The sequence below is a fragment of the Cetorhinus maximus genome, chromosome 21 (assembly GCF_964194155.1).
Source record: "Cetorhinus maximus chromosome 21, sCetMax3.hap1.1, whole genome shotgun sequence".
Taxonomy (NCBI): domain Eukaryota; kingdom Metazoa; phylum Chordata; class Chondrichthyes; order Lamniformes; family Cetorhinidae; genus Cetorhinus; species Cetorhinus maximus.
In genome coordinates, this window is record NC_135899.1 from 29,109,161 (window position 1) to 29,181,249 (window position 72,089).

Here is a 72,089-nt window from a genome sequence, read left to right on the forward strand (position 1 = left end):
TTTCGTCTGGATCTGGAAAATTTGATCAATTTTGCTTCCAATTTCCACCCACCTTCACATGGTCCATCTCTGACACATCACTTCTCTTCCTTGACCTCTCTATCTCAATTTATGTTCTCCAACAACATCCATTACAAGCCCACTGACTCCCACAACTACCTCGGCTACAGCTCCTCACATCCTGCTTCCTGTAAGGACATTCATCCCATTCCCTCAGTTCCTTTGCCTCTGTTGCATCTGTTCTGATGATACCAATTTCCAAAACGGCACTTCTGGCATGTCTTCCTTAACCGAGGTTTCCCACCCATTGTGGTTGACAGGGCTCTCAGCCGTGTCTAACTCATCTCCCACGCCTCTGCCCTCTCATCTTCCTCTCCCTCCCAGAACCATGATAGTGTCCCCCTTGTCCTCACCTTTTCACCCCACCAGCCTCCACATTCAAAGGATCATCATCCACCATTTCCACCAACTCCAGCATGATGCCACCACCAAACAAGTCTTCCCCTCACCCCTCTGTCAGCATTCCGTAGGGTCTGTTCCCTCTGGGACTTCCTGGTCCACTCCTCCGGCACCACCAACACCTCATGCCTTTCCCACGGCACCTTCCCATGTAATCACAGAAGGTGAAACACCTGTCCATTTAGCTTCTCCCTCCTCACTGCACAAGGGCCCAAAAACTCCTTTCAGGTGAAGCAGCGCTTCACTTGCACCTTCATATTTGGTCGACTGCATCCGTTGCTCCCAATGCGGTCTCCTTTACATTAGGGAGACCAAATGTAGACTGGGTTACTGCTTTGTGGAACACCTTCACTCAGCCGCAAGCATGATCCAGACCTTTCTGTTGCTTGCCTTTTCAACACACCATCCTGTTCTCATGCACCCATGCCCGCCCTTGGCCTGCTGCAATGTTCCAGTGAAGCCCAACACAAGTTGGAGGAACAGCACCTCATCTTCAGATTAGGCACTTTACAGCCTTATGGAATTAACATTGAGTTCAACAACTTCAGACCTGAACTCTCTCGTCAATCTTCGCCCCCTTTTAATCGTTTCTTCAAAATTTATTTTTTATCTACCCATATTTATATATTTTTATTCATTTATTCATTGTTTTAGCCCCTTTTTAAATTCCCCTTTCTATCCTTTTTCCCCAACACCTCCCCCTCCCCCCACCCCGCCCCCAAAAGGGCCATCTGTTACTTGGTCTATGTTGTTCTTTCAGAGTGCTTACCCTTGCTCTGATATTATCAGATTCTGTTCTCTTACCATTATGCCAGTATCAACACCTTTTTTTTTAGCGCTTATCACGATCATTAACACTCCTTTTGTCCTTTTGTTCATGACATCGTTGTCAATCTCTCCTTTGCTCCCACCTATCGCTGGCCTTCTATCCAGCTTCACCTGCTCCATCAACCACCCCCCCCCCCCCCCACCTTAAGCAGTATAAATTTCATCATATTCCTACTTCTAGCTCTGAAGAAGGGTCATACGGATTCGAAACGTTGACTCTGTTCCTGTCTCTACAGTGCTGTCAAACCTGTTGAGTTTTACCAAGATTTACTGGTTTTGTTTCAGATTTCCAGCATCCGCAGCATTTTGCTCTTATCTGATGAAAGGTCATTGGCATGAAGCAAGAGGTCTCGAGTACAAATTCTTGACGAGCTCTTTTGTGTTGTTACTTGTTGCCCAAGTCACGGATGAGTTCTCAATTTATTTTCTATTGAAGGCGGGGTTGATATCTGGAGAGTGAGAATCAGTGGACATGATGAAGGGAGTTTGTTAACGCAGCTCACGTGGAAAAATTGAAGTTAAATGTTAAAGATGATTTGCTCATGTGAGCAGACTATGAGTTTCTCCCATTTAGGCGATCTCAGGCTTGCTGATTCAGTAGCTGGATGATTGTGTTCAGTTTTAAACTTGCAGTCTGACAGAGTTTGAAACCCCACCGTTTGATTTGAATGTATTCTAATTGTATTCTAGGAGCTGTGCTGAGCTGGAAGTTTCATGCAGTTTGCTAAGCTAGTTTAGAGGGAATTAAGGATCTGGAATAGTGGAAAAGGCTCAAATCAATTGCTGGTCACCAAGTAGCTCAAATGGCATTTCAGAAGCAGTCCCAGGAACTTGGACCACCATCTAAGGTTATGGAGAGATGGTGATGTCACTACATTGGAAATCCAAAGGCCCAGGTAATGTTTTTGTGACAGAGGTTCAAATCCCACCATGGCCAGTTGGTGGAATTTAAATTCAGTGTTTTAATTTTTAAAAATCTGGAATTGAAAATCAGTTTCAGTTAATGATGAGCATGAAGCCATCATCGATTGTTGAAAAAAAAACACTTGGTTCACTAATGTCTTTTAGGGAAGGAATCTTCCACCTTTACTGGTCTGATCTACATATGACTCCAAACCCACAACAATGTAGTTGACTCTTAGCTGCCTTTTAGAAATAGCCTAGCAAACCACTCAGTTCAAAGACAATCAGGGATGGTCGATAATGTCTGGCCGTGCCAGTGACGTCCATGTCTCACTGAAAGGATAAAAGAAAATAGTGCCACAGTGTGAGTGGTCATTGGATTTGATGGTCTCGATGCAATTGGTCCCTGGATTTGGTGTCCCAGTGGAAGGGGACCCTGGATTTGGTGTCCCAGTGGAAGGGGACCCTGGATTTGGTGTCCCAGTGGAAGAGGTCCGTGGATTTCGTGTCCCAGTGGAAGAGGTCCGTGGATTTGGTGTCCAAGTGGAAGAGGTCCGTGGATTTGGTGTCCCAGTGGAAGGGGACCCTGGATTTGGTGTCCCAGTGGAAGGGGACCCTGGATTTGGTGTCCCAGTGGAAGAGGTCCGTGGATTTGGTGTCCCAGTGGAAGAGGTCCGTGGATTTGGTGTCCAAGTGGAAGAGGTCCGTGGATTTGGTGTCCCAGTGGAAGGGGACCCTGGATTTGGTGTCCCAGTGGAAGGGGACCCTGGATTTGGTGTCCCAGTGGAAGAGGTCCGTGGATTTGGTGTCCCAGTGGAAGAGGTCCGTGGATTTGGTGTCCCAGTGGAAGAGGTCCGTGGATTTGGTGTCCCAGTGGAAGAGTTCCGTGGATTTGGTGTCTAGGTATAAATCCTTGGATTTAGTGACTCGGTTAAAGGGATGTCAGAATTTGATGTCACTGTGTACATTGCTACTGGATTGTTTGTACTTTGTATGTGGTCACAGTAGGCTCAATACAAGTTTAGCTTAAATTCTCTACTATTAATTTCTAGCATTCAAGAAATAACCCCAGTACTTGGTTTGTCTTTTTTTTTTTTCCTTTTTGTGTCTTATTAACTTGGATTCCCATGCTGAATTTATGTTTTTTTTTATATGCCTGTAGAAAGTTTTGCAGTTTTCTATTATGCTTCTTGATAATTGTGTTTCTTATTTCCTCTTTGACTTCCTGATTTTTATTTTACTTCTTTTAATCTCATCATATTTTCACTTGTTATGCTCTCCGCCTGCCGTCGATGTACCTACTGTTTGCCTCTTTCCTAACCCTCAATTATTCACCTATATATTATTGATCCATGGTGACTCATTAGTGTATAGTGGAGAGTAGCCACCAGAATTGGAGAACAAAAATGATACAGTGTATTCTGAACTCTGTTCTTCGTAAGTCTAATCTAACAAGTTGCATCTACACTGAAAATATTTATCTTTAATTTGTTCGGTGCATTCATGATCTGAACCTGCTCAAACTATAACCACAAGGATATCTATTCATTGCTCTGGCTGTCAGCAAAAGGCTGTGTCACTGTCACACAGATATTGCTTCCTTACTACACATTTCCATACAATTTCTTACAGAGCATGACAGGGTAGATGCAGGAAGGTTGTTTCCCTTAGCTGGGTAGGAAGTGGTGGTTCGGGGTTCTAGAACCAGGGGACAGATCTCAATACAGGGAAGGTCATCTAGGACTGAGATGAGGAGGGTTGTTTTCGCTCAGAGGGTGGTGAATCTTTGGAATTCCCTGCCCAGAGGGTTGTGGAGGCTCAGTCATTGAGTACGTTCAAGACTGAGATCGATAGATTTCTAGACATTAAAAACATCGAGGGAAGTGGAGATAGTGCAGGAAAATGGTACTGAAGCAGAAAATCAGCCATGATCTTATTGAACGGCGAAGCGGCCTCAAAGGGCTGAATGGCCGACTCCTGTTCCTATTTCTTACGTTAAGACATTTCTCTTTACACAACCACTTTCCACACAATGGCAGCAGACATGAGCAAAGAAGTTAGGCTCATTAATACACACCCGTATTTCATATCAGCAAAACGTACACTCTGATAAAGGTTCTGTTATTTTCCATTACAGGTAAAATACAGGCCAGTACTGCAAAACATTTGCACCTTAGCAGAGTCTCATCAGCCTGCAAGCTTCTGCTAAAATACATTTCCTGAATGGATTTAAATTCAAACTAAGTTTGCAGGTGTGATTAACAGAATGGGTATCCAGCTCATTGATCCTGAGCGTGTCACCAACACCTTCTCTGGATGCCAAGGTTAAAAGAGGTACCCTGGAAGGTATGGGAGCTGGGACTTATCAATGATAATAACTGAAAGTATGAGAAATGAAATAACCTAAAGTTTGAAAGGAGAAAAGTTCAAAACTGGAACAGTCACGAACAGCATGTCAATTAGTCTCCAACTGCAAAGCAGAATACTGTGGATGCTGCAAATCTAAAACAAAAACAGAAAATTCTGGAAATACGCAGCAGTGTTGACAGCATATGTGGAGAAACAGAGTTAATGTTTCTGCTCAAGGACCTTTCATCATAACTGCTCATCTGCAACCTGCAGTGTAATGCCACCACCAAACACATATTTCCCTCCCCTCCCAGCATTCCGAAGGGACCATTCCCTCTATGTTACTCTGGTCCATTCCTCATTCACCCAACACCCCCTTCCCTTTCCATGGCACCTTTCCCTGCAAATGCAGTGAATGGCTAATGGAATGCTATCCTTTATTACGAGAGGAAGTGAACATAAAAGTAAGGATGTTTCACTTATACAGGGCATTGGTGGGACCGCACCTCGAATACTGTATGCAGTTTTGGTCTCCTTATTTAAGGAAGGATATAAATGCATTGGAGGCCATTCAAAGGAGGTTTACTGGATTGATACCTGGAATGAGTGGGTTGTCTTATGAGGAAAGGTTGGACAGACTGGGTTTGTTTCCTCTGGAGATTAGAAGAGTGAGGGGTGATTTGATTGAAGTATACAAGATCCTAAATGGCCTTGACAAGGTGGATGTCGAAAGGATGTTTCCTCTTCTGGGTGAGTCCAGAACTAGGGACCCTGTTTTAAAATTAGGGGTCGCCCTTTCAGGACAGAGATGAGAATTTTTTTTCTCTCTGGTGGTTGTGCGACTTTGGAACGCTCTGCCTCTGAAGGCAGTGGAGGCGGGGTCATTGAATATTTTTAAGGCAGAGGTAGATAGATTCTTGTTAGGCAAGGGAATCGAAGGTTATTGGGGTTAGATGGGAATGTGGAAATCGAAACACAAGAAGATCAGCCATGACCTTATTGAATGGTGGAGCAGGCTCGAAGGGCTGAATGGTCTACTCCTGTTCCTCTTTCTTATGTTCTTTGTAACACTCTTACTTCATCTCTCCTCACGGCCCAAGACCCCAAACACTCCTTCTAAGTTTAGCACACGTACTTCTTTCAATCTACTCTGCTGTATTTACTGCTGACAACGTGTTGCCTTCTACATTGGAGCGACTAAACGCAGATTGGGTGACCACTTTGCAGAACACCTCTGTTCAGTCCGCAAACAAGACCCTGAGGTTTTGGTGGCATGTCAATTCAATTCTCCATATTGCTCTCATGCTGACATTTCTGCCCTGTCTACTGCACTTTTCTAGTGAAGCTCAATGTAAGCTGGAGGAACAGCACCTCATCTTTCAATGAAACACTTTACAGCCTCCAAAACTCAACACTGAGTTCAAGAATTTCATCCCATAATCTAGGCACATGCATTGTTTCCTTTTCTTCGCTTGTTCCTTTATTTTCTCTTTTATTTTTGCTTTAGTCAGCATCACACTTGTTCTAGACATAAATTTTGTTTCATTGTTTCTTTTCTTGCCCCATCTCCATTCCCTTTGGCCTGAGAGGACTAAGTGTTCTCTCTTTCAATCTCCCCTATCTTTCACCCTATCACAGTCCTTTTTGTCATTGTCCAACCCAACCCTTGCTAAAAGCCTATTACATTTCTAACTTTTCCCAATCCTGATGAAAGCTTACAGGCCTGAAATATTAACTGTTTCTCTCTCCACAAGTGTGGCCTCACCTGCTGAGTATTTCCAGCATTTTCTGTTTTTTTATTATCAATCTCCTCTTATCTTGGAAAAATAAATAACACAACGCACTGTGTTTCCAACAAAACTGATTTATTTGACAGATAGCCAGAACATTAAACTCCAACACAGTTATAGTGGTTATTATCAGCAGCAGAAACAAACACTGGTTGTTAAGAGCAGAATCTAAACACTGCGTCACAGATGAATTCGCTGGTGTCGCAGCAGATGTTGTGACTGAGAAAATCCTTTTCCACATATGGAACAGGTGAATGGCTTCTCCCCAGTGTGAACTCGCTGGTGTATCAGCAGGTTGGATGAACGTGTGAATCCCTTCCCACACGCAGAGCAGGTGAATGGCCTCTCCCCAGTGTGAACTAGCTGGTGTTTCAGCAGAGTTGATGAATGACTGAATCCCTTCCCACATACAGAGCAGGTGAATGGTCTCTCCCCGGTGTGAACTCGCTGGTGTCTCATTAGGGAGCATGACTGAGTGAATCCCTTCCCACACACTGAGCAGATGAATGGTCTCTCCCCAGAGTGAGTACGTTGGTGTGTCAGCACTTCACTTGTGCTTTTAAAGCTCTTCTCACATTCACAACATTTAAATGGCCGTTTATCAGTGTGAACACGCTGGTGTGCCAGTAGGGTGGATAACTGAGTGAATCCTTTCTGACACATGGAGCAGGTGAACGGCCTCTCCCCAGTGTGAACTCGCACATGCACATGGAGCTTCGATAACTCTGTGAATCCTTTCCCACACAGGGAGCAGGTGAATGGCCTCTCCCCAGTGTGGCTGCGTCGATGGGTTTCCAGTTTGGAGGGATAATTGAATCCCTTTCCACAGTCCCCACATTTCCACGGTTTCTCCGTGGTGCATGTGTCCTTGTGTCTCTCCAGGCTGAACAATCAACTGAAGCCTTGTCCACACAAAAACACATACAGTTTCTCCCGACTATAAATGGCACAACTTTTTTCACGCTATGTAACTGATTAAAGCTTGTTCCACATTTGGTGCACTAGAACACTCCAATTCTGGTGTACTTATGTCTCAGTGCTTTTCCAGCCACACTGATGTTTGAAATCCTTTTCCATAAGCAAAACAGGCAAACAATTTTCCTTCCACCTTCAATGGCTGATGTAAGTCAGGCCTGATGAATGGAGTGGGTCTGCCAGATCCTGTTGTAATGTTTCGTTTGAGTTTCCTATCAGCAAATCTCGCCCTTCTAATAACCTGTAAAAGTAGGTTACAAAAGCCACCGCTATAAGTACAGGATAGAAATTCAGAACGGGCAATTCTAGCTTCTATGAAATGTTTCCCTTTCTTGTTCCCCAAACTGTAAAACCCCATCGCACACACTCTCCATCCTCCTTGTGCTGAAATTCAATCGCATTTTATCATCTTCCACAGTTTTCCTTTCAGTCGACTTTCTTTCTGCCCTGAGGGTGCTGACTTGGGCCGGGATTGGTTCTTTACTTACCACATTCTTTCCTATATGTAGCCACTTGATGATTTCAATCTACCTGTGTGAACATCGACAGTGAGTGTTGAAAGGCTATTCCACTGCTCTCAGCTGATGAGTATAATAAGCCAAACACATAACAGGAAAACAAAAGGCTAACAAATAAATCTGTTTTGTTGACAAAATCAATCTCAATTGACTTTAAAAAGATAAATTATTAAATAGGGCTTCATACTGGCTCACCTGACTGATCGACTCAGGTTCCACCCCTGAAGCACAGGGTGCCTCCTTCGCCCTTCAGCCTCTGTGCTCTCTTCCTGAATTTTCACAGGGCAATCGATAACCACTCGTCAACATTCCACTGCCAGGTGAGGTTCAGAGTAAGAAAAAAAAGAGGCCATGAATCTGAGTTGAGAAATGATTCTATTTATAAATTCAACGATTTAAATTCAAAGCAAGTGAATCCCGCAATAAAGATGTTATAATTATAAATACTGTGGATACTGGAAATCTGAAAGAAAAACAAAAAACGCCGGAAAAACTCAGCAGGTCTGACAGCATCTGTGGAGAGAAAGACAGAGTTAACCTGTTCCACCTCCTTTAAACAGTATATATTTCACCGCATTTCTACTTCCTTTAGCTCTAAAGAAAAGTCATACGGACTCGAAACGTTAACTCTGTCTTTCTGTCCACAGATGCTGTCAAAGATATTATGAACTATGATTTATTAATATGTCGCCCTTATTCGCGACACTGGAATGGAGCAGGAGTGAACAATATTCACTGTTTTAGACCATTCGAATTTTCGACCGTAACACACGCATGAACTGTCACCCAATTCCCCTAAATATAAATGGCGGGCCACCGTACCCAGAATGCGCCGCGTCACAGAAGACGGGTCATCGCTATGAGAAGGGCGGCAACGCGCAAGCGCAGGAAGGCCCCGCCCCTGAAGAACCAATGTCTGCGGGGAGCATGCGCGGTGCGGCGCCAGGAAGCTGAGCGGGGGCGAACGCAGCCTGAGCAGCAACGAGTGCGGCTTTCAGGTCCCGGATCAGAACTGCCAGGCCCAGCGGACGGAAGAAGAGCGGCCCAAGGTGGGTGGGAGCACCGTTAAACCGATGGTGCAGCGCCTCCCCCATCCTACCCGCCGCTCCCCGGTTTCTTCTCCCGTTTCCACCGAGTCCGTCGCGAAACAAAGGAGCCGTCCAGAATGCCCCGCGTCTGGCCCTGGGGAGCATGCGCATTGAGCGCCTAGGGAAATAAGCACCTTGAATAGAACGGTTTCTGGAGCGCGGGTAATTGTGGGAATTTCCGCCGCCATTCTTTGCTATTTTTTATTCATGGAATGTGGGCATCGCTGGCTGGGCCAGCATTTATTGCCGGTCCCTAATTGCACTTGAGAAGGTGGTGGTGACCTGCCTTCTCGAACCGCCGCCGTCAATGTGGTGTAGGTATACCCACAGTGCTGTTAGGGGGTGAGCGCCAATATTTTGACCCAGGAACAGTGAAGGAACAGTGATATATTTCCAAGTTAAGGTGTTAAGTGGCTTGAAGGGGAACATGGTGTTCCCAAGCGTCTGCTGTCATTGTCCTTCTAGATGATAGTGGTTGGGAGTTTGGAAAATGATGTCTAAGGAGGCTTGGTGAGCTCCTGTAGTGCATCTTGTAGGTGGTACACACTACTGCCACTGTGTATCAATGCTGGAGGGCGTGAATGTTTGTGGATGGGTGTCAATGAAGCGTGCTGCTTTGTTCTGGATGGTGTCAAGCTTCTTGAGTGTGTTGGAGCTGCACTCATCCAGGCAAGTGGAGAGAATTCCATCACACTCTCGACTTGTGATTTTGGATGATGGACAGGCTTTGGGAAGTCAGGAGGTGAGTTACTCACTGCAGGATTCCTAGCCTCTGACCTGCTCGTAGTCACAGTATTTATATGGCTAATCCAATTCAGTTTCTTGTCAATGGCAATCCCCAGGATGTTGGTAGTGGATGATTCAGTGATGGCAATGCCATTGACTGACAAGGGCTGATGGTTGGACTCTTTCTTTTGGAGATGGTCCTTGCCTGGCACTTGTGTGGCACAATTGTTATCTGCCACCTCCCAGCCCAAGCCTGGATATTTTCCAGGTTTTGCTACATTTGGATATGGGCTCCGTCAGTATCTGAGGAGCTGTGAATGGTGCTGAGCATTGTGAAATCATCAGCAAACATCCCCACTTCTGACCTTATGATGGAAGGAATGACATTGATGAAGCAGCTGAAGATGGTTTGCCTAGGACCTGAGGAAGTCCTGCAGTGATGTCCTGGAACTGAGATGATTGACCTCCAACCAGCACAACCATCTTCCTTTGTGCTAGGCATGATTCCAACCAGTGCAGAGTTTTCCCGCTCGGTCGCATTGACTCCAGTTTTGCTAGGACTCCCTACACTCAGTCAAATGTTGTCTTGATGTCAAGGGCAGTCAATCTCACCTCGCTTCAGGAGTTCAGCTCTTTTGTCCATGTTTGAAACAAGGCTATATTGAGGTCAGGAGTTCAGTGGTCCTGGCGGAACATAAATTGAGTGTCGATGAGCTGGTTATTGCTAAGCAAGTGCCGCTTGATAGTACTGTTGATGACCCCTTCCATCACTTTATGGATGATTGAAAGTAGACTGATGGGGTAGTAATTGACCGGGTTGAATTTGTCCTGCTTCTTGTGTAAAAGACATACCTGGGTAATTTTCTATGTTGCCAGATAGATGCCAGCATTGTAGATGTACCGGAACAGCTGGGCTCAGGATGTGGCAACTTCTGGAGCACAAGTCTTAAGTACTATTGATGGAATGTTGTCAGGGCCCGTAGCCTTTACTGTATCCGGCACTTTCAGCCATTTTTTGCTACCACAAATTGGCTGAAGACTGGCATTTGTGATGCTGGGGGCCTCTGGAGGAGCCTGAGATGGATCATCCACTTGGCACTTTTAGCTGAAATATGTTGCAAATGCTTCAGCCTTTTCTTTTGCAGTGATGTGCTGGGCTCCCCCAATCATTGAGGATGAGGATATTTGTGGAGCCTCCTGTTCCATTGTTGTTAAATTGTCCACCACCATTCACGACAGGATACGGCAGAACTGCAGAGCTTAGATCTGATCCATTGGTTGTGGAATCACCTGGCTCTGTCTATTGCTTGCTGCTTACACTGTTTATTATGCACATAGTCCTGTGTTGTAGCTTCACCAGGTAATCACCTCATTTTTAGGTATTCCTGGTGCTGCTCCTGGCATGCCCTCCTGCACTCTTCATTGAACCAGGGTTGATCCCCTGGCTTGATGGTAATGGTAGAGTGGGTATATGCTGGATCATGAGGTTTCAGATTGTGTCAGGTACAATTCTTCTGCTGCTGATGGCCCACAGCGCCTCATGGATGCCCAGTCTTGAGATGCTAGACCTGTTCAAAATCTATCGCACTTAGCATGGTGGTATTGCCACACAACACCACAGAGGTTATCATCAATATGAAGATGGGACTTTGTCTCCACAAGGACTATTCGGTGGTCATTTCTACCGACACTCTCATGGACTGATGCATCTGCAGCAGGCAGTTTGGTGAGGATGAGGTCAAGTATGTTTTTCTCTCTTGTTGGTTCCCTCACTACTTGCCGCAGACCCAGTCTAGCAGCTATGTTCTTTAGGACACGGCCAGCTCGGTCTTTGCTGGTGCTGCTGAGCACTCTTGATGATGAGCATTGAAGTCCCTCACCCAAAGTACATTCTGCACCCTTGGCACCCTCAGTGCTTCCTCCAAGTGGTGTTTAACATGGAGGAACATTGATTCATCAGTTGAGGTTGGGGTTTGGTGATGGTGCTGGTACATGGTAATCAGCAGGTGGTTTCCTTGCCCATGTTTGACCTGATGCCATGAGACTTCATGAAGTTCAGAGTCAATGTTGAGGACTCCTAGGGCATCTCCCATGCGAATGTATATCACTGTTCCACCACCTCTGCTGGATCTGTCCAGGGATGGTGATGTCTGGGACATTGCCTGTAAGATATGATTCCATGAGTGTGACTATGTTAGGCTGTTGCTTGACGAGGTTGTGATACAGCTCTCCCAATTTTGGCACAAGCACAAGCCCCCAGATGTTAGTAAGGAGGACTTTGGAGAGTTGCCAGGGCTGAGTTTGAGTTGTCATTTCTGGTGCCTAGGTTGATACCAGGTGGTCCGACTGGCTTCATTCCTTTGAGGCTTTGTAACGGTTTGATATAACTGAGTGGGTTGTAGGCCATTTAGGAGTCACCCACGTTGCTGTGGGCCTGGAGTCACATGTAGGACAGACCACATAAGCATGGCAGATTCCCTTCTGTAAAGGGCATGAGTTTCATTTGAATTCCAGATTTTCATTGAATTCGAATTTCACCATCTGCTGTAGGGGGTTCGAACCCCGGTCCCCAGAGCATTACCGTGGGTTCGTGGATTACTAATCCAACAACAATACCACTGCAACACCACCTGTCCCTTGTTAGTAAGTGTTCTAATATAGGCTGACAGAAGGTTGTTATATATGTTTCTCCATCCACAGATGGTATCTGATCTGTTGAGTATTTTCTGCATTTTCTCTCGTACTTCAGATTTCCAGAATCCACTATGTTTTGCATCTGTTTTATTGCAAGCATTGCTCACAGAACTGTGCCTAGACACAGACAGGGCAATTAAGAGCCTGTTAGCATTGCGGTGCAGTTGGTTGTGGAAGATGGCCCCTGGGCTCCAGAGTCAGTTTGCATCAGTTTCAGCTGGAGTGGACATGGAGGAGGAACTGCCCATTTTAACCCCTGAGAGCTTCAACCCAGTAGGGCACAACAATGCCAAATATGAAATTGTCAAAAGAGGTAGACTGCAGGGGAAATTTGGTTGCAAAACAGACAATGCCCAAAAAATGTAAAATCCTGACTTGTTTTAGGAGCAACTCTTTCTGTAGAAGTTTTAATCCATTTTACCATATGCATTTACTTATAATTTTTAATGTGAATGTAGGTATTGCTAGCAAGACTAACAATGTACTGCCAATTCCTAGTGTTATTTGATAGTGGGCCTTCTTCTTGAACCACTGCAGTCAAAATTACAAGATTTTCACCCATTGACAATATAGAAGTGGCAATATATGTCCAAGTCAGGATCATGTATGACTTCGAGGGGAACTTGGATGCAGTGGTTTCTCATGCAGCTGCTATCCTTGTTCTAGCAGGTGGCAGACCCATGTTGGAAGGTTCTGCAATGTTCTGCTCAAGCTGCAGGTGCACAGAGTGCTTCTCCTTCACCTTGCCTCACTATCCCACCTCTTTCTCTGCCTCTCTCCTCCACTGGAGGCCAGAGTCTTCTGTATGGCCAGACCTTTCAGTGGGTCCCATTTCCTTAAAGACATTAGTGAATCAGTTGGGTTTTTACAACAATGCAGCAGCTTTCATGGTCACTTTTATTTTCTGGCACTGGCTCCACAAACTTTCCAGATTCTAGATGAGCTACATTTGACAGCCTGTTTTTATTGGTTCTCTCTCATGACCCCTTTTACCTCTTTTCAATTGATTTCATAAGGTATTAGAAGAGGAGGAGTTTCAGACAGGAACATCACGATCTGACTAATTCATCACACAATTCATCTGGGCCTGCATCTTCTGTCTTTGAACATGGAAGCAAAAAGCGCCATTCACAGCGGAGAGAAACCATACACATGTACCATCTGCGGTCGATGCTTCTGCCGATCATCTGGCTTGTCGAGACACAAGCACAGTCACACCAGTGAAAAACCATGCAAGTGTGGGGACTGTGGGAAGGGATTCAGTTACCCATTTGAGCTGGAAATTCATCAGCGCATGCACACTGGGGAGAGACTGTTCACATGTTCCATGTGTGGTAAGGGATGCACTCATTTCTCTGCCCTGCGCAAGCATTGGCGAGTTCACACTGACAAGAGACCTTTTAAATGTTCAGACTGTGGGAAGTGCTATAAAAGTTCCTGGGAATTGACATGCCACCAACGCGTTCACACTGACGAGAGACCGTTCAGGTGTTCCCACTGCGGGATTGGATTCAGGCGATCGTCGGACCTCACTGTGCATCAGCGTAGTCATACTGGGGAGAAGCCATTCATCTGCCCCGCATGTGGGAAGGGATTCACCCAGTCATCCCAGCTCAGTACACATCAACTTGTTCACACTGATAAGAGACCTTTTAAATGTTCCGATTGTGAGAAGAGCTTTAAAAGCAAAAAACATCTGGTGACCCACCAGCGAGTTCACACTGGGGAAAGGCCATTCACCTGCTCTGTGTGTGGGAAGGGATTTGGCCGTTCTTCCTACCTGCTGAAACACCAACTGGTTCACACTGGGGAGAGGCCATTCACCTGCTCAGAGTGTGGGAAGGGATTTGCTTGTTCGTCCTACCTGCTGAAACACCAACGGGTTCACAGTGGGGAGAAGCCGTTCACCTGCTCTGTGTGTGGGAAGAGATTCACTTGTTCATCCAACCTACTGAAACATCAACGAGTTCACACTGGCGAGAGGCCGTTCACCTGCTCCACTTGCGGGAAAGGATTCACGGTGTCATCCAACCTGTTGAAACACCAGCGAGTTCACAAGTGACTGCAAACTTTGGATTCTGCCATTTTTTGCTGCTATTCGTGACATCAGGATTGAACCATGTTCATTATGACAATTGCGCTTTGTTTTTGTTGATGTTAATAATCCCAGTGAGAGACTTGAGTTTAAGATTCTGGATAAATGTGAAATAAATCAGCTTTGTTTTGAACTCATTTCTCTAGATTTTTGTCTTTCCCACCAGAGTGTTCAGCATTACCTTACTGGAGCTCGGAAAAGATAATCTGGGGGAAGGATTGTAAGGGAAGAACAGAACTTGAGACTGGACACAGTCCTTCAGGACCAGACTGAGAGGGACACATTGCACTTTCGTCTTTCTTATCTCTCTTCTCTGACAGCAGAATCCCCATGTGGGTTAACCTTGAGGCATATAAGAAATATGACCTGGCCCTCTCTCCCATGGTTCACAGCTCTTAAACACAGAACAAAAGGATACCTTGCAATTGTGTTTAGAGTCAGGAAGAAGAGTTATGAATTCTGGAAACATGCTATTGGATCAGCGACTGTGTAAAACTGCGATCTGTTTTGACTGAAAGTGAAATGGCAGGTTTGAGTTTCCAGCTTAACAATGACTGTTAATAATCCTACAAAGGTATAATGTGTTTTTTGTGAGAGTTCTGAGTCTAACATTTTAACACCTGTTGAAAATCATTTGTTAAAGTTTGCATTAAAATAACAGATGTAGGAGTTCACAGGAGCCAGTTAATTGCTGGTAAAATTATACAACAGATGTTTGATTTCCATAAAAGGAAGAGTCTACAGCATGATTCAATGATAGCATTGTTTTATTGATTTGAGCTTCTCGCGTATAGTCCCTTTAAATATCTACTTCAATCCCACATGCAAACAGTGGCACTCTGCCTTTAAATAGCAAAAAATAAACATACAGAGGGATGAAGCTGCCCTGCACCTTTATCAACTTGCCTCCTACTCCGTTACTGTCCCTTTATGAAGGAGTGACATGTTTTGATGAATGTTCTATCAATAGTTTTCTAGGCGGTCTCTTTATTCTGCTCATTAATTGCATTTGTTGTGACTCAAGGAACCTTGCCCGATTGAACTTGCTATATGTGGAGGGGTCAGGGAGGTGATGGCAAAGTAGAGACGGATATCATCAGTGTACACGTGAAACCTGATGTCATGTTTTGGGTGTTGGTGCCAAGGGGCAGCGTATAGCTGAAAGATAGAAAGCAGCCAGCAATAGACCCTTGGAGTCTTCAAAAGTAATGGGGTGAGCCATTGCTCGAGATACTTTGGCTTTGATTGGATAGCTGTAAGCGGAACCAATTGAGGTCAGCCGTACTCGGATGGACAATAGAGGAGAGGCATTGGAAGATGCTGTGGTTGACTGGGAGGTCAAGATGTGTGAGGACGGATGGTGCCCCACAGACACGGAGGTGTCCTTTGTAGCATGGATTTGAGCTCTTCAGTGCTGTGGCAGCAATGGAAACATGGAGTTTCAGGGAAGGTAGGCATAGATTTAGGAGGTATGAAGACAATCAATGACTTTTGGAGAGGAATGAGAGTTTGAAGATTAGGTGGTAGTATGGAAGGACAGCAGCCTTTCCCTTTATCCTCCTCTCATTTCAAACACTCTTTTCAACCAGATATGATGAATTTGGAACACTTTTGAATCTTGCTGTGGCACCCCAACTTACCAATCCATGTGAGATGGTACGATAGTTGATGCACTGGTTTTAGTTTTTCCAAAACTCCCTAGATTTGGGGAAGATTCCATTACATTGGAAAATAGCAAATGTAACTCCTTTATTCAAAAAAGGAGGGGGACAAAAAGCAGGAAACTATAGGTCAGTTAGCCCAACATCTGTCATAGGGAAAATGTTAGAAGTTATTATTAAAGATGTTATGGCAGGGCACTTAGAAAAATTCAAGGCAATCAGGTAGAGTCAACGTGGTTTTGTAAAGGGAAATCCTGTTTAACCAATTTATTGGAGTTCTTTGAAGGAGTCACATGTGCTGTAAGAAAGGTGAACCGGTGGATGTACTGTACTTCGATTTCCAGAAGGCATTTGATAAAGTGCCACATCAAAGGGTATTGCAGAAAATAAAAGCTCATGGTGTATGGGGTAACATATTGGCACGGATAGGAAATTGGTTGGCTAAAGGAAAGCATAAATGGGTATTTTTGTGGTTGGCAGGATGTGACAAGTGGTGTGCCACAGGGATCAGTGCTGGGGCCTCAATTTGTTACAATTTATATAAAATGACTTGGATAAAGGGACCAAAGGAATGGTGGCTAAATTTGCTGATGACACAAAGATAGGTAGAAAAGTAAATTGTGAAGAGGATGTAAGAAGGCTACAAAGTGACATAGATCGGCTAAGTGAGTGGGCAAAGATCTGGCAAATGATGTATAATGTGGGCAAATGTGAAATCGTTCATTTGGGCAGGAAGAATAAAAAGGAAGCTTATTATCTAAATGGTGAAGATTGCAGAGCTCTGAGATTCAGAGGGATCTGGGTATCCAAATGCATGAATCACAAAAGGTTAGCCTGCAGGTACAGCAGATAATTAGGAATAATAGAATGTTATCATTTATTGTGAGGAGAATTGATTGCAAACGTAGGGAGGTTATGCTTCAGTTATATAGGGCACTGGTGAGACCACATCTGGAGTACTGTGTACAGTATTGGTCTCCTTATTTAAAGAAATATGTAAATGCATAGAAGCAGTTCAGAGAAGGCTTACTGGACTGATACAAGGAATGGAGGGGTTGTCTTTTAAGGAAAGGCTGGGCAGGTTAGGCTTGTATCCACTGGAGTTTAGAAGAGTAAGAAGTGACTTAATTGAAACCTTTAATATCCTGAGGGGTCTTGACAGGTTTGATGTGGAGAGGTTGTTCCCTCTTGTGGGAGAATCTAGAACTAGGGGTCACTGATTAAAAACAAGGGGTCGCTCATTTAAGACAGAGACAAATAGAATTTTTTTCTCTCAGAGGGTAGACAGTCTTTGGAACTCTTGCTCAAAATGTGGTGGAGTCTTTGAATATTTTTAAGGCAGAGCTAGATATATTCTTGATTAACAAGGGGGTGAAAGGTTATCGGGGGCAGGCAGGAATGTGGGGTTGAGGTTACATGAACTCCTTGAATGGCTGAGCATGCTCAAGGGGCCGAGTGGCCTACTCCTGCTCCTAATTCTTATGTTCGTATTGCTCACGTTCGTATTGCTCATGCACATAAACAGCTTAGAGAAAACCGCCATCTGCTATTTAAACAAAACCCAGTTCTTCAGCTACGATTGACTGACTCACTAGAATCCCAATTAAATGTCATGAGCTTAGGCAGAGCTTGTCTGTCTGGCAGTAACACAGATGATGTATTGATTGGTTTCAAGACAACAGATGGGCATTGGTGTGAATGGGACATGGATCCCTCAGGAACGGCGGTGGTAGAATAGCTACTTAACGATGTAAGTGTTCAACGTGAATGTTAGTTTAGGTAATGCTGCAGTAAAGTGACAATGAAATAGAAGAAAGGAAGTAAAGGAGGGTTTGGAATTGTGGAAGGGAGAAAAATCTGGCAGAAAAGGCGGGTTTGAATTCTGCAGCATCAAGCACGGACAGTGAGGGCACTAGATTTAGAATGAATAAATAGTTTTCATCACCAAAAATACTTCTTCATGCATTAAAGATTGTTTCATAACTGTTCTTCTAGCAGGTGTCGCATTGAGAAAACGATTGAAAATAATATCTACTGTGACTTGAACCCAGGTTGCTGTGAGTACAATGCAGAGAACTGGCTACTATACGATCACGGTGCCACATATAAACTATTGCAGCAGATTTGCCTCGGGAAGATGCATATCTGGTGAATAGGCTATAACAAGAATCCTCAAAAATAACCACAGTACGATCACAGCTCCGCATGTAAGCTGGAGCTCTTCTTGACCATAGAAATGTCATGCATGACTCTGTTTCTCCAATCTACCTGTGTAGTCGTAGTCCCTCATCCCTAAAACTGCTCTTGTGAATCTTTTCTTTACCCTCTCCAATGCTTTCATATTCTTCTAAAAGTGTAGTGCCTAGAATGGACACAACACTCCAGTTAAGGGCGAATCATTGTTTCATACAGGTCTATCATGACTTTCTTGCTTTGGTACTCGATGCTCCCATTTATAGAGCCCAGGATCCCGTACGTGTTTTTAACTCCTCTCTCAACCTGCTCTGCCACACGACAGTGATTTCTGCCAAAATCCTTCAAGCATCTCTGCTCCTGCACTCCCTTTAGAATTGTGCCCTTCAATTTATATTGCCTCTTTTCATTTATTTCTTACAAAAATGAATAATTTCACGCTTCTCGGCATAAATGTCATCAGTAACTTGTCCACCTATTCCACCAGCCTGCCGATATCCTTTTGAAGTTTAATACTATCCTCCTCTCACTTCACCAACTTCCAAGCTTCACGTCCTCTGCAAATTTTGAAAATGTGCCCTACACATAGTAGTCTAGGTCATTAATATATGTCAAGAACAGCAGCTGTCCTAACACCGACCGCAGGCAACCCCATTATAAACCTTCCACATCAGACATCTTCAAAGATATCCACCAGTTTCACACAAAAGGAAAATACTGCAGGTGCTGGAAATCCGAAATAAAAACAGAAATTGTTGGAAATACTTAGCAAGCCTGGCAGCATCTGTTAAGAAAGAAACAGAGTTAACATTTCAAATTTGTGATGTTTTATCAGAGCTGACAGTCCTGCAGAGTAATTGCAAAATGTTATGTTTATCTTTCCCCCAGGTTAATAAGGGTGATAAGAATCCACCTCAGGAGTGAGTATATGATTAACAGTGCAGTCTGTCTGTAGGGAGGAAAGTTCAAGAAGTTCTCTGACAGTCTGAGATGGGTTGAAGAATGTCTTTAGTACAAGCTGAGAGCTCACCGTAAATTGTGTCTGATGGCGAGACATGCAGATACAGGTTTGGTTGATTAGTTAACTAAGCTGTGATACTCATATTGCAAGGGTTTAAAAGTGTGATGGTTGAAAAGTAATTTGCATAGAAGCAACACATTTATTGAAAGGATATGCAATATCTTGAAGGAATTCTGCATAACCTTATTTTGGAGGAGAGCATGATGACTTGAAATGGGAATGCTGTGTTTCTCTCAACCCTGATGTTCCTGCACCTGCAGATTGCATCCAGCATCTTCTGATTACATCAATTTCCAAACTCTTCAGTATTTTATTCAGGATGCTCAGTGATTTGTTGCAGCATCACTCCTTATAATAAAAAAAACATTAAAAAACTAATTACAGAATCTTGAAAATTGAGTTCAATAAAAGTTGGACGGGGTGGAACTCTTGCAAAGAGTAAGATGAACATGCAATAAGAATTCAAGATATAAATTTGGATGATGTCATAAAATAGAGCCATATTAACCCAATCTACTTAGTGATTCATTTTAATTCTCAGGTTCGAATGAGACTTAAACCCACGCGTGAGGGCAAAACTCTTCAAATAGTAAATTCAAACATGTTAATTCAAAGAAAAATATTAATCAATTCAGAGTTATGACATAGAATTACTTAAGTCCAAATGTGTAAGGACATTGCATTCATACAAATAAGCCTGCTCAGTTTTAATACACAAAGTGTGTGTCTGTAATTAAAATCCTCTACCATCTTCTTCCTGGACTAGACTGATTCCAAACAACTCAAAATATAAAAGTATACTTAGCAAGTCCAACCTTAACATGTTATGTTATGTCTTTCAGTGGGTGATAAAGCCATGAAAGTGTATCATTCTTGTTATTTCTACTTCATTTAAATAGGTATTCTTTGACCAGCATATAGCTAGCAAAATGTATTTTGGCCTGTATTTATTCTCTTCAGTGGACTTCGTGTCATGTCAGACCATGCAACTTTAACCCATTGATTGGCTCTGGCTATTGTTAGAATAATTTGATTGGCTTTTAATTGGATAATTATAGATAACACCTTGGTTCATGGGTACAGTCGATGGAAGACAATGGTTCCTTATTTACTAATCTTGATCAGATTATGAACAATAAGATTTATTCTTGAGCTAGAATTTATCAGTCCAAATGTTCTGTCACTTATCAAAGGAATTGAAATATTCCTCTTGCTGAAACAATTATTCTGAAATCATCTTAGGCTTTTCAAAGTTGTCCTAAATGCTTTAATCACAGAAAATGGTTTATCTTCAAGATGAAGAACATTCTGGAAGAATGTGTTTTTTTAAAAGACACTGACCCTTAAAGGGTTAATGCAAAGATTCTGGTTGCTGCTGTTCCTGGAACAGACAGCAATTTTTCAAGGAAAGGAAACTGAGCCGTTTTAAAGAAGCTGGAAACCTCTTCACCCTGGACTGTTTACCAAAGGGTCACATGGCAGTTGATGACTTTGAAAGAAAAACATGCTTGGAAAACTGTGTTTAAAAGATGGTTTTGATTTTACTTTGGAGGAGATAAAAGGAAGATCAACTGCTTGAGTAAGGAACACAACAGATCCTGAAGCTCCGGACCCAGGCTCAAAACAGAGAGTGAATGGAAGTTTCTCTGAAATCACTCTATGTGCTGAAATTGACTGGCTGAAAGTTTTTTTTTCACAAAGTCTGCCTCAAAAGTGGTGCAAGAGCCATTGAATGTTTTGCAGACCAGTGCTGAGAGATTAACTGTATAACCTGGGCACCATTTCAAGGACTCCATCATCTATACTTTTCCCTTGAAGTATTGACTTTTAACCTTTTGGCAAATTTCCTCTTATTTATTTATTGTTTGGTGTGTGTGAATGTGTGAGTTAGGATATTTAGAAAGAGTAATTATTATACTTTCAAATTTCATGCTGTATATTCATGAGCTTTGCCTTCTAATTGACAAGTCTGGTTTTATAATAAACTAATGATTCTGTTGTTTATTGAAGAAATCTGGACATGGAGTGGTTATTCTGAGATTCATCGGTAAAGCACATATTTGGCTGTATAGCTAGTTGGAGATATCATTTAAATATATATTATGAAACGTGGAGCAATGGAATGACATCTTATCTATATACATAGATATATAGATAGATATATAATTATTCTGTAATATAAAATGAAGGCAAAATACTGTCGATGCTGGAAATCTGGAAAAAAAAAACAGAAAGCTTTGAAAGTACTCAGCAAGTCGGACAGCATCTGTGGAGAGAGAAACTGAGTTTATATTTCAGATCTATGGCCTTTCATCCTTCAAATTCTATGTGATCCTATTTCTTTTTATGAGAATCCCACAGAAAACATTTTTCTAAACTCAATTTTCCAGACTCTATAATTACTTTTTGCTGTTAGTAAATGTAAGATGTGGTGCTGATATGAATATGTAAACCACAACACAGGACACTGAAGATTTTGAAAATGGAATTCATCAGAAAATGTTGGGAACACACCACCGGTCCAGGATCATCAGTGTAGAAGGAAACACACCATTACTATTTGAAGTCCATGTGCTCTCTCTCGAAGTAAAGCTATGCAGAATTACTTCAAAAATTGAATGTCCTTTTTAACTTAAGTTGTTGTTTCTAAATGAGTAAACTTCCTTTCCTAACGTCCATACCTATTTAACCCTGGCATTGTTAGTGCCACACAGTTGAATAAATCAACCAAACCTGCATGTCCAAACAAACAAAATTACTTTTATTTCCTTCCTTCAATACAAATCCATGGAATAGGTGGGCAGTCAGGCAGAAAGACAGCTTTCAGTTAGCAGCCACCAGCTTTGAAACTTATGTCAGCTATCTATGATAGCCTGGCCTGGGGGTTTAAAACATTGGCTGAAAGCCCCAGTTACTGTCCGGGTGCGTATTGAGTTTTATTGTTATCAGGATTTTTGATGTCTTTATGTTAGCAATCCTTTAGACAAAGCTGGGTAACAAAGCAAACTGTAATGAGGTAAATGAGTTGGATATTATATGGCAGGAATATAATGTGGGAAAATGTGAGGTAGTCCACTTCGGTTTGAAGAATAGTAAAGCAGAGTGTTATTCAGTTTAAGAGATACCACAAAACATTGTGGCAGAGAGGGATCTGGTCGTCCTGGGAAATGTACCATAAAATGTTAGCATGCAGGTACAGGAAATAACAAGTGAAGATGGCACTCGGCAGAGCACTTTCCTCTGCCATGCTGTGTTAGCTCAACATTATTACAATTATACAGCTCTTCCTTAAGATTTTTGCCTGCCTGGTTGACATTCCTTATCTACAAAACTGAAAAAAAATAATTTTGATTAAGAGCCTCCATCTCACTGAGGAGGCTTCAAGCCAATCCACATCCAACAACCTGCTCTGAAAATGCTGCTCACATTTTGACAGTTGTGTCAAACTCCACCACAGCAGCTGACACAATCCACAATATTTTAAAACAAGCAATAGCACTCAAAATCAAGCAACCCACAAGATTGAAAAAAAAAATCAATTCGACCTATCTTCCAATGTTAACAGATCCCTTAAAAAAATGCAGGATCCGGATTTGCATCTTTGCCAAAAACAAACCACCTCTTCCTTGTACTGTACTCTCTCTCTGTACCAAGTTTCGTTGAAATCTGTCCATTAGTTTTTGATATATACTCTTTACAGACAAACAAGCCAATTCAGAAACTAAGGGGTTTTCCATTTAAAACGGGGATTTAGCGGAATTTCTTCTCTTCGAGGCTTGTTAATCTTTGGATTCCTTTCCCCTCGAGAGCAGTGGAGGCTGGGTCACTGACTATATTCCAGGCTGAGTGAGACAGACATGTCATCTGAAAGGGGATTCAAGCGTTTTGGGTTCAGTCAGGAAAGTGGAGTTGAGGCCTCGATCAGATTAGCCATGAAATGAATTAAATGTTGGAGCAGGATCGAGGCGCCGAAAGGCCTCCTGTTATTTCTTGACCTTCACCAAAAAGCCAGCTTCCTGGGCTGTGTGATTTGTAGGTTTGCTTCAAGCAGTTAGTCATAGAGGAGCTGCTGTGTGGCGCCGTGATCGTATAGTGGTTAGTACTCTGCGTTGTGGCCGCAGCAACCTCGGTTCGAATCCGAGTCACGGCAACGGTTGTTTTAAACATTTTACTCTCTGTTGCACCTCATAAAAGCAGATAATGAGAAATCACGAAGAGATATATTTTAATGACAAAACCTATTTCTTCCTTTATCTGGTGCCCTCACATGTCTGCTCTTGGCGCACGAGACTTCAAACCTGCTTCTTCTCCCAGATGTTTCCGCCTTCGGCAGCCACCAACCTTCCTTTACTTCCCTTCTTCTATTTCATTGTCACTTTGCTGCGGCATCACTTCATCTAACACTCATTATCAAGCCTTACACCGCTGTTCCTGGGGGTACATGTCCCTAATGCATCAATGTACATCTGTGCTTTTGAAACCAGCCGAAACAAAGGTCTGTGTGACCGCCAGACATGCTTCTTAGGATTTCGGAAAAGGCAGCGACCCAATTGCTCTCAACATTTTCCCGAGAAACTCGTGAGACAGTCAATGCTAACTGGAGAATTGGGTTTTGCACAAGGTACGATGTTTTCCCCCAAGCAGTTGAGGTGTGTGGCAGGCTGGGGCGTTCAACAGGTCCGGCAGCACCTGAGAAGAGAAATGCTGAGTTTACGCCTCAGATCTATGCCCTGTCGTCATTCTAACCATAAACTGCGAGTGAGCTTCGATAATGATTTTTAGTAAAACCTGACCATTTGCACACTAAACTTACTGAGATAAGCTCACAAGGTCAAAGGAAGCCATTTTAAAGGTGCAGCAGCCATCCCATCTTCTGTGTATTTGAACTTGCACTGACAGTGGATTAGACCAGTCAGCAACAGATAATTAAAAAGTATAAACCTCAATTGATTATAATTTAAGATTTATATTGTCAGCAATTATTTTAAAAAACGGCTTGGTAATATTCTTAAAAGAAAATGTACTTAAGGCACTGTGACTTGTTTTAAAATCCATTTCCCCAAATCATGCAAGAAGACAGTTTTTGTAAGAAAGGAATGTATACATCAGATTAGGACAGTGAGCAAACAGTTAGCCTTCGATACTCATTTGAAGCCAAAAGGATTTGTAATGAATAAAGGCTGGTGTCAACAGCCCAAGTCTCAGGTAAAATCAACAAATCATCTGTTAAGGAATGCACATTGATTAAGTTATAAGACGAATCAACATAATTATATCGAAAACAAAAAAAATGGTGGAAAAACCTCAAAAGGTCTGACAGAATCTGTGGAGAGAGACAGAGATAACGTTTCGAGTCCATGTGACTCTTCTTCAGATCTAAAGGCAGGTAGAGGTGTGGTGAAATATATACTGATTAAGGGGGTTGGAAGCGGTGAAGCTGGATCGAAGGCCAGGTGGAGGCAAAGGAGAGATGTCAAAAGATGTCATAAACAAAAGGTCCAAGAGTTGTTAATGGTGGCGGTACTGGCTAAATGAGGTGCTAATGACATTAAGAAAGCAAATTGTGATAATGGCCGGGCCAGGGTGAGCACTCTGGAAAGTGACACATGGCCCTAGTGGGGTTGGGGGAGGGGATGGTGGGGGGGGAAGAAAGATCCAATATATGCTAAAAGCTGGGGATAAAATAATGAATGAAAATAGAAATAAAATTTTAAAACAATGAAAATAAGTGAGAAAAAAAAATAATAAAAATAAAAAAAATTAAAATGAATATGGGAAAAAGGGGGACGAAAAAGGGGGGTGGGGATGGAGGAGAAAGTTCATGGTCTGAAGTTGCTGAACTCAATGTTAAGTCCGGAAGGCTGTAAAGTGCCTAATTAGAAGATGAGGTGCTGTTCCTCCAGTTTGCATTGAGCTTCACTGGAACATCCATCACTTTCACATGGTCCTTCTCCGACACTTCCCTTCTCTTACTTAACCTCCCTGTCTCAATTTCTGGTGATAGACTGTCCACCAATATTCATTACAAGTCCACGGACCCCCACAGCTACCTCAAATACAGCTCCACATACCCTGACTCCTGTAGGGATTCCATCCTATTCTCTCAGTTCTTTTGCCTCCGTCGCATCTATTCTGATGTTGCCACTTTCCAAAACAGTGCTTTTCACATGTCTTCCTTCTTCCTTAACCGATGTTTCCCACCCACAGTGGTTGACAGGGCCCTCAACCGTGGTCCAACCCAGCTCCAGCACCTCAGCCCCCAACACCTTCCTCTCCCTCCCAGAACCATGATAGGGCCCCCCTTGCCCTCTCTTTTCACCCCACCAGCCTCCGCATTCAAAGGATCATCCTCCAGGATGATGCCACCACCAAATACATCTTCCCTTCACCCCCCACCCCCATTGTCGGCATTCCAAAGGGACTGTTCCTTTCACGATACTCTGGTCCACTCCTCCATCACCCCCAACATCTCAACCCCTCCCACGGCACCTTCCCATGCAATTGCAGAAGGTACAACACCTGCCCCTTTACTTCCCCCCTCCTCACCGTCCATGGGCCCAAACGTTCCTTTCAAGTGAAGCAGCACTTCACTTGCACTTCCCTCAATTTAGTCTACTGCATTCGCTGCTCCAATGCGGTCTCCTCTACATTGGAGAGACCAAATGCAGACTGGGTGACCGCTTTGCGGAACACCTTCAGTCTGTCCGCAAGCATGACCCAGGCCTTCCTGTCACCTGCTATTTCAGCACCCCATCCTGCTCTCATGCCTGCTGCAATGAAGCTCAATGCAAACTGGAGGAACAGCACCTCATCTTCTGATCAGGCACTTTACAGCTACTCAATATTGAGTCCAACAACTTCAGACCATGAACTCTCTCCTCCATCCCCACCCCCCTTTTTCATTCTCCTTTTTTCCCATATTCATTTTTATGTTTTTAATTTTTATTATTTTTTCCCACTTATTTTCATTATTTTTAAAATTTATTTCTATTTTCATTAATTGTTTTACCCCCAGCTTTTAGCCTATTTTCGATCATTCTTCCCGCCACCCCACCCCCAGTAGGGCCATGTGTCACTTTCCAGAGTGCTCACCCTGGCCCGGCCATTATCACAATTTGCTTTCTTAATGTCATTAGCACCTCATTTAGCCAGTACCGCCACCATTAACAACTCTTGGACCTTTTGTTTATGACATCTTTTGACATCTCTCCTTTGCCTCCACCTGGCCTTCGATCCAGCTTCACCGCTTCCAACCCCCTTAATCAGTATATATTTCACCACACCTCTACCTGCCTTTAGATCTGAAGAAGAGTCACATGGACTCGAAACGTTATCTCTGTCTCTCTCCACAGATTCTGTCAGACCTTTTGAGGTTTTTCCACCATTTTTTTTGTTTTCGATATAATTATGTTGATTCGTCTTATAACTTAATCAATGTGCATTCCTTAACAGATGATTTGTTGATTTTACCTGAGACTTGGGCTGTTGACACCAGCCTTTATTCATTACAAATCCTTTTGGCTTCAAATGAGTATCGAAGGCTAACTGTTTGCTCACTGTCCTAATCTGATGTATACATTCCTTTCTTACAAAAACTGTCTTCTTGCATGATTTGGGGAAATGGATTTTAAAACAAGTCACAGTGCCTTAAGTACATTTTCTTTTAAGAATATTACCAAGCCGTTTTTTAAAATAATTGCTGACAATATAAATCTTAAATTATAATCAATTGAGGTTTATACTTTTTAATTATCTGTTGCTGACTGGTCTAATCCACTGTCAGTGCAAGTTCAAATACACAGAAGATGGGATGGCTGCTGCACCTTTAAAATGGCTTCCTTTGACCTTGTGAGCTTATCTCAGTAAGTTTAGTGTGCAAATGGTCAGGTTTTACTAAAAATCATTATCGAAGCTCACTCGCAGTTTATGGTTAGAATGACGACAGGGCATAGATCTGAGGCGTAAACTCAGCATTTCTCTTCTCAGGTGCTGCCGGACCTGTTGAACGCCCCAGCCTGCCACACACCTCAACTGCTTGGGGGAAAACATCGTACCTTGTGCAAAACCCAATTCTCCAGTTAGCATTGACTGTCTCACGAGTTTCTCGGGAAAATGTTGAGAGCAATTGGGTCGCTGCCTTTTCCGAAATCCTAAGAAGCATGTCTGGCGGTCACACAGACCTTTGTTTCGGCTGGTTTCAAAAGCACAGATGTACATTGATGCATTAGGGACATGTACCCCCAGGAACAGCGGTGTAAGGCTTGATAATGAGTGTTAGATGAAGTGATGCCGCAGCAAAGTGACAATGAAATAGAAGAAGGGAAGTAAAGGAAGGTTGGTGGCTGCCGAAGGCGGAAACATCTGGGAGAAGAAGCAGGTTTGAAGTCTCGTGCGCCAAGAGCAGACATGTGAGGGCACCAGATAAAGGAAGAAATAGGTTTTGTCATTAAAATATATCTCTTCGTGATTTCTCATTATCTGCTTTTATGAGGTGCAACAGAGAGTAAAATGTTTAAAACAACCGTTGCCGTGACTCGGATTCGAACCGAGGTTGCTGCGGCCACAACGCAGAGTACTAACCACTATACGATCACGGCGCCACACAGCAGCTCCTCTATGACTAACTGCTTGAAGCAAACCTACAAATCACACAGCCCAGGAAGCTGGCTTTTTGGTGAAGGTCAAGAAATAACAGGAGGCCTTTCGGCGCCTCGATCCTGCTCCAACATTTAATTCATTTCATGGCTAATCTGATCGAGGCCTCAACTCCACTTTCCTGACTGAACCCAAAACGCTTGAATCCCCTTTCAGATGACATGTCTGTCTCACTCAGCCTGGAATATAGTCAGTGACCCAGCCTCCACTGCTCTCGAGGGGAAAGGAATCCAAAGATTAACAAGCCTCGAAGAGAAGAAATTCCGCTAAATCCCCGTTTTAAATGGAAAACCCCTTAGTTTCTGAATTGGCTTGTTTGTCTGTAAAGAGTATATATCAAAAACTAATGGACAGATTTCAACGAAACTTGGTACAGAGAGAGAGTACAGTACAAGGAAGAGGTGGTTTGTTTTTGGCAAAGATGCAAATCCGGATCCTGCATTTTTTTAAGGGATCTGTTAACATTGGAAGATAGGTCGAATTGATTTTTTTTTTCAATCTTGTGGGTTGCTTGATTTTGAGTGCTATTGCTTGTTTTAAAATATTGTGGATTGTGTCAGCTGCTGTGGTGGAGTTTGACACAACTGTCAAAATGTGAGCAGCATTTTCAGAGCAGGTTGTTGGATGTGGATTGGCTTGAAGCCTCCTCAGTGAGATGGAGGCTCTTAATCAAAATTATTTTTTTTCAGTTTTGTAGATAAGGAATGTCAACCAGGCAGGCAAAAATCTTAAGGAAGAGCTGTATAATTGTAATAATGTTGAGCTAACACAGCATGGCAGAGGAAAGTGCTCTGCCGAGTGCCATCTTCACTTGTTATTTCCTGTACCTGCATGCTAACATTTTATGGTACATTTCCCAGGACGACCAGATCCCTCTCTGCCACAATGTTTTGTGGTATCTCTTAAACTGAATAACACTCTGCTTTACTATTCTTCAAACCGAAGTGGACTACCTCACATTTTCCCACATTATATTCCTGCCATATAATATCCAACTCATTTACCTCATTACAGTTTGCTTTGTTACCCAGCTTTGTCTAAAGGATTGCTAACATAAAGACATCAAAAATCCTGATAACAATAAAACTCAATACGCACCCGGACAGTAACTGGGGCTTTCAGCCAATGTTTTAAACCCCCAGGCCAGGCTATCATAGATAGCTGACATAAGTTTCAAAGCTGGTGGCTGCTAACTGAAAGCTGTCTTTCTGCCTGACTGCCCACCTATTCCATGGATTTGTATTGAAGGAAGGAAATAAAAGTAATTTTGTTTGTTTGGACATGCAGGTTTGGTTGATTTATTCAACTGTGTGGCACTAACAATGCCAGGGTTAAATAGGTATGGACGTTAGGAAAGGAAGTTTACTCATTTAGAAACAACAACTTAAGTTAAAAAGGACATTCAATTTTTGAAGTAATTCTGCATAGCTTTACTTCGAGAGAGAGCACATGGACTTCAAATAGTAATGGTGTGTTTCCTTCTACACTGATGATCCTGGACCGGTGGTGTGTTCCCAACATTTTCTGATGAATTCCATTTTCAAAACCTTCAGTGTCCTGTGTTGTGGTTTACATCTTCGTATCAGCACCACATCTGATATTAACTAACAGCAAAAAGTAATTGTAGCATCTGGGAAATTGAGTTTAGAAAAATCTTTTGTGGTGGAATTCTCATAAAAATAAATAGGATCACATAGGAAGGCCATAGACCTGAAATGTAAACTCAGTTTCTCTCTCCACAGAGGTTGTCCAACCTGCTAAGTATTTTCAAAGCTTTCTGTTTTTTTCCAGATTTCCAGCATCGGCAGTATTTTGCATTATTTCTTACACAATTCCTGCTTACAAAGGCAACTTCCCATTGATGTACCATTTATCTCTATATTTGTCATACAGACTGATACTAGCAAACAACATTAGTTTGTGATGGCTCCACACAATCTGCCAAAACCCCTTTATTGCAACTTTCCAGACAGTCTGCAAAATACTTTTGGAATTTGGCCAAGCTACAAAGCATTGCTTCTTCAACAGTCATATCAATAGTTCTTATTTTGAATTAAAATTTTAAACAAAACTCAGGTCCATTATCAGGAAATTAATCCAGATGTCTAGGCAATCCTTAAGTTTCTTTGAGATTGATATCAAAATCCTTCCAAAGGGATCAGATTAAATAAATTGGAGGTTTGAAATTTTACATTAAATGTTAAGCAGTCAACCACAGGAAACCCCATTAGATTTCAAGTCCAACACCTTAATCACTCAACCAGCACAATTGCATAAACCTGATCTTCAACAAGTTAAGTTCTCATATGAAAGCCAAATGCTGTTCGTCCTGGATGTCTCAGGCATCAACACAAATGCTTTAAAAATTCAGCAGATTAACTATGTTTCACCCTCTACTGATGCTGCTAAATGTTTCAGGTTGATAAAATTTCACCTAACACTGACCCCTGGGGAACCCCACTATAAACCTTCCTCCAGTTCTAGAAACAACCATTCACCACTACTCTGTTTCCTGTCAGTTAGCCAATTTTCTATGCATGTTGCTACTTCTCCTTTTATTCCATGAACTCTAACTTTGCTCACAAGTCTGTTGTGTTGCACTTTTTCAAGTGCCTTTTGGAAGTTGATGTATACCACATTACCCTCATCTAACCTCTTTGTTACTTCATCAAAAGACTCAAGCAAGTTAGTTAAACACAATTTATTCTTAACAAACTGATGCTGGCTTTCTTTAATTAACCCACATTTGCCCAAGTAACTTTTGTCCCAAATTATTGTTTCTACAGGCTTCCCTAAACTGAAGTTAAATGGACTGGCCTGTAGTTGCTGGGCTTATCCTTGCAGGCCTTTTTGAAGAAAAGGTGAACATCTCTAATCCTATGGCACCACCCCTGTATCTACAATGGATTGGAAAATTATGGCCAATGCTTCTGCAAGCAAGCATACAGGTACAGCAAACAATTGGGAAAGCTAATGATATGATTTGAGTACAGGTTCAGTTGTATAGAAGCTTGGTTAGACCACACCTGGAGTATTGTGTGCAGTTTTGGTCCCCTTAGGAAGGATATTATTGCCATAGAGGGACTGCAACGAAGGTTCACCAGACTTGTTCCCAGGATGGCGGGACTGTCCTATGAAGAGAGATTGTGGAAACTAACCTGTATTCTCCAGAGTTTTGAAGAATGAGAGGTGATCCCATTGAAACCTACTAAATTCTTAAAGTGACACAGGATGAATGCAGGTAAGATGTTTCCCCTGGTTGGGGAGTATAGAACCAGGGGACACAATTTCAAAATAAGGGGAAAGCCACTTAGGACCGAAGTGAGGAGAGAATTTTTCACTCAGGGTGTTGTGAATTTTTGGAATTTTTTACACCAGAGTGCTGTGGAAGCTCAGTCACTGAGTATTTTTAAAGCAGAGATTGACAGACTTCTAACTACCAATGACATAGAGATGTGGGGATAGTGTGGGGAAAAGGCATTGAAATGGATGATCAGCCATGATCGTACTGAATGGTGGAGCAGACTCAATATGCTAAATGTCCTACTCCTGCTCTTCTGTTCCTCCTTACTTCCCCCAGTATCCTTGGATGCATCTCATCCAATCCTGATTTATCAACTTTTAGTACAGTCAGCCTATCTCATACCTCCTCCTTTTAATCCAAGTGTTACAACAAACTCCATTTTCACCATAACGTTATAGTAATTTCATGGTCACCATTACCTTGACTAGTTATTTGATGGAAACATATAAGGCCCTGAGGGGACTTGACAGAGTGGATGTGAGAAGGATGTTTCCTCTTGTGGGAGAATCTAAAACTTGGGGCAACTGTTTAAAAATAAGGGATCACCCATTTAAGATAGAAATGAGGAAATATCTTTTCTATCAGAGGGCTGTGAGACTTTGGAATTTTCTTCCTCAAAAAGTGGCTGAGGCAGATTCTTTGAATATCTTTAAGGCAATAGTAGATAGATTTTTGATAAGCAAGGGGCGAGGCAGGAATGCGAAGTTGAGATTAAAATTAGGTCAGCCATGACCTTATTGAATGGTGGAGCAGGCTCGAGGGGTCGAGAGGCCTACTCCTAATTTGTATGCTTTTTTAGTTTTCAATCCCAGAACTATTAATTCAAGTTCTGACAGCTGCTAGGGAACCCGTGTCCCCAGAACATTGTCTCGGATCTCTGAATTACTAATCTAGTGACATTACCACAATACCACCATTTCCACATTGAGGATGGGGATATTTTTGAGGCTCCTCCTCCAATTAGTTAAATGTCCACATCGCCATTCACAATTTGGCATTTCTCCTCCTTTTCCAGGTAGTGCCTGACGAGTCTCTATTTCTCCTCCATTTACAGACACTTCCTGTCCGATCCCCACATTTTCTCCATTTACTGATCTGCCCCCTTTTCCAATCCATTTACAGACATTCCTTGACCATTCCCTTTTCTGAATTTACCTGCAGACCCCTTACATCTTCCAGTTACAGAAGTGAACTGATCATTCTCATAGACAGCATCATTAACAGAGTAAAACACCCCAAAGCGTATCATGGGTGTGTCTGCAGACCACATTACCTGTTGAGATGCTTCCAGTTTACTGCTGAAATCGTCGTAACTGTTAAACTCCAGGGATGTAAAGATAGCAAGGGATTGCTTTGTTGTATCAATTGGGGTAGCCATCATAGACAGTAGCAGCTCAGGAAGGCTGCAAATTCATCATACGAGCAGCATGAGACAAAAAGATACAGAAGGCATTTCGTAGATGCTGTGAACAGTAAAAATGGTGCAGAATTTGGTGGTCAAAAAAAGTTCAGAAGTGGAAGAAATATGGGTCATAGAGCAGGAAAAGCAATTCCTTGCCATGAAACATACTGTAGGGAGGTTAAGCTGGTAATCCAGCAGACACATGATGGGGGGGGATGGGCAGCAGTGAACCTCAACTGAAAATGTTTGGCAGGAGTAACATTAAAATGGATAAAATACATGCATTGTTAGAGCCAGAGCTTAGATAATGGCAAAGAGGCAATCAGGGAGGGCAGAGCTGAAGCACAGTAATGGATGGACATGGATTCCGATTCACAGCAAAGGAGCCACACAGACACATGGAACATCTCAGAAAACATAGCACAGCACAAAATGCCCCAATAAATACACTGTAGATAAATGCTCAAAGATACTCACCTCTGAAACTATTTCACTGATTTTCAAATTGTAAATATAGCTTACTTATCCTCTGGCTGGAAAGGTATCAGAGACACAGGTGGAGAGAGAGGTTTGAAAATCATGTCACTGGGGGAACGCCAGTGCGTGTGATGCAGGAGGTGATGCTGTCACCATGTAATTACCAGTGCCTTCTGCACGTGCCAAAGCCAAACCCAGTTCCAGGCATAAGCTCTCGGGCGGGCACTGATAACATCACTGTCGAGGTGGTGTGCATGCACTGGTGGATATATTGCAATGATTGTGCACGTGCAACTGTGCCTATTCGCAATGACACCTGCCCCTTGGCATCAGCAATTACTATTCTCTTTGTAGGCTTTAATCTTAGCATTGGTTAACACGATCCTGTGAAATCCTCTGGCTGCTATTTTAATGCAGTCTTTAACCTATATATTTTAAACAGGTTTATTTCAAATGAATAAACAAGTGCTTAAAATGGCAGTCTCAGGACTATCTCACAGACACATAGGCCTCTGTAGAACAATTACCACAGTCATTTTCAGACTGTAAACTTCAACCTGCCATTTCAATTTCACTCAGAAATGGATCGCAGTTTTATATCAATCTCTGATTTGACAGTATGTTTCCAACATTTACATTTGATCTTTCTAACTCTAAACACAGTTGTATAGGAGCCTTCTGTTCTGTGCTTACGAGCTCTGAACTATGATAGAGAGCGGCTGGGTCACATTTCCTACTCACCTGAAGATTAACCTGCACGGGTTCATTGCTGTCAGTGAAGAGAGATGAGAAAGATCAAAGTGCGATTTGTCCCACTCAGTGTGGTCCTGAAGGACCTTGTCTTGCTAAACTGTGTCCTGTTGGACAGTGTCCTGTTTCTCCCTTATAATCCTGCCCCAAGATTGTCATTCCTGAGTTCCAGCCAGATGATGTTAAACATTTAGGTGGGAAAAACAAAATTCTACAATAACGTGCTTAAAACAAAATTTATTTGACATTTCTCCAGAATATTTAAACTCAAGCCCAGTTCAGAAACAAACACTGACTGTCACAATGAACATGATTCAGGCGGTCTTGTGATTAGCAACAGTAATAAGGGCAGAATCCAATGCCTTGCAGTCAGATATGAAGTCGCCGGTGCCTCAGTAATTGGGATGAACGAGCGAATCCCTTCCCACACACGGAGCAGGGAAACGGTTTCTCCCCAGTGTGAACTTGCTGATGTTTCAGCAAATCCTTTTTGCTTTTAAATCTCTTCTCACAGTCAGAACATTTAAAAGGTCTCTGATCAGTGTGCACAAGTTGGTGTTCAGTGAGGTGGGATGACTGAGTGAATCTCTTTTCACACACGGAGCAGATGAATGGCCTCTCCCCTGTGTGAACCCGCTGGTGTCTCAGCAGATGGGATGAACGGCTGAACCCCTTTCCGCACATGGAGCAAGTGAATGGCCTCTCCCCAGTGTGGGTGCGTACGTGTGTCAGCAGATCATGTTTACTTTTAAAACTCTTCTCACAGTCGGAACATTTAAAAGGTCTCTTATTCGTGTGCACTCGCTTGTGTGTTAGAAGATTGGATAAAACATTAAATCCCTTCCCACATACAAGGCAGGTGAATGGCCTCTCCCCAGTGTGAACTCGCTGGTGCGTATAGAGGCTGGATGACTGAGTGAATCCCTTCCCACAAACTGAGCAGATAAATGGCCTCTCCCCAGTGTGACTGCGTCGATGAGTTTCCAGCTCAGACGGGTAATTGAATCCTTTCCCACAGTTTCCACATTTCCACGGTTTATCCGTGGTGCGGGTATCCCTGCGTCTCTCCAGGTTGGACGATCAGTTGAAGCCTCCACCAGGCCCAGACACATGTATGGTTTCGTCCCGTCTGTGAAGGGTGCAACGTTTTTTTCAGGCTCTGTAACTGATTAAAGCTCTTTCCACGGTTAGCACTGGAACACTTTCACTCAGGTGTCTGTGTCTCAGTGCTTTTCCGATCACGTCAATCTTTGAACCCCTTTCCCACAGGCAGAACAAACAAACATTTCTCCTTCCACATTCAGAGACCGCTGATATTCAGGTCCTGTTGAATCTAGTGACTCTGACAGATCACGACGTGATGTGCGGTTTGAGCTTTCCTTCTGCAAATTCTCCTCTTCTGATATCCTGTAAAAGGAGTTTACATAGAATTACATAGAATATACAGTACAGTTCAGCCCAGCTAATGTCTACTGGCATTTATACTCCATCCAACCTCCTTCCATCTTAACCCTTCAACCTTTCCTTCTATTCCCTTTTCGCTTATGTAGTCAGCCAGTTCCTTTTGAAAACACACAAGTCATTTCCCACCACCACTTCCTGAGGGAGTGGGTTCCACATAGTCTCTGAATACATAAATCTCTTATTTCCCTTTTGGGTTTATTAATACGCTGTCTCCTACCAATGCAAGGTGGCTGTTGACACCCGTCTGCGCAAGTGCACGTATCCGTGCGTGTACAGAAAACCAATGACATCACTGGCCGGATGTGTTGGTAGCAGACGTGGCTCGGTTAAAAACTTCGGAAAGTAAAACCACACATTTCCATGGTCATTGTTAACAAGACTATGTATGCTACAGATTGTGTCAAAGAAAACAGGGGATTGCATTTGACTTTATATTAAAAATAACAAAGACAGGGCAGAGAATATCAAAATATTTCAGGTATTGATGAGTGAGCTGCCAAGGTTTGTATATACTATAACTGAAAATATGCCACAGAAAAAGATAAAACTAAAGGAAATTACTAAGGCGAAAATGGTTATTATATATTGTTCTGAATAAAATGGCCCTTTCCAAAATCCACTCTCCAGGATTAATTTAATTTTGTTCTTCGGTTTCAGTTCTCATTAGGATTGCTGAAAGTTTGAATTTTGCTTAAAAGAAACGAGAAGCTAAATGGAGAGGGTAAGCTTTGCACTGAGGTTGGGGGAATGAATAGAGTTCTGATCTCCCTCGCTTGCATTGAAGCGGTACAACTGCATATGCAACGCGTTGTCAGAAAATGCAGCCTTATCAATAATGAGATCTATCACCTCCAATTCTGCTTCTCTCACAAGTGGAAACATTCTCTCCATATCCATCCTGTCCAACCCATTCAGAATTGTAAAGATCTCTATCAGATCACCCCTATCTTCTCTTGTCTGAAGAAAAAAAATGCCCCAACATTAGCTGAGAGATGTAACCTGTGTTTACAAAAATCCTCCATGTTAGTCTAGATTAGAAATTCAGACCAAATACTGCCCTTGGTTTGGGTTTGCTGTGTGTAATTCCTCCCTTTCTAACCCCCTGTAAAAGGAGTTTACAAAATCCATTACGGCCAGCTCACGGTAGAAATTTACAACATTCTCTCCTCCAGTTTCCTGACCCAGGATGGCCCCGCACAATGTGCCCTGTTGCACATTGCTCCCTTTAATGATGGGCGGTCATTAACCTGGGCCTGTCATGGGGAAAAGCCCCACAGATGCTGCCCCACTTGGAGCAAATGCAGGTTTGGTAGGATCTTACTCTGGGTTTGAGGCCTACATGAGGTATTTGTGAAGCCTCCTCGCCCAGCAGCTGGCTCCATTACCCTCCGAAACTGGGCCATTTCTCAGATTTGACACGGCCATGCTTGTACAGTTCCAGCACCTGCACTGTGTATGCTCTAGCTGCAGCCCAGCACCGCTCAGTGCTAGATCAACATTATTGCCCTTGAAGAAATCACATTCTGTGCAACTGAGGTCACTGATCTATGTTCAATTATTTTCACCAAACCCTTCTCCTGAAGATTTGGGCCTACGTTTTGTGATCCAATTGCGATTGGAGCCAGGGGGCCAAGATATAAAATTAATAATCTTTTTCATACAGAAACCCAAATGTATGGTCAAGACCCCTGCAGAATTTTCTCTTTATCTATTAACGTGCCACTTCTAACTTCCAGTTAGTCACTTTGGCACTAATGGAAAAAGTTAGAATTGATATTTGAACATAGCCAATTTGCAATCATTTGCCCCTCCAAAAGTTAGGGGGATAAAAGCAAAACTTGCATTGGAAACATCAGATTTCAGGTCAGTGGGCTATGATTCTCAAATTTCAAACTGAAAGTGGCATCAGTGATGGAATTTCAAAACCACACAGCTTATTTCAAGAGTGCAGACTAGGACTCAGGCTTGAAGCTTGCTCTCCTCAGAGCCCTCCTACTTCCACCCAAGTCTGCATGACCTTTTAGCAAACCATTGGTGCCCAGATTGCACATTTCTCTGCATGCAAATGCTGTGGAAACTCCAGGCTCGGATGTGATGGCATGCAGTTCAGTTCGGTTCAACCAGTGCTAGATACAAGTGCAACATTATTGCCCTTGAAGAAACCACATTCTGTGCAACTGAGGTTACTGATCTATGTCATCCTTTGCTTATTCCAAAAAATTTTTGAATTTCCTGGCTGACCACTAATCTTTGCAACATGTCTTTTCTTTCAATTGATACCATTGTTCACTTCCTTCGTTGTCGCTGGATTAGCAATCCAGAGGTCCAGGGTATTACACTGCGGACCCTGATTTGAATCCCACCACGGCAGATGGTGAAACTTGAATTCAATAAAAATCTGGAATTAAAACTCTAATGATGACCATGGAACCATTGTCGATTGTTGTAAAAATCCATCTGGTTCACTAATGTCCTTTAGGTAAGGAAATCTGTCATCCTTACCTGCTCTGGCCTATATGTGACTCTTAAATACCCTCTGAAATGGCCTAGCAAGCCACTGATTTGCAGCAAACTGCTACAAAGTCACAAAAAAGGAATGAAATCAGATGGACCACCCGGCATCGATCTAGGCACCGGAAATGACAACGGCAATCTCAGCCCTGTCGACTATGCAAAGTCCTCCTGACTAACATCTGGGGGCTAATGCCAAAATTGGGAGAGCTGTCTCACAGACTAAGTCAAGCAACAGCCTGACATCGTCATCCTCACGGAATCATTCCTCACAGATAATGTCCCAGACACCACCATCACCATCCCTGGGTATGTCCTGTCCCACCGGCAGGACAGGCCCAGCAGAGGTGGCGGCACAGTGGTGTACAGTCGGGAGGGAGTTGCCCTGGGAGTCCTCAACATTGACTCCAGACCCCATTGAAGTCTCGTGGCATCAGGCAACGAAGCTTCCTGCTGATTACCATGTACTGCCCTCCCTCAGCTGATGAATCAGTGCTGCTCCATGTTGAACATCACTTGGAGCAAGGACTGATGGTAGCAAGGGCACAGAATGTACTCTGGGTGGGGGACTTCAATGTCCTTTACCAAGAATGGCTCGGAAGCATCACTACTGACCGAGCTGGCCTAGTCGTAAAGGACATAGCTGCTAGACTGGGTCTGTGGCAGGTGGCGAGGGAACCAACAAGAGGGAAAACATAACTGACCTCATCCTCACCAATGTACCAGTCGCAGATGCATCTGTCCATGACAGTATGGGTAGGAGTGACCACTGCACAATTGTTGTGGAGACAGAGTCCCACCTTCACAGAGAGGATACCCTCCATCGTGCTGTGTGGCACTACCACCATGCTAAATGGGATACATTTTGGACAGATCTAGCAACTCAATTCTGGGCATCCATGAGGTGCTGTGGGACATCAACAGCAGCAGCAGAGTTGTACTCGAGCACAATCTGTAACCTCATGGCCAGGCATATCCCCTATCTACCATTACCATCAAGCCAGGGGATCAACCCTAGTTCAATGAAAAGTGCAGAGGGGCATGCCAGGAGCAGCACAGACATACCTAAAAATGAGGTGTCAACCTGGTGAAACTATAACACAGGACCACTTGCCTGCCAAACAGCATAAACAGCAAGTGATAGACAGGGCTAAACGATCCCGCAACGAACGGATCAGATCTAAGTTCTGCAGTTCTGCCACATCAGATTGTGAATGGTGGTGGACAATTAAACAACTCACTGGAGGAGGAGGCTCCACAAAATATCCCCATCCTCAATGATGGAGGAGCCCAGCACATCAGTGCAAAACATAAGGCTGAAGCATTTGCTACAATCTTCAGCCAGAAGTGCCGAGTGGATGATCCATCTCGGCCTCCTCTGGAAGTCCCCAGCATCACAGATGCCAGTCTTCAGCGAATTTGATTCACTCCACGTGATATCAAGAAATGGCTGAAGGCACTGGATACTGCAAAGGCTATGAGCCCTGACAATATTCCGGCAATAATACTAAAGACTTGTGCCCCAGAACTTGCTGCGCCCCTCGCCAAGCTGTTCCAGTACAGCTACAACACTGGCATCTACCTGGCTATGTGGAAAATTGCCACGGTATGTCCTGCACACAAAAAACAGGGCAAATCCAACCCAGGCAATTACCGCCCCATCAGTCTACTCTCGATCATCAGTAAAGTAATTGAAAGGGTCATCAACAGTGCAATCAAGTGGCACTTGCTTAGCAATAATATGCTCACTGATGCCCAGTTTGGGTTCCACCAGGGCCATTCAGCTCCTGACCTCATTACACCTTTGGTTGAAACATGGACAAAAGAGCTGAACTCCAAAGGTGTGGTGAGAGTGAAGGCCCTTGACATCAAGGCAGCATTTAGCATACAGGAAGATATGGAAGGGATGGTCAAATGGGTAGATGGAATTTAACCTTGAAAAGTGTGATGTGATACACTTTGGAAGGAGTAATTTCATAAGGAAGTATTCAATGAACGGCATGACACTAGGAAGTTCTGAGAAACAAAGAGACCTTGGCATGTGTGTCCACAGATCTCTGAAGGTGGAGGGACACTTGCCTTTATCAATCGAGGCATAGATTACAAAAGTAGGGAGGTCATGTGGGAGTTGTATAGAACCTTGGTGAGGCCACAGCTGGAGTACTGTGTGCAGTTCTGGTCGCCATATTATAGGAAGGATGTGATTGCACTGGAGGGGGTGCAGAGGAGATTCACCAGGATGTTGCCTGGGATGAAAGATTTAAGTTATGAAGAGAGGTTGGATAAACTTGGGTTGTTTTCGTTGGAGCAGAGAAGACTAAGGGGCGACCTGATCGAGGTGTACAAGATTATGAGGGGCATGGACAGGGTGGTAGGGAGCAGCTGTTCCCCTTAGTTAAAGGTTCAGTCACGAGGGGACATAAGTTCAAAGTGAGGGGCAGGAGGTTTAGGGGGGATATGAGGAAAAACGTTTTTACCCAGAGGGTGGTGACAGTCTGGAATGCACTACTGGGAGGGTGGTGGAGGCGGGTTGCCTCACATCGTTTAAAAGGTACCTGGTTGAGCATTTGGCACATCATAACATTCAAGGCTATGGGCCAAGTGCTGGTAAATGGGATTAGGTAGGTAGGTCAGGTGTTTCTCACGTGTCGATGCAGACTTGATGAGCCGAAGGGCCTCTTCTGCACTGTGTGATTCTGTGATTTGACCAAGTCTGGCATCAAGGAGCCCTAGCAAAACTGGAGTCAATGGGAATCAGGGGGAAAACTCTATGCTGGTTCGGGTCGTACCTAGCACAAATGAAGATGGTTGTGGTTGTTGGAGGTCAGTCATCTCAGCTCCAGGACATCAATGCAGAAGTTCCTCAGGGTAGTGTCCTCGGCCTAACCATCTTCAGCTGCTTCATCAAAGACCTTCCTTCATAAGGTCAGAAGTGGGGATGTTTACTGATGATAGCACAATGTTCAACATCATTTACTATTCCTCAGATACTGAAGCAGTCCATGTCCAAAAGCAGCAAGACCTGGACAATATCCAGGCTTGGGCTGACAAGTGGCAAGTAACATTCGCGCCACGCATGTGTCTGGCAATGACCATTTCCAACAAGAGAGAATCCAACCATCACCCGTTGAAGTTACTATCATTGAATCTCCCACTATCAACATCCTGGGGGTTACCATTGACCAGGAACTGAACTGGACTAGCCATATAAATACTGTGGCTACAAGAGCAGGTCACAGGCTAGCAATCATGCAACGAGTAACTTCCCTCCTGACTCCCCAGAGCCTGTCCACCACCTTTTCCAATTGTACAACTGATGGAATACTCCTCACTTCCTTGGATGAGTGCAGCTCCCACAACACTCAAGTAGCTTGACGCCGTCCAGGACATGGCAGCCCACTTGATTGGCACCACATACATAAACATTCACTCCCTCCACCACCTGCGCACAGTAACAGCAGTGTGTACACATACAAAATGCACTGCAGGAATTCCCCAAGCAGCTTCGACAGCACCTTCCAAACACATGACTACTTCCATCTAGAAGGACAAAGGCAGCAGACACATGGGAACACCACCACCTGGAAGTTCCCCTCCAAGTCACTCAACATCCTGAATTGGAAATATATCCCCGTTCCTTCACTGTCGCTAAGTCAAAGTCCTGGAACTCACTCCATAAAAGCACTGTGGGTGTACCTGGACCACATGGACTGCAGCGGTTCAGGAAGGCAGCTCACCACCACCTTCTCAAGGGCAATTAGGGATGAGCAATAAATGCTGGCCCAGCCAGCGAAGCCCATATCCCGTGAATGAATAAAAAAAAAGTTAGTCACAGATGGTGGTGCTGGCCTAGTGGTGATGTTACTGGACTAGTAACCCAGAGGCCCAGCCTAATGGCAGCTGCTGGAATTTAAATTCAATCAATAAAGCTGGAATATGGTAATAGTGACCATGAATCTACCATTAAAAACCCATCTGATTCACTAATGTCCTTTAGCGGATCTGCTATCCTTACCTGGTCTGGCCTGCTCGTGTCTCCAGATGTTGACTCTTAGCTGCCCTCAAGCCACTCAGTTCAAGGGCAATTAGGGATGGGTATCAAATGTTCGCCCAGCCAACGGTCCCTACATCCCATGAACGAATAAAGAGTCTTTCTTTCTTTATAGCATATATCTTTGCTGAGGTTATGAAATATCTCCTTAAATGTTTGGCACTCTACCGTCCTAACTTTTAACCTATTTTCCCTGTTCAATTTAGCTAACTCTCGCTTCATACCCTTTAACTGCCTTCATTTAAGTTTAAACACTTGTCTTGGATCCACCAGTCTCATCCTGTAACTGAATATGAAATCTATCATGTTAAGACAACTCTTACCAGAAGGATCCTTTACAATGAGGTTATTAATTAACCCTGCCTCATTACATGTTACCTAATCTAAAATAGCCTTTTCCGTGCTTGGTTCCAGAATAAACTGTTCTAAGAAACTGCTCTGAATACATTCTATGAACTCAACCTCAATGCTACCTTTTCCAATTATACTGAACCAATCCATATGAAGATGAAAATTGCCCACGATTATTACAGTACCTTTCTTACAAGCCCCAATATTTCTTCATTTATACTCTGTCCTACAGGCTACCTACTGTCTGGAGGCAGGTGGGGAAGGTGGTGGGCAGGGGTTTTGTGGTGGGGGGGTGGGGGAGCTATAAACTTCTTTCCTTTGCTATTTTTTATCTCCAGCTGAACTGATTCTACATCTTGATCCTCCAAACCAAGATTACTTCTCACTATTGTACTAATCTCATCCTTTATGTACAGAGCTACCTGACTCCTTTTCCTTTCTTCCTGCCCTTCCAAAGTGTCAAATACCCTTGAATATTCAGGTCCAAGCCATGGTCACATTGTAACCATGTCTGTGTAATGGTTATATCATAGTGATTTCTTTCTACCTGTGCTATCAATTTATAAGTTGATAAGTAGTATCACAGTATCTTTACAGTGCAGGAGGCCATTCAACCCATCGAGTCTGCACTGATTCTCTGAAAGAGCATTCCACCTAGTCCCACTCCCCTGCCTATCCCCACAAGCTTACACATTCTCTCTTTTCAGGTAGCAATCCAATTGCCTTTTGAATACCTTGATCGAACCTGCCTCCACTACTCTTTCAGGAAGTTTGTTCCAGACTCCAACCGCCCTCTGGGTGAAAACATTTTTCCTCACATCACATTTACTCCTTTTGCCAATTATTTTAAATCTGTGCACTCTAGTTCTTGATGTTCTCTTGAGTGGGAACAGTTTCTGACTGTTGACCCTGTCCATAACGCTCAGGATCTTGAATACCTCGATCAAGTCTCCTCTCAGCCTTCTTTTCTCTAAGGAAAAGAGTGCCAACCTCTCCAATCTATCCTCATAGCTCCAGTTCTTCACCCCAGGAATCATTCTTGTGAATCTCCTCTGTCCTCTCTCCAATGCCTTCACATCCTTCCTCAAGTATGGCACCCAGAAATGGATGCATTACTCCAGATGAGGCCTAACTAGTGCCTTATACAAGTTCAACATGACCTCCTTACTCTGTACTCGATGCCCCTATTAATAAAGCCTAAGATACAATATGCTTTATTAACTACTCTCCCAACATGCCCTGTCATCTTCAATGACCTATGTACGTATACACCAAGGTCCCTCTGTTCGTGCACCTCCTTTAGAGGCTCCCCCTTTATTTTATACTGTCTCACCATATCTTTCCTGTCAATGATAATCATGAGAATTCTTTGGTTAACATGGATAATTTCAATAATTAAAACACAGCAAGCGTAGTTTAATAAATGGAATTGCATCATTGATTATTGCCCTGATGCAGAGAGTTTTGTTTTCAGAGAATGCAATGTTTACCTTGGTTTTATCTCTTCATTTTCTGTCCTTCATGTTCGCCCTCTTTGATCTATTTGAGCCCTTCACTAATTGCAGTTTAACAGTTGAACTACAAACTACTCGGACATCATCACCAACTCTTTCTGAACTGATTACCAGGGTGTGCATAAGAGGGATAAGAGGCATTTGGAGCGGGGTGCGAGGAGGTGGGTGAAGGTCACCTGGTTACCTTCCAGTTTTCTGGTACCACATTTTGAAGGGTAACCTTGTCCAACTGATATCTGCCAGCATGATTAGGTCAGGAACCCAGTGACATGGGGAGCAATCCTACTACACACTGGTCCTTCAAAACACTGTCACTATAGTTTGCACCTATGTTATATCATACCTGGTTTGGACCTACAAGAGTATGGTTCATTATGCCATCCGAGTACAGCCATAGAAAGATATAGTTTGATCCACTCCCAAGTTTAGCATTCCATTTTGCAACACAAGGTTGAAGTGGACTCGTAGCAATGCTCAAGAAGAGTCTTCAATTCTGTTTAATCATTTTTCCCTACTCCGACCTTATTTGTTGGTGTACTCTTATTTTTGTATGTTCTATTCCTTCCTGTCGCACTCTGGTTCCCATTACCCGTATCAATATTCTGCACTATTGCCTTGTCCTTTCTCTTTAACTTTTCAAATCTCCCCTCACATGAACATTCCTTCCTATTTAGTTTAAAGCATTCTTTACAAGCCTAGTTATGCAATTCACCAGGACACTGGTCCCAGCATGATTCAGATGAACTTTGTCCCAACAGTACAGCTCCCTCTTTCCCTATCACTAGTGTCAGTGCCACAACGAATCGAAACCCATTTCTCCCAAACCAACTTTTGAATCATTCATTCAACTTTCTGATATTATTTACCCTATGCAAATTTGCACATGGCTCAGGTAGTAATCTGGCAATGATCTGTTTTTAATTTAACCCCTAGCCGCTCTGACTCCATCAGAAGAACCTCTTTCGTGGTCCTACGTATGTTGTTGGTACCCACAGGGACTTTGAAAATGATCCTTCCCTTCCCCACTCCAAATTCCTCTCCAGCCCCGAGGAGGTGTCCTTAACTCTGGTTCTAGGCAGGCAACACAGCCTTCGGGACTTACCCTCTTGGCTGCAAGGAACAGTATCTATTCCCCCTAACAAAATAGTCCCCTACTACAACTACATTCCTTTCTACTCCCTCCACTTGAATGGCTCCCTGCCCCAGGGTGCTTTGTCAGTTTGTTCATCCTCCCTGCATCCTCTGCTCTCGTCCACACAAGCGGCAAGAAATTCAAATCTGTTGGACAAATGCAAAGGCTGAGGCTCTTCCAATGTGATGTTCTGGATCCCCAATCCTGCCTCTCATCGTCACACCCTCCTGTCCCTGACCACGGGCCAAATCTGAAGACCCTAGCCTAAAGGGTGTGACTGCCTCCTGGAAGAAAGTGTACAGGTAACTTTCCCCCTCCCTGATGCATTGCAGCGTCTGAAGCTCAGCTTCCAGCTCATCAACTCTGACCAAAGTTCCTCAAGCTGCAGTACATATATATATACATATATAGTATTCAGTTATATAAAAATGGAGATATAAAAATCCCAGTAACTAATAGACCAGCCATCTTAATGATGGTGGTGTGAAAAATAATGATAACTATACTCAAAGATGTAATAGAAAAACTTCTAGCAACGGAAAATATAATATTAAGGAGCAGTCAGCACTGATTTCAAAAGGGAAAATGATGTTTGACCAACATTATTGAATTCTTCAAAGAAATAACAGAAAGAGTAGACAAGGGTAATGCAGTAGATCCAAATAATTAGATATTAAAGAGGCTTTTGATAAGATACCGCATAACAGCCTCATGGCTAAGATCAGAGCACGTGGAGTCATGGAACAGGTCGGAGAATGAACAGAAACTGACTACAAACCAGAAAACAGTGAGTATAGGTTAAAGTTATTTACTAAGACTTGTGGAAGGTGGAAAGTGGTCTTCTACATGGATCAGTGCTGGGACCACGGTTATTCACCATTTGCATATAGGATTTGGACTTGGGAATCAGTACTACAATTAAAAATTTTAAGATGACATCAATCTGGGGTTGGGGTGGGGGATGTGTGGTTGCAGTGGCAGGGACATGTAATAAATAGTGGGGTATACATGATACTGAGGTAGACTGGGATAGGAGCTCTGTATAGGCATTCAGCTGTGTTAAAGAAATAGCAACGTCTCTTTTAATTTGCTTTGATTGGTAGATAGATTCTTGACCAACAAGGCAGTGAAAGGTTATCAGGGGGTAGGCAGAATGCAGAGTTGAGGCCACAATCAGATCAATAATTATCTTATTGAATGGCAGAGCAGTCTCGAGGTGCCAAGTGGCCCACTCTTGCTCCTACTTTGTATGTTCGTATGATTGATCACATTACCATACAGTCTGTGAAATAACAAAAATCATTTAACAGCAGCCAGTTTTGGAATTGGTAGATTCAAGCTCAACTTCTTCCAAGTCCAATCTCACCCTTCACAAAACGTATTACATGCAGCTGTAATATTACACCTGTTGCTTAATAAAATCCAAATAGTAACACACAGACAGATGGGCAAGTGTGCCTTTCAAGTGAATACTTTCAAGTCTCACTAAAAACTGACAGACTGACAACCAGCATCTTTGCAAATTAGGTCAGGAAATCTATGGAAATTTTTCCTTCTGCTGGTCTCCCTCTTTGAAACAAAAGCTGCATGAGGGTCATGGCCAATTTTGATTGGATGTAAATATGGCAGAGCCTTTTATAAAAATTGCCCGATTGTCATTGTGTAAAACATGAGTAGGGGGAGAGGGGAATCGATAAAAGGACAGGTTCTCCGCTGTGCCAGATTACTTCCCAGCAGTTGAAGACAACAATCCATTCCCTTGGAGGCAGTTAAATGTGAGGATGAGAATGCTAAAATCGAGGTTTTGCCATAGTCGGAAGCAAATATAGTAACAAACTATCAGACACTTACGATTCGATGCTGTGCAAAGGAAGAGAAAACATTGATGCCCGTAGAGAAACAAACAGGGTCACAGCAGTAATGACGTCTGCAGTCTCCGCCTGTCAGGTCAGATACAAATAGGAACAGCTGGAACAAGACAGAATGAGGAATCTTACTGCTGAGTCAGTCTCACAGACAACATCCCTCACTCGCCTGAATCCAAAACCACCGCCTTCTCCATCTCTCAAAGTCAATCTGCATAATAAAAGAGAATTGGATAAAAAAAAACTTGGAACTGGAGGAGGAAATTAGTCTTTTTTTTGAAGCAGCGAGTTCTTATGATCGGGGATGCACTGCTTGAGAGTGTGATGGAAGGAGAATCAACTGTAACTTTATAAAGGGAATCAGATAAAGATCTGGAAAGGAAGAATTTTTACAGATTTGGGGGGATAGGGCAGGAGAGTGGGAGTGGGGCACCCTCCTGTTCCTGGGCTCCTGCTGACAGCGCTTACGTCATCACCCTCAGCCATTGTGACCTCAGAGAGCCCGAGAGCACGGGGTCACCGCCACCACCCCCACCGGGACCTGGAGTCGGAGAAGCTGCCTCTCAGGCCGCCCTCACGGCCCTAGGCCTAGGCCAGGGGCTCCAGGCCGCACCAGGGCTTCCTGCTAATCCTCCCTCCCACAGCAGCGCCGCCTAGGGCCCAAGCACATCGCCCGCCGACCTGAGACCCTCGCCATCACCATCCTCCAGGCGATATCCAGGCGCGGCCTGTAAGTGGGGCAAATCCGCTCTGTAATAGCCCGGCGCAGGCGCGGTCACTCCACCATGTACGACCCATGACGTCAGCGCGTAATCATGTGTGACGTAAACGCGTGTGACGTGAGGGAGGCAGCTCCCCAGGAGAGAAAGAGAGATGTCAATCAAAGGAGCTGCACCCACGTGGCACAGTGTGTTTAGAATTACTGCAAATGCAAAATCTGCAATAATCTGAAATATAAACGGAAATGACCAAAAACAGGGAAAACTCTACAAATACAATAATCCCTAATAGAATCATCCGAAATGACAGAGCAGGCCGACAGGCCTTATGCTCGTATTTTTTTATTTTCTTAGCTCTTGACAAGGGAGGCCCTGGGACCTAATTGCAATTTCGAGAGAGTTGTCACCAATACCAGGGATGAGTGGTACCCCGGATATGACGGGCTCGAAATTGAGATTTTGTTTTCTCTATATAAATTGAAAATGTAATATATAATTATAGGTGTGCACCAGCGTTTAGTAATTTTTTTACCAGGAGAGCCAAATCCGCGTGTCCTTCTACAATCCACAGTTTCTCACCACTAAGAACATCCTTTTTTTATCTGGTGGCTACAATATAAGCTCTTTCTCTAACTCTGCACATCTTTACTGTTTGGCTCTGATCGATTGCACTATTTGAAGATGTAAAGCGGCTACAGGAGGATTTGGACAGATTTAGTGAGTGAGCAAGAACATGGCAGATGGAATACAATGTGGAAAAATGTGAGGTTATCCACTTTGGTAGAAGGAACAGATGTGTAGAGTATTTCCTAAATGGAAAGAGATTAGAAAGTGTAGATGTACAAAAGGACCTGGGTGTCTCGTCCATAAGTTACTGAAGGCTAACATGCAGGTGCAGCATGCTATTAGGAAGGCTAATGGCTAATGGAATGTTAGCAAAAGGATTTGAGTACAGGAATAGTGAAGTCTTGCTTCAATTGTATAGAAGCTTAGTTAGACCGCACCTGGAGTACTGTGTGCAGTTTTGGTCCCCTTACCTCAGAAAGAGTATTATTGCTGTAGAGGGAGTGCAATGAATGTTCACCAGGTTTGTTCCGAGGATGACGGGACTGTCTTATGAAGAGAGATTGGGAAAACTGGGCCTGTATTCTTTAGAGTTTCGACGAATGAGACATGATCTCATTGAAACCAACAAAATACTTAAAGGAATAGACAGGGTAGATGCAGGTAAGATGTTTCCCTGTTTGGGACGTCTAGAACCAGGATATACAATTTCAAAATAAGGGGGAAGCCACTTAGGACCGAGATGAGGAGACATTTCTTTACTCAGAGGGCTGTGAATCATTGGAATTCTCTGCCCTAGAAGGCCATGGAAGCTCAGTCACTGAATATGTTTAAGGTAGAGATTGATAGATTTCTGATTAACAATAACGAAAAGGGTTATGGGGATAATGTGGGTAAAAGGCATTGAAGTGTTTGATCAGCCATCATCGTTTTTAATGACAGAGCAGACTCGACGGGCTGAATGGCTTCCTCCTGTTCCTATGCTCATAAGTTCTGCCTCCTGTGCTCCGTACACACACACAGTCCTAAAAATAGCTACTGTTTACCCTTCCTATCAAAACCTTCACCGTTTTTGTTGGTAGTCTCTCAAATATAACTTATAAAATGAATGTCGAAAGCTGTAGAAGAATATAAATCGATCTCCTTAATGTGTCAAGAACAAGTGCATTTATGTAGCTCCGTTAATGCGTCTCTTATGCGACCTCAGAGTTAGATTATCAACTTTAATGAAAGTAGTGCCAGTTTCGAGAACATTATTGAGCTGTGAATAACATTCACCATTAATGGGGGCCACATTTCCCATAAAACCTGCTGGTACTTAAAACCATTCCCATAACAGAGCCAGCTGGTAACGTACCCATTGGCTGACGTACAGACAACTGGCTATGTTGCTGCTGTGCAGCCAGGGGGCGAGAACTGGCCACATCACCTAAATAGAGCCACTCACAATACAGACTGAGCTTTAGACAACTGTTTACATTCCCAGTGTAGATAGCGCCTGGTCACATTTCTTAAGGTGCGGCCACTGCCTGCAAATGGTTAAATTCCCAGCACAGTGGCGACTTCCAGCACCTGGCCAGTGGGAATTTGAAGGCCGATGAGTCTGGCGTCTGTTGTGCAAAGTTACGAGAGTCAGTTACGAGGGAGGAAGATGGATTGAGAGCAAGAATAACTGTGAATGAGAACTGGGGGAAAATACTCGAAAAACGCGTTGAGTGGAGTATCATTCTGTGCAAGGTATAGATAGAGCCTTGTTAAATCTTCCAACTAATTGAGCTGAATTGCTTCAGTAGTCAATAGAATCCGAACCTGCTCGGGAAGACCCCAATGCATTTATAGTTCATCGCCTTAACCATTCGGCCACAAAAAACATCGCTGTAGTAGGAAATGTTGACTTAATAACATCGCCTTGTTCTCCGCTTAAGCAAATATATGGAAGGACCATCTCCTCTTTACTATTGTATTCTTCCCGACAGTTTTTCCAACATGTAACTGCACAGGAAATGTGAATACAGTTCGTCATTTTAAAATGAGGACATTCGCTTCAACTTCACCACCTACGTGACAGGGATATTCACCACTATGCGAACAAGGAACTGGGCGACCTTGCTCGGCCAGGTATTTCCGACAGAAGCGACACACCTACAATCACGCAGTCAACCAAACCGCTTCCATTTAGCAACCCCAGAGGGAGAAGTTCCATGACAGAGAGTGGTTCATCTGAGGAAAACAGAGGATGTACAAAGAGACAAAGAAATGCAGAGGGATAGCGAACACGTGAGCTCGGCAGAAAGTAGACATATTGAGCCCAAATGGTATGGATTTCAAAACTCCAGCTCTTTCTTAATTCAGAAAGTAAGATAGAGTGTTTGTTTTAGGAACACGAGACGTCCCAAAGCGCCAGTGAAATACTTTTGGCGTACAATCCTTTCCAGTAATAACAGAGTTATACAAAAAGTTCAGATTCAACACATCCAAAAATACCATCTAAAGAATTATATATGTATGGGATTTTCTTTCTATATCTATAAAATCTCATTATTTGTTTGACGCAGATTCAGCAGATTTTAAAAGTTGTTGAAACATAGAAGCATAGAAAATAGGAGCAGGAATATGTCATTCTGCCCTTCGAGGCTGCTCCGCTAATCAATATGATCATGGCTGATCATCTATCTCAACACCGTACTCCTACGCTATCCCCTGACCTCTTGATGCCCTTGGGGACAAGAAATGTATCTATTTCCTTCTTAGATATATTCAGTGACTTAGCCTCCACAATCTTCTGTGGTCGAGGATTCCATAGGCTCACCACCCTCTGAGTGAAGAAGTTTCTCCTCATCTCAGTACTAAATGGCCTACCCCGTATCCTGGGACTGTGACCCCTTGTTCTAGACTCTCAGGCAGAGGAAATATCATCCTTGCACCTAGTCTGTCGATCCCTTTCAGGATTGTATATGTTTCAATGACATTTCCTCTCATTCTCCTAAACTCCAGTGAATACAGGCCTAGTCAGCACAATATTTCCTCACACAACAATCCTTTCACTCCAGGACTCAGTCTGGTGAATATTCACTACAATCCATTTATGGCAAGTATATCATTTCTTAAGTAAGGAGACCAAAACTGCACACAATACTCCAGTGTGCTCTGACCCAGGCCCTGTACTGCCACAGTAAAACATCCTTGCTCCTGTAGTCAAGTCCTCTCACAATGAAGGCCAACATACCATTTGCTTCCTTAACTGCTTGCTGCACCTGCATGCTTACTTTCAGTAATTGGTGTACAAAGCCCCAGGCCCCTTTGTACATCAACATTTCCCAATCTATCACCATTTAAGTAATACTCTGCCATTCTGCTTTCCCTGCCAAAGTGGATAACTTCACACTTATCCACGTTATACAGTATCTGCTATGTGTTTGCCCACTCAATCAACCTGTCTAACTCGCCTTGAAGCCTCTTAATACCCTCCTTGTTGCTCACATTCCCACCAAGTTTCGTGTCGTCAGCAAACTTGGAAATATTACATTTGTTCCCTCATCCAAATCATTGATAACTGTCGCAACTCAATAGCATTCTGGAAACTGACTGCTTTTTTTGCACTTTTCCAAACAGAACTTTCAAGCTTGAATCAGGATAGCTGCTGAGATATTTCTCCCCATGGGAGAATCTAGTACTGGAGGCAACATTTATTAATGGGAGAAACAGTCTCCCATTAATGATGGAGATGAGGAATTTCTTCTCTCAAAGAGTCTTAAACTTTTGGAATTCTCTCCCACAGATAACAATGTCGGTTGTGCCTTTGATTATATTGAACGATGAGTTTGGAGGTACGGAGTGATCTGGTTGTTCCAGTGCATGATTCACAAAAAGGTAGTATGCTGGTGCTGCAATTAATTAAGAAGACTAATGGAATGCTATCTTTTAACACGAGAGGAATTGAACTTAAAAGTTAGGATGTTATGCTTCAGTTATACAGAGCATTGGTGAGACCACATCTCGAATACCGTATGCAGTTTCGTCACCTTATTTAAGGAAGGAGGTAAATGCGTCAGAAGCGGTTTAAATTTGGTTTACTAGATTGATACCTGGAATGAGTGGGTTGGGTTATCTTATGAGGAAAGGTTAGGCAGAATGGGTTTGTTTCTACTTGAGTTTAGAAGAGTGAGGGGTGATTTGATTGAAGAATATAAAATTTTGATGGACTTGGACAAGATGGACTTGGAAAGGATGTTTCCTCTTGTGAGTGAATCCAGAACTAGAGGCCACTGTTTTAAAGTTAGATGTCGCCCTTTTAGGACTGAGGTGAGAAGATTGTGTTTTATTCCTCTCAGAGGGCTGTGCAGCTTTGGAGCTCTCTGCCTCAAAGGCGGGTGAGGCGGGGTCACTGAATGTTTTAAAGGCAGAGGTAGATAGATTCTTGTTAGGCATGGGAATCAAAGGTTATCGGGGTAAATGTGAATTTGGAGCATAAAACACAAACAGGTCAGCCATGATCTTACTGAATGGCGGAGCAGGTTCGAGGGGCCCAATGGCCGACTTCTGCTCTTATTTCATATGTTCGTATGTTCATATGACAATGCAATTTCTCTCAATGATTTTGGTAATTTTCTAATGTTTGTATTTGTTGCATCCGTTTCTCTGTTTATTTGAAGTGATTTCTCATTTAAAATCAGGTTGGGAACTTACTAGTTAACATCAGAGCTGACAGTGTTTGGATAATATTCTCATGTCGCTGAATGGCACAGCCCGAAACTCTGTGGTATGGAACCCTAAATGTAGAAAATATTGTACAGATTCGTGAAGTCTAAGTCGTGCTTTCTGTTCTTAAGTGCTGGAGTGGGACGTGATGCCTTGCGAACCACAGTGCTGCCAATATCATCTTTCATTCTTCTAAACCCCCGTGAATATAGTCCCGACCTGTTCAACCTTTCCTCATAAGGCAATCTCTTCATTACAGGAATGAACCAAGTGAACCAGTCAGATCTGCCTTTAATGCAAGTAATATTCCTCTTTAAATAAGTATATTAAAGCTGAATGCATGGCTTGATGTGTGTCAAACAAACGCCTGGTGAAGCTGTAGGAAGATTTCCCTTCTTTTATACTGGACCCTCGTTTCACTAAAGGCCAACATACCATTTGCCATCCTGATTACTTTCTCTTCTGGATGCCAACTTTCTGTGATACATGAACGAGAGCACCCAGATCCCTCTATCCCAAATCATTCTGTAGGCTCTCTCAATTTAATTAATATTCTGCTTTGTAACTCCTCTTACCAAATTGGACAATCTAACAATTTCCCACATTATACACCTGGCAAATGTTGGCCCACTTACTCTGCCCGTACATCTCCCTTTGCAGGGTCGTTGTGTCCTCATCACAAGCAGCTTTCCTGCTTCAGTTTCCTCAAAAAAATTGCCAAAATAAGCACTCCCAAAAACCTTTATAATTGTGAATCTTGACACACGCATCACCAGCTTTATTCCAGCACTTCATATGGTTCGGCCAGGCGACCACATAGAGCGAATGTAAATTTTAATCTGGTGACTGCTAACTGAAACTTGATTTTCCCTTTGACTGCCGGTCGACTCCGTGGCCTTCCATTGAGCTGAGGGAATAAATTTCTTTTCGTGAAAGCTTTTGTTTTTGTGGCCCAGTGAAGAGCGCGTTGGATTCTTCAAAGGCAGTTTATAGGCGTTCATGTCGAATGTTGTTCAAAACCATCCTCAGATATTCCTTAGCCTGACACAAATGTGACCGAGTACAGATGCTGGGAATGAACTTTGGCTCTGGCAGCATCATTGTAAGCAAAAGGGACAGTTTGCCCGAAGTTGGCGACATGGTTACAGTACAAGTCCAGAGCTCAGCGTAAGTTGTAGCTGATGACGAAACTTGTATATGGAGGTTTGGTTGACTCAGCTAAATAGAGTGTGGCGCCAATAATTTCACTGTTAATAAGTATTACGTTTGGAAGATAACTGGCTCAGAAATTCATCTCTCATAGTTGAGAGCTGTCCACAGGGAGGTAAGTGATGGAAATTCTTTCTGTAATTTGCCTATAAACTCATTCCTCAACCTCCTTCGCACAATTTGGAGACCTGTAGTATTTTCGACCCCTTGAGCATCCCCAATTTTCATTGTTCCAAAGGTGGTGTCGATCCTTTTAACACGTCATGGCTTCAACTCTGAATGTCCTCGCGAAAAAAATCCGTCTTCGAAATCACTTTCTTCCATGAAGACGCTCCTTAAATACTATCTCTTTGACGAAGCCTTGGGCCAAATCACCTAATATTTCCGTATGAGTCTTGCCATCGCGCTTTGTTTTATAATGCATCCGTGAAATGCCTCGAGGTGTTTTGTAACGTTAAAGACGCCATTGTTTATACAAAATACACCAGGCTGTGAAACGGCTTCTCTATTGTTTCCGAACTCTACCAAATTAGATCCTTTTATGAATCCTCTAGAATGTCATTAATTTCCCATTGCTGTAACAGTATCTTTGAGCAATACTGTCACTCGCTCTTCCCTTTCCCTAGATATCTGCTCACTCGCATCACTCTCCTTCCACGAGCCTATTCGTAAACTGGTTCGGGATTAATCACTCATGTAGGTAACCAGAAATGACTTTGGATTGAAGCATAATTACAATACCTGCAGACACGCAATAACCTGCATACATGTATCTCCTTTAACGTAGATACCCATCCCAAAATGCTTCAAAGGAGCGTTACCCATGTTACGCTGTATCTTTCGAACCTACAAATGAGCTGATGAGACTATCCATCACATCGCAGACCCTACTCGAATTCAATCTCGGACACGGCTTTGGTACAACTGCTTCTGAATAAGAAACGAATGTGGTTTTAAATTGGTCTTCCCCTCATTCCCCCACAATAGAGGCCTCCGAGTGCCTGTAGGGTCTCCAGAGAAAACAAATCAGATTTTGATTTTTGGAACGGTTGCTGTAGTGGCTTTGATTGTTCTTGTCTTCGATGAGGTCGTACGGAAGAGGAGAGGAAAGAAAGGAGGGCAGAGTCTGTCACTCCTGGGAATGAGCGGCGCCAAATTTCACAGCACAAATGTCAGAACATTATTGACTTCCCCTAAACACGTGGGAAACTGACACACAGTCCAGTAATGTACAGGGAATATGGGGACTGGGGGCCGTACAGGGAGTCAGGGGATGGCGAGGGGAGGGAGGAGGGGGGTGGGGGTGCGGGGGGACGGAGGGTGGGGTGGTGGTGGGGGGCCTAAAATGGAAGTGAGAGTACCGGCGGGGTCGTTTGAGGAGTGATGTGACATGGGGCCCAAAAGGGAAGTGAGGGGGCCAGGTACCCGGATGGGGAGTGAGAGGATGGGTTAAAGGGAGAATATTTTCTGTTACTTTTGTCTTGGTTGAGCAGCGATGTTCGCCAGTGAGTGAGCTCAGGTAAATCTGATCATTTCGCCTGTGAGTGTAGACAAAGTGGGGCGGAGTGAGATGGTGAAGGGGAACTGTTTGCAGCTGAAGTTCTGTTTCTGACTTTGAAGGTGGAGATCAAAAATTGTTGTAAAATGTTTGTTTGACAGCAATCTTTCCTTTTAATAGCTGTTGCAAGAGGATAAACATCGTCAAACTCATCAGTCCTGGCCTGTGGCTCAGTGTTACTCATTGGGGTTTAACAGCTGCTGAAGTGACACCAACCAGATTATAAACAGCTGTAAATCTGGACTCAAGTTATCGAGAGGATGTTGACTGAGTTTCATCACTGGCCCTTTGAAGCTCCACTTAAGGTTGTATAGATTTCCCACTCAGGGAAAGTGAAGTCCATGACACAGACAGTAAAAGACACAAGCTCCAATAGTGAGGTGAATTACTCTGACAGGCGGGTGATTTTATGGATTTGTAAACAGGCTGCCCAGAATGGATCAGATAAAATGACTGATAAATAATGGTGCTGAGGGATGAACTAAATTTGGGGCAGAGGCTGGAAGAATGAAATGGAAAAAGGCCACAATCTTGACCTTTCACATCATGATACGCCAAGATGTTAGAACCTGTGTAAAGCACATGTGCTGTATATAACAGCGAATATTTGAACTTAAATGTATATGAAAAGTTTAAATATAATCAGTTGTTGTAAGTGTACTGCACTGAAAGAAATTGAAATGATTTGTACTCCATCAAGTGTCAGATATAAAATGTTATGTATTTTGACAAATTTGATGAATGAAGTATATTTTTAGTCACAAGAGGGGCAAATTGCTTTGGTGTGATTGGGTGTGGGCACATCAGAACATCAGCATTCATAGGATTCAAGGGGAGATGGAAATCTCTTTCGCACAATTATTCAATTTACTGATTTAAGGAAAATCAGAACAAGAGTCTCCAACACCTTTGCCTTCCTTGAAGTCATGCGTGGCAGTTGCCCAGGAGAGACAGCTGTCATCCAAAGGAGCCACAGTCACCATACACCTGGATTTTAGAACTTACTGCAAATGGACCAGATATCAATTGAAGAAAAAATGGATCACATATCAGTAAGATAACTTTAGCGGATACTGTTCATTATACCATAAGCTTCAGGTTGGCTATGGAAATGGATAAAGAATAATTTAGAGTCAGAAAGCGGGGGGAGCCAACTTCAATGGGGTCAGGATCAATATGCGCTGATTTCTGCTTCATCTATGCCCTTTTCCTTTTATTTGAAAGGAAACTGCTTAAAATATCTCGCAAGGAGCTTTACTGGTTAATATCAGATCTGGCAATGGTTGGGGAATATCTCATCACCGTTGAAGGACACAACAGAAAAACAAAATCAAACAAAAAACTCCGGATTCTGGAATTCTGAAATTTTAAACAGTAAATGTTGGCAAAGCTCAGTAGGTCTGGAAGCATCTTTGGAGTGACAAACACAGTCAATGTGTTGAGTCCAAGACGATTTTTCTCTGAATCTAGAGAGATGTAGAAATTCATTGTTTTTATTTTTCCTCTGTTGAAAAAGTGTGTAACATCAGATTGAGAAAATTGGAAGATCTGGGATAGTTGCAGGGCAGGAGAGATTGAATGACAAATATGCCATGGAAGACATGGCAAAGGGAGTGGTAATGATAATATAACGATGTAAGCTTTGGTAGTCTAGGGGCTAAAAACAGAATAAACGTGAGCAATGCCAGAAAGCAAAATAACAGAATGTCTTCATACAGAGGAAGAAAAGGTCAGCTTTTTCTGAAAACAAAAACATGAGAACAAGATCCAGACCTGCTGAGTTTTTCCAGTTTTTATAACAAGAGGAATGGAAAAGCAGAACATAATTTAAATTGTGAGAGGCGACAGAATGCTGTGGGATCTGGGTATTCTCGTCCATCTGTCACAGGGAGCGTTCATGCAGGGAGAGCAATTAATTCGGAAGGAAAATGGAAATTTGGTCTTTATTGCAAGGAGGATGCAATAGGAAAGAAGGGAATGTTTCTACAACTGTACAGGGCTCTACACCTTAAAAGGGAAAAACTGAAAATAATTGAAAGCAGTTCTGAAAAAGGTACTTGGTTTGCTTCCTAGAATGAAGAGGTTGTCGAATGAGAAAAGGTTACACTAACTGGGCCTGTGCTCATTGCAGTTTAGGAGAATGCGAAATGGTTGCAGCGGGGGGATTGGGTACTTCCTGATGTGTAGGGCCGTGATCGTATAGTGGTTAGTACTCTGCGTTGTGGCCGCAGCAACCTCGGTTCGAATCCGAGTCACGGCAAAGATTGTTTGGATACTTTGCTGCGCTATCTCCGATAAGGACACACTGAGGAATCAAATGTTTAGCACTATAAAGACTTATTTTTGATTAAAAAAACCCATATTTGCTCCCAAACTGAGAACATGCACAGTTCCGTGTTTGACGCTCCAGAATTCAAACAGTCAACATTAAAAACAGAAAATGCTGGAAACAATCAGCGGACTCAACACTGCTCGAATTTGAATTGGAGCAGTAAACGATATTTATAAACACCGTTGTGAAACCCTGGAATTCAATAGCACGGAACAGCAACTATGGCTGACTTGGTAGCACTGTGGATCACAAGAATTCTTGGAGTCATGGGATTATGCAGCACAGAACCAGGCCCGTCGGCCCATCGTGTCCGTGCTTGCCACCAGGCACCTATCCATTCTACTCCCATTTTCCAGCACTTGGTCCGTAGCCATGTCAAATCCAACTATAGTTCCAGACTCATTTGCCTGCTAAAACACTCTCTCCCTATTTGCTTTCAGCTTATCCGCCCATTCCCCCGAATAAGTTAAACACCTCCATTGAATCTCCGCTTAGCCTTCTTTACGCTGAAGAGAGCGATCCCGGCCTCTATAGTCTCTCCGCATATTTGAAATTTCACATCCCTGGACATGAGGCAAGGCGGAAGGGTGCTAAAGTTGTGGAAAATGTTGCCAGGTGGGAATGGGGGAAATGGAAACGGCACGACACAGAGAACCCAGTCTCCAGCTTTGTGAATCTTGAGAAAGGCCGTGGGAAAGAGAATCAGAGGAGCATGAAGGGTGAACATCCCGACTGATCAGTGACAGTCAAAGCAATTTTCCCTTCTTCAAGACGTTGAAAAATTTACTGTGAGCTGATTGCTGACATTAACAGATCTTAGTAATTGACAGGATTGTGGTTACTGTTCCTCAAGAAATAATGTCTAATATTGGTGTCAGGGCAACGCGAATATTTGGAAACATAAAACGCAATGTTAGCCTCGAATGTAAAAGGCTAGTGGAGAGTTAATGGACGTGCCGTCCATGTTTGTGCAAGGTCCAAGATCGGCCTTCGTAGCCAGCATAAACGTTCAATGATTCATTTTAGGTGTGGTACCGAGGCGCAGTGGGTTAGCGCGTTCGAGTATTAAGTGAAAGATGGTTGAATCGAATCGCGCAGTTACCTGTTCGCCAGCCTTTCTTCATGCCACATCGTTTTTAGGTTGTGCCCTTCAGTTGCAATAAAATATTCACCAACATTGTCAGCTCTGATGTTAACCAGTGAGTTCCCGCTGAGATACTTTATGATTATACATTTCAAATTAAACTTACCGAAATCCACCCCATTAGAAATATCCTCAGATATTGAGCTGAAAAAAACTAATTAACGTTGTGTCTAAGACATACTCCATTTACAGCGATTTCCCTCTTACCATTGCCTAAAATGTTGCCAAAATAAGGATTCTCAACAATCACGAAATTTCACTCACGCCCCCAACAGCTTTAATCCACCGTTTTATTATGTTCGGCCAGCCTACCACATATCGCGAATGTCAGTTTTGAAGTTGGTACTGCTATCTGAAAGCTGGGTGTCCTTTTAACTGCCCCCCGAAAGCAGACTTTGCATTGAACTGAGGGAATAAACACTTAATTCGTTACGGTCCTCGCCCTTGCCGAGCAATGAAGGGCGCGTTGGGTCGACACTCACTTTTCCGAAGGCATTTGGTCTGAGGTCATGACAATTCATCTGGGTGATTCTGAAACCGCCACAGGAGGAGAGTGCGTGGTTAAGCCTTTAGAGCCGCATGGAGAGAGGTAAGTGCTGAAAATTCTCTGACAATTTCGGGATTTGAAGGTGTATGCACAGTATATGCCAAGAACTCGATTCGACAAGTCTTTAGTTGCCCTATTTACTACTATAGAGGATCAGCACGGACAGGACGGACAAATGGTCTCATTCTGCGCTGTAACCATTTATGATTCCCTATTTAACACTTCCCTGCGCCTGGCATGCCAAAATATTGCCATTTTATCTCTCCTGGTTTCCCCTTTAGCACAGACATTTCATTTTTTTGATTCTCCACACTCCAAGCTTCCTATCAATTACAGGATGTTTTCACGTATCCACCAAACGTGGGTCATGTTTTATTTTGGCGCACTCAGTCTTCCCTGTCGTTGTTGCTGAATTGATCTGATCTCGATGGAAACTTGCTGGCTAACATCAGAGCTGACAATGTTTGGGGAACATTTTCTTGTCGCTGAAGGGCACAGACCAAAACTATGTGGTATGGCATCTTAAAGGTGGAATATAATGTATAGATACTTCTCTAGGTGGGATTAAACAACGAAGGCTTCGTTTAACAGTCGAGCGAACTGGCCGATTCCGCCAAGACAAAAATGTACTTTTCAGTATTACCAAAATGAGACCTGTTAACATTTATGATGTATACATGGGCACAGTCTGATCTTGCTCAGTGCACAAACATCCATTAACAAGCTGTCCTGCAGAATTCTTACCTATAGCTACTCGACAATTTGTCATGATCCGGAATGAATTCAGCTGCTCTTCCTGAAGATAGCGTTGTAGATGTTTTTTAACAAGCCCAGAAGGCAGTTAACGTCTTTTCTGAAAGATTGCACCTTTTAGTCATTACGGCGCGGAGTCCAAGCCTTGATTTTTGTTCCCAATAGCTGGAGCGGGCCGTGATGCCTTGCTATCCTCAGTGCTGCCACAATCATCTTTCATTCTTCCAATCTCCAATGACGATAGTCCCAACCTCGTCAACCTTTCCTCATAAGACAATTTCTTCAGCACAGGAATCAACCGAGTGAACCTGCCCAGAACTGCCTTCAATGCAAGTATATTCCTCTTTAAATAATTAGAAGGAACGGGAATGCACCGCTTGATGTGCGCTCTCACCAACGCCCTACACAGCTGGAGGAAGACTTTCCTTTTTTTATACTCAGTCCTCCGAGTACTAGAGGCCAACACTCCATTTGCCATCCTGATTACTTTCTCTATCTGCATGTTAGCTTTCTGAGATATATGAACGAGGACACCCAGTCCTCTCTATCATAACTCATTCTGTAGTTTCTCTGAATTTAATTAATATTTTGCCTTTTAATTCCTCCTACCAAAGTGGCCAATCTCACATTTTCCTACATTATACTCCTGTGAAATGTTAACATAATTACTTTGCCTGTTTATACGCCTTTGCAGGCTTGTTGTGTCCTCATCACAAATTGCTTTTCTGCTGAATTTTCTATTTTAAAAATTGCTAATATAAGGAGTCTCAAAATATTGATAATTATGAATTTTGACACGGGCACCGGCAGCTTTAATCGAGCGTTTTATAGTTCTCGGCCAGGCTACTACAGAGAGAGAAGCGAATGCAAGTTTGAATCTGCTGACTGCTGATGTTGCCTGCCCGCCGACTCCAAGACTTGGCACTGAACTGAGGGAACAAGCGTATTTTTCGTGAAAGTGCTTGTCCTTGTGGCGCAATGAAGAGTGCCTTCTTCAAAGGCAGTTGGTATGAGGTCATGTCGAACTTTGTCGACAACCGTCGTCAGATGTTCCTTAGTCTTACACAAATCAGAACTCGTACCGATGCTGGAACATCGCTTTAAGCAACAGAGGCAGTTTCCTCGGGGTTTGTGACAGGCTACAATAAAAGTCCAGAGCTCAGCGTAAGCTGCATCTGCTGATGACACTTGCATATGGAGGTTCGGTTGGCTCAGTTGACTAGTGTGTGGCGCGAATAATTTCACGGTTTATAAGTGTTGCGTTGGAAGGTAAATCGCACAGAAATTCATCTGGATGATTCAGACATTACCACAGGATGAGAGTGCGTGGTTGCTAGTTGGGAACTGTCTGCAGGGCGGTGAGTGATGGAAATTCTTTCTGCAGTCTGCCTGTAAATTTATGCCTCAATTTCCTTTTCTCCTATTTCGAGACCTGTCGTTTTTACGACCCCCTCAGCAGCCCCGACTTTAATTGCTCCAACGGTGGCGTTCATTGCTGCATATGTCTCGGCCTCAACTGTGAATGTCCTCCCTAAAACTTTCAGCCTTTCGACCTTACTTTCTTCCATGAAGGCGCTCATAAAATTCTATCTGTTTGAGCAAGGGCTTAGCCAACTGCCCTAATATCAACGTAAGTGCCTTGGCATCGCCCTTTATATTATTATGCCTCTGTTAACTTCCCGAGATGTTTTATGGTGTTAAACGCGCTATTGCCCTTATAATATATACCAGGCAGTGAAACAGCTCCTCTATTGTTCCCGAGCTCTACCCAATTATAATATTTTTGAACCCTCCAGCACGATGTTCCTTACCAGTGCTGCAATAGTATCTTTGATCAATACTGTCACTCCCTCTTTCCTTTCTCTAGACACCTGCTACCTCCCATCACTCTCCTCCCACGAGTTTATTCTGAATCTGGTGTCCAATGAATGACTCGTAGAGGTAACTAGAAATTACTTTGGAATGAAGCATAATTGCAATATCTACACACAAGAAATAACCTGCATAAATATATCTCATTTAAGAGAGTTAGATAAATAACCAGAAGTGCTTTAGACGAGTTTAATCCAAGTCACACTGAAACTTTGAAACTTGCAACTTGCTCTGATCAGACCGTTCATCACATTATAGACTCCAATCGAATTGAATATCGGGCATGGCTTTGGCGCAATTGCTTCTGATTGCATAGCAACTGTGTTTATTCATTGATCTCCTCCTCATTCCGTCACAGACAGGTCGTTCCGAATGACTCCCATATCTTCTGAGGGGGAAAAAAATCACTGTTTCATTATTGGAATGATTGCTGTCATGACTCTGATTGCTCGCTTGCGTGGAAGAGGCGAGGTAAGAAAGGAAGTTGGATTCTGGCATTTATGAGAATGAGCGCCTTCAAATGTCACAGCACTTCCCCGAGACCGATCGGAAACTGACACGCAATCGAGTAATGTGCAGGGAATATGGCCATACGGGGAGTCAGGGCACCCGGGAAACGTATGGGGAGTGAGAGGATGTACAGTCATAGGGTCATACAGCACAGAAACAGGCCCTTCGGCCCACCGTGTCCGTGCCAGCCTATCTATTCTAATCCCATTTTCCAGTACTTGGCCTGTAGCCCTGTAAACTACGGCGTTTCAAGAGGCCATCTAAATACGTCTTCAATGTTGTGAGGGCTCCTGCCTCTACCGCCCCATCAGGCAGTGTGTTCCAGGTTCCACCCCTTGGGTGGAAATTTTTTTCGTCAAACCCCCTCTAAACCCCCTGCCCTTACCTTAAATCTATGCCTCCTCGTTATTAACATCTACGCTGAAAGGAAAATGTCTTCTTATCTACCCTACCTATGCCCCTCATAATTTTTAAAAATTCTATCAGGTCCCCCCTCAGCCTTCTCTGCTCTAAGGAAAACAATCTCTCTTCATGGCTTAAACTCCCCAACCCCGGCAACATGCTGGTGAATCTCCTCTGCACCCTCTCCAGTGCAATCTCATCCTTCCAATAGTTTGGGACCAGAACTGCACACAGTACTCCAGTTGTGGCCTAACTAGCGTTTTATACAACTCCAACATAACCTCCCTGTTCTTATGTTCTATGCCTCTGCTAATAAAATCAAGTATCCCATATACCTTCTTAACCACCTTACCAACCAGTGCTGTTGCCTCAGGGATTTATGGACATGTACACCAAGGTCACTCTGATCCTCTGCACTTCCTAGGGTCCTACCATTCATTGTGTATTCCCTTGTCGTTTTAGTCCTCCCAAAAGGCATCACCTCATTCTCAGGATTAAATTCCATTTGCCACTGCTCTGCCATCGTCCCAGCCCATCTATATCGTCCTCACTATTTATGATACCACCAATTGTCGTGTCATCTGTGAACTTACTGATCATACCTCCTATATTCATGTCTAAATCATTAATGCATACGACAAACAGCAAGGGCCCCAGCACCGATACCTGAAGTACACCACTCGTCACAGGCTTCCGATCGCAAAAGCAGCCTTCGATCATCACCCTCTGCCTCCTGCCACTAAGCCAATTTTGGTTCCAATTTGCCAAATGGCCCTGGATCCCATGGGCTCTTAACTTCTTGACCATTCACCCATGTGGGACCTTGTCAACAGCCTTGCTGAAGTCCATGTAGACTACATCAGTTGCACTGCCCTCATCTACACAACTGGTCACCTCCTCGAAAAACTCAATCAAATTTGATAGACATGATCTTCCCCTGACAAAACCATACTGACTATCCCTGATTAATCCAGATTAATCCTACCCCTCAGAATTTTTCCCAATAATTTCGCTACCACTGATGTTAGACTCACTGGCCTGTAAAAACCTATTTTATCCCTTCTTACTTTCTTGAATAATGGTACCACATTCGCTATCCTCCAGCTCTCTGGTACCTCTCTTGTGGCTAGAGAGGAATTGAAATTGGTGCCAGAGCCCCTGGAATCTCGTCCCTTGCCTCATATAGCAGCCTGGGATACATCACATCTGGGCTTGGGGATTTATCTACTTTTAAGCCTGCTAAAACCGCTAATACCTCCTCCCCTTCAAAGCTAATTTGTTCAAGTATATCACAGTGTTCCTCCCTGATATCTACACCTACATCCCCCTTCTCCATAGTGAAACAGATGAAAAGCAAATTCAAACCTGCATCGCGCCCACCAGCTCCAAGCACAGACTACCACTTTGCTCCCCGATGGGCCCTACTCTTTCCCTGGTTATCCTCTTGCCTTTAGCATATTTATAAAATTCCTTTATCTTGCCCACCAGTGTTTTTTCATGCCCCCTTTTCTCTCGCATAATTTCTTTTTTAAGGACCCGCCTACACTTTCAATACTCCTTGAGAGCTTCTGTTGTTTTCAGCCCTCTGTATCTACAATAAATCTCCTTCTTTACCCTTATCCAATCCTCTATATCGGTTGGGATCCAGGGTTCAATGGACTTGTTTGTCCTACCCTTCACCTTTACGGGAACATGTTCGCCCTGAACTCTCACTATTTCATTTTTGAATGACTCCCACAGGTCTGATGTAGACTTTCCCACAAGTAGCCGCTCCTATACTACTTTGGCCAGATCTTGTTTTACCACATTGAAATCGGCCTTCCCTCAATTCAGGATCTTTATTCCTGGTACATCGTTGCCTTTTTCCATAACTACCTTAAATCTTACAGAGTTATGGGCACTCTCCTCGAAATGCTCCCCCACCTACACTTCAATCACTTGCCCGGCTTCATTCCCTAAGATTAAGACCATTGCCGCCCCTTCTCTCATACGACTTTCTACGTACTGGCTCAAAAGGATCTCCTGGATGCACTTTAAAAAGTTGAACTGAAGAGGTGAAAGGATCTCAGGAAACGTGTTGTGAACCTGTGGAATACATTAGCACGTTTCGGCCTCTGGGCAGTGATAAGTGAGTGGTGCGGTCCTTCAAAAGATACGTTGAACTGCCTGCTGGGTTGGATACAATCTAACCCCCTGCAGTTAAATCAAGAAAGGCAGAGGAGACCATTCCAGATCAGAAGAACTCGCTGAGTAAAAACGCGAATCTCCACAGCTCTCATCTCTCAGTCCGGTTTTATTTTTCTTTAACCATTATCTAAAATCTTCTTCCTCCAATTCTGGACACTTCTGTCAGTGAAAACTCTCTCCACATTTGCAGTCAGATTTTCCGCCCATCCCCCATATAATTTAGACATTTCTATTCAATCTCGGTTTAGCCTTTTTTACGATGAAGAGAACAATCTTAGCCTCTAGACTGTTGCCGAAGAACTGAATTTCCATAATCGTGGACATGGGCAAGGCGGAAGCCTGGGCAAAGTTCTGGAAAATATTGCCAGTTGGGAGTGGGAAAAATGGAAACGAAGCGGAACAGGAAACCCGGACTCCGTCTTTGTGAATTTTGAGAAAGGCCGTGGGAAACGGAATCAGAGGAGAATGAAGGACGAACAGCCCGACTGATCAGAGACAGTCAAAGCAACTTTCCCTTCATCAAGAAGCTGAAACATTTACTGTGAACTGATCGGTGAATGAAATTATATCAGAAATCGACAGGTTCGTTGTTGTTGCTCATCGGGACATAAAGCCGAATATTGGTTTCCGGATAATGCGAACATTTGGAACAGAAAATTAAATGTAAGGCTCGACTGTAAAAGACTGGAGACAAGTTATTCTTGGTGACGTGGATATTTGTGCAATGGCCAAGATCAGAGTATTCCCACGTTTCCTCCATAACTGTTCCAGGCTTTTAGTTGCGTCAAAATAAGTGTCTCTGTGGCGCAATCGGTTAGCGCGTTCGGCTGTTAACCGAAAGGTTGGTGGTTCGAGCCCACCCAGGGACGCAGTCGTTTTTTGTTTTGCACCCTTGAATTCATCGTGTCCCGTAGTTTTGATTTGTTTCCGTCAGTTGCAATAAACTATTCGCCAAGCATGATCAGGCCTGGCAACAATTTTAGATCATGAACTCTCTCCCCCATCCCCACCCACTTTCCGATTTTCCCCCCTCCTTTTTGTTTTTTCCAATAATTTATATAGGTTTTTCTTTTCCCACCTATTTCCACTATTTTTAAATGTATTTCCATCCATTGTTTTATCTCTACCTTTTAGCCTATTTCGATCCCTTCCCCCCACCCCACCCCCACTAGGGCTATCTGTACCTTGCTCGTCCTGCTTTCTACCCTTAATTAGCACATTCCTTTAGATAATATCACCACCTTCAACACCTCTTTGTCCCTTTGTCTGTGACATCTTTTGGTTATCTCCACCTATCACTGGCCTTCTATCCAGCTCTTCTTGTCCCACCCCTCCTTAAACCAACTATATTTCACCTCTTTTCTATTTTTACTTAGTTCTGTTGAAGGGACATTCGGACTCGAAACGTTAACTGTGCTCCTCTCCGCAGATGCTGCCAGACCTGATGATCCGGCCTGGTGCTGATTAGTGATTTCCCACCAAGATACTTATGCGCCTTCATTTCAAACTAAACCTACCAACACCCACCCCATTAGAAGTATACCGAGATATTGGGCTGAAAGAAAGTAATTGGTACTGTATCTACGGACACACTCCAAATGCAGCGGTTTCCCGCTCTTCTTTGTGAGAAACGATGCCAAAATAAGAATTCTCAACAATCCTGATAAAGATGATTTTTCACTCACGCCGTATGAGCTTTAATCACTGTTAACGCTTCGAGTCCGAATGACTCTTCATCAGAACTGTTCTGATGAAGAGTCATTCGGACTCGAAACGTTAACTGTATTCCTCGCCGCAGATGCTGTCAGACCTGCTGAGTTTTTCCAGCTATTGTTGTTTTTGTTTCAGATTTCCAGCGTCCGCAGTATTTTGCTTTTAGCTTTAATCACTGGCTTTGTACTGTTGGGATAGGCTAGCATAATTCAATTGAACTGAGGGAATAAACACTTCATTCGTTATGGCGCTTGTCCTTGCCGAACAATGAAGAGCGCGCTGGGGAGGCTCTTAGACTCCTCCGAAGGCAGTTGGTTTGAGGTCATGTTCACAATTCAGCTGGGTGACTCGGAAATCACCACAGGAGGAGAGCATGTAGTTAAGCGTTTAGAGCCTCATTGCAGAGAGGCACGGGCTGGAAATTCTCTGACAGTCCCTGGATTTGAAGATGTATATAGAGTATATGCCCAGAGCGCCTCTCCATACATCTGCAGTTGCCCATTTACCCTTACAGTGAGCCAGCACGGACAGGACTGATCGAATGGCTCATTCTGTGCTGTAAATATTTATGATTCCCTGTTTAGCGCTCCATTCGGCCAGGCATTGAAAAAAAAATGTAATTTTATCTCTCCTGACTTTCCCTCTATCACAGACGTTTAATTTTGTTGACTTTCCATCCTCCACCTTTTCTCTTGCTTGCTATCAATTTCATTTCCAATATTTTACCCGGTTCTAATGAAGTGCAGAAGGTTGTGTGCAGTTCTGGTCGCCAAACTACAGGAAGGATATCAGTAAGATTGAGAGAGTGCAGAGAAGATTTACTAGGATGTTGCCGGGTCTTAAGGAGTTGAGTTACAGGGAACGATTAAACAGGTTAGGACTTTATTCCTTGGAGCGTAGAAGAATGAGGGGAGATATGATAGAAGTTTACAAAATTATGAGGTGTATAGACAGAGTAAATGCGAGTAGGCTCTTTCCACTTAGATTAGGAGAAATAAACACAAGAGGACATGGCTTTAGGGTGAAAGGGGAAAGGTTTAGGAGGAACATTAGGGGGAACTTCTTCACTCAGAGAGTGGTGAGAGTGTGGAACGAGCTACCATCTGACGTGGTAAATGCGGGCTCACTCTTAATTTTTAAGAATAAATTAGATAGATACATGGATGGGAGAGGTCTGGAGGGTAATGGACTAGATGCCGGTCAATGGGACTAGCGGAGTAATTTTTCGGCACAGACTAGAAGGGCTGAATGGCCTGTTTTCTGTGCTGTAGTGTTCTATGGTTCTATGGTTCTAAAGGCCATCGACCTGAAAGATGAACTCTGTTTCTTTCTCCACAGATTTGCCTGACTGATTGTGTATTTGCAACATTTTCTACAACAACTCCAGCGGTTTGAAAGCATGGCTGATTGGCTCTGCATGGCAAATGCAAGTACATGTTAGCTGAAATACTGCGTTATTTGCCATTACTTTGTCTACAAGCATGAATCTCATTCAAGAGTTTTCGTCGAATGAGTGTGTGAAAAGTCCCGAATGCGGACAAGCTCTCCATGTGTCATTAACTTTGAGTTCAAGCCACATCTGTAGTGTGGAAGGTGGGATTGACTTCCATCAGGAATAGTTTTACTTTGAATATGAGGAGACGAAGCAAGTGTGTCCATGCAACGCACGTGGAGAAGATGAAGGCAATTTTTCTGGAATGCTTGTCCATGTAAGCGGACCATGGACTGGTCCCAATTCACTATTCAGTAACTTGTTAAAATTCTCCTTGGAAAAGCGAAGCAGAAAATATTAAACTTGCAGATTTACGGATAGAAAGATCCGATATTTCTCCATAATTCTTAAGGTGGTACTTCCGCATCGGCTGAATCTGTATTTTATTCTCTAACTGTCATTACAATAGTGACCACAAGGGAAAAGCATTTTAATGGCGGTAACACGCCATTAACCCTTTGGCAAAACTCGCATTCGAGAAAGGCAAACATTACTGTACTTTCTGAACGGACCAAGAGTTGGAGCTGTGAAACGTATCTATACCATTCAGGTCTAATTTTTCTCTCTGTTCCTGCGTAGCTCACATTTTCGATGTCCCTCTGTACTTCAGTGTGTCTTTGTGCATACCTCTGTTTTCCTGATATGAATCGCCCCCTGTAAGAAAACTATTCCCTCTGGGGTCGGTAAACATAAGCAGATCTGTTCACTGAGTGATTGTTGATCGGACGCTTCCGTAGGCAATGCAGAGCAGCAATGGCGGTCAGTCCCTTGTCAGTATCGTTGTGAATATCTCCGCCTGTCACCTGGATCATGGGTATGACCCGAGGGTCGTGATTTTAAGATGAACAATTTTATTGACATTTTCTGTGCAGCTTCATGTTGGGAAAGCTGTGGAGAAGAACAATAAAGTAAAAGAAAAAATGCAAAATGAGATGCTCCCTCTGAGAATTTCCTCCATGGGATTAGTGTGATTTTAATAGATCAACTTTTTGGTAGTGTACCGGCAGTAGTCGTGGCCGAATAGTTAAGACAATGTTTTTAAATGAATTTGGGGTCTCCTCGCGCGCATTCATTTCTTGCCGACTAGGTTTGCAGTTGCTCTCAATTAGGAGATTTAACCACCCTCCTTTGGGGCGATTCATGCCACACGCGGAATAATAGTCCACACGTTTCAAAACTATAAATATTGATTTTCTTGCATTTATTCACATGCAACCATGTTCTGTTTTGAAATGAATGCAGTCATCATGAAATATCGGGGTTTAAACTCCCTGGTCAACACCGGAACTGACAATGTTTAGGGAATTATTTATTGCAGCTGAAAGATACAACACAAAACTATGTGGCAGTGAACCCTCAATGCGATAAAACAGTGAGCAGCTTCGCCCATGGGGTATGGTTGAAACACAACCCTCTGGTTTAACATCCGAACGGCCGCACCGATTCAGAAACACAGGCTGGGATGGTTGTTGCGCCAAAAATAAAACATGATACACTATGAGGGATACATGAAAACAGCCTCATCTTGACCAATGCACAAACATCCATGTCTCCATTAACAAGCTCTCCTGCAGCCTTCTCACCTCGAGTTATTCGGCAAAATACTATGAAGTGGAATGAATTATGCTGCTCTTCCTGAAGGTAGTATTTGTGATGTTTTGTAAACAGTGCAGAAGGCAGTTTAACGTCTTATTTGAAAGACTGCACCTCTCACTCATTACCACGCGGAGTCCAAATTTTAATTTTTGTTCTCAAGCACTGGAGTGGGGCGTGATGCCATGCAATCCGCAATGCTGCCAAGTTCATCTTTCATTCTTCTAAACTCCAATGACATTAGTCCCAAACTGGTGAACCTTTCCTCATAATCAGAAGAATCAACTGAATGAACCTGATCAGAACTGCCTTCAATGCAAGTATATTCCTCTGTAAATAAATAGAACACAACTAAATACATGGCCCTATGTGTGTCCCACCAACGCCCGTATAGCTGTAGGAAGACGTCCTTCCTCTTATACTAGATCCCCGTTTTACTAAAGGCCAACACTCCAATTGCCATCCTGATTAATTGCTCTATCTGCATGCTGACCTCCTGTGATACATGAACGAGGACACTCAGATCCATCTATCCCAAATCATTTTGCCATTTCTCTAAATTTAATTTATATTCTGCTTTGTAATTCATTATGCCCAAGTAGTTAATCTAACATGTTCCCACACTAAACACCTGTCAAATGTTAGCCCACGTACTCTGCCTTTATATCTCCCTTTGCAGGCTCGTTGTAGCCTCATCACAAGTAGTTTTCCTGCCACATTTTAATCAAAAATAAAACCTGCCAAAATAAGGACTCTTAAAACCTTCATAATTATGTATTTTGCCACACGCCTCAACAGCTTTAACCAAGCACTTCATACTGTTCGGCCAGACGGCCAAGGGCAGGGAATGCAAGTTTGAAGCTGGTGACTGCTAACTGAAGCTTAGCTTTCCTGTTGACTGCCCGCCGACTCCAAGGCTTTGTACTGAACGGAGGAAATAAACTTATTTTCGTGAAAATTATGGCGCAATGAGGAGCGAGTTGGATTCTTCAAAGGCAGTCATGAGGTCAGGTCGAATGTTGTCCAAAACCATCCTCGGATGTCCCTTAGCCTTACACAAATGTGAACGAGAGCAGATTCTGGGAATTAAGTTTAGCTCTGGCAGCATCGTTGTAAACAAATGAGACAATTTGCCCGGACTTGGCGGCATGCCTACAGTACAAGCCCAGAACTCACCGTAAACTGTAGCTGATGACGAAACTTGTGTATAGAGGTTTGGTTGACTCAGTTAACTATAGTATGGCGCCAATAATTCCACTGTTAAAAAGTGTTGCGTTTGGAAGATGATTAGCACAGAAATTCACCTGGGTGATCCAGAAATCACCACAGGGGCAGCGTGCATGGTTACTAGTTGAAAGCTACCCGCAGAGAGGTAAGTGATGGAAATTCTTTCTGTAACCTGCCAGTAAATTCATTCCTCAAACTCCTTTACACTATTTGGAGACCTGTATTATTTTCGACCCTTTGAGAATCCCCTATTTTCATTGTTCCAAAGGTGGTGTCGCTTCTTTCATATGTCATGGCTTCAACCCTGAATGTCCCCCCGAAAATGTTCCGCCTTTCAGACTCACTTTCTTCCATGAAGACGCTCCTTAAATCCTATCTCTTTGACCAAGCCTTTGGCCAACTCGCCTATCATCTCCCTATGAGCCTTGCCATCGCACTTTCTTGTATAATGCTTATGTGAAGTGCCTCGTGATGTTTCATAACGTTAACGGCGTTATTGTATTTATAAAATACACCGGGCAGTGAAACGGCTCCTTTACTTTTCCCGAACTCTACCCAATTAGTTCCTTGCTTTGCATCCTCCAGGACATCATTCCTTTCCAGTGCTGTAACAGTATCTTTGACCAATTATGTCATTCCCTCTTCCCTTTCCCCAGGAACCGCCTAACTTCCATCACTCTCCTTCCACGAGCCTATTCTTAAACTGGTCGGGGCTTAATCAGTCGCGTAGGTAACCAGAAATGACTTTGGAACAAGCAATAACCTGCATATAGGTCGCTCCTTTAATGAGGAT

The 72,089-nt window shown here is 43.3% G+C and overlaps 2 protein-coding genes and 4 non-coding genes across 6 annotated transcripts; 4 read left to right on the forward strand and 2 right to left on the reverse strand.

Annotated features, from left to right (window-relative positions):
* Positions 1-6,387: 6,387 nt before the first annotated feature.
* Positions 6,388-58,987, reverse strand: LOC144695151 (uncharacterized). The gene is made up of 6 exons (XM_078566048.1): positions 58,959-58,987; positions 46,909-46,987; positions 46,186-46,193; positions 35,173-35,295; positions 34,265-34,969; positions 6,388-7,188 (listed from the first exon to the last, which is right to left on the reverse strand). The coding sequence occupies exons 1-6, from the start codon at positions 58,985-58,987 to the stop codon at positions 6,510-6,512; spliced, it is 1,623 nt and encodes a 540-aa protein (XP_078422174.1). The 3' UTR covers positions 6,388-6,509.
* Positions 8,742-14,562, forward strand: LOC144695806 (uncharacterized). The gene is made up of 2 exons (XM_078566794.1): positions 8,742-8,871; positions 13,347-14,562. The coding sequence occupies exon 2, from the start codon at positions 13,439-13,441 to the stop codon at positions 14,390-14,392; it is 954 nt and encodes a 317-aa protein (XP_078422920.1). The 5' UTR covers positions 8,742-8,871; positions 13,347-13,438; the 3' UTR covers positions 14,393-14,562.
* Positions 23,379-23,450, forward strand: trnah-gug (transfer RNA histidin (anticodon GUG)). The gene has a single exon. It is a non-coding gene; the product is annotated as a tRNA-His (tRNA).
* Positions 27,826-27,897, reverse strand: trnah-gug (transfer RNA histidin (anticodon GUG)). Its single transcript has one exon. It is a non-coding gene; the product is annotated as a tRNA-His (tRNA).
* On the forward strand, positions 57,713-57,784 carry trnah-gug (transfer RNA histidin (anticodon GUG)). Its single transcript has one exon. It is a non-coding gene; the product is annotated as a tRNA-His (tRNA).
* A 7,079-nt stretch (positions 58,988-66,066) lies between the features above and the next one.
* Positions 66,067-66,140, forward strand: trnan-guu (transfer RNA asparagine (anticodon GUU)). Its single transcript has one exon. It is a non-coding gene; the product is annotated as a tRNA-Asn (tRNA).
* The last annotated feature ends 5,949 nt before the right edge of the window (positions 66,141-72,089 follow it).

Coding starts and splice junctions, on each gene's coding strand:
- LOC144695151 (XM_078566048.1), bottom strand. CDS start 58,987: ATGTGGCATGAAGAAAGGCTGGCGAACAG. Junction 46,988..58,958: donor GAAGAAAGGCTGGCGAACAG/GTAACTGCGCGA, acceptor TTTATTATGCAG/ATTGACTTTGAGAGATGGAG. Junction 34,970..35,172: donor CTGAATGTGGAAGGAGAAAT/GTTTGTTTGTTC, acceptor AGGCTTCAACTG/ATCGTCCAACCTGGAGAGAC.
- LOC144695806 (XM_078566794.1), top strand. CDS start 13,439: ATGGAAGCAAAAAGCGCCATTCACAGCGGAGAGAAACCATACACATGT.